Here is a 71325-nt window from a genome sequence, read left to right as displayed (position 1 = left end):
AAATAGTCTATAATCAGTCATCTTCATGATTTTTCGCAGTGGTTTAATAAGCATTTTCCCGAAACCACAACACCACAGCCACACGACTGGATATTACCACCTTTCATAGTATCAAATCAATGACATTAAACAACATTGAATTGAGTTCTTATATGACAAGGAAGAACCGTTCCACGAACGAATAGCAGGTAGGCCCTACTGGTAAGTTACCGCACCGCATATTATTATCGGGGAATCGATATTTTCTCCTTATTTTGCCTGGTACCGTAATGAAGAAGTGACTCGGATCCCTTGGTATTTCAATTCACGTTGAAATTGGATGGAGAAGAATAGATCATTACCACAGGACATGGAAGAGCTATGACAGTCCCTGTCCGGTATTTGTACCCAAGTACTAGTAAATCAGTTACCATAGCCATGTAGCTGTTTTACTGTTCAGATTCGTGCAGGATACCGCCTCGAAGGCGTAGGGTACCCTATGGTTTTTGGTGAAGTGATCATAATATATTTCGTTTTATTCTAAGTGTCCATATATTTGAGCTTTCTCGTTGTCAAATTAATCCGATTACCATTATACGATCGCTAGTTGGCGTCTTGGCGACTCTCTCTCTTTTCCCGTACGTGAGTAAAACGCCATTTATAATGTCGGATTTCTGTGACTTGCTTTGTTGCGACCGTGTGAGGTTGTCGTTCGCAGGCCAGTCTGACCCTGTTGGCTACTTGCGATTTGTTCGCTTTACGTCCAGTTCATCTCGCTGCAGTGGATACGCGGGTTAAACTTTTTGTATTGAATTTCCATTTTACAGAGATAAATGGATGACGGAAATATGGCATGTTAGGGACTTCAATAACTGAATAATGTTAGTGTTACTGGTGTTATTGTGTAAATGCAGAAGGCAATAAGGGAACAATGGTTAATGAATTTTGAAAATGGTGAACGCGGCGCGGTGGTGTGGCTCATCGTGCTAAGCGTTAGGAACACACTTGCCACTGCACCTCTGATTACTCCGCGTGGGTTTGAATCCCATGTGGGGGTAGTTATGTATGAGAGGATTGCTGGACTCCTCGCCGTCGTGGGATGGTCCACTAACCGCTGGTCGGTTACGGCTTCCTCCACCACCAAGTCCATGCTTCTGAAAACGAACCGGCTTTCCTCTCCCTCAAGATAAATATGGCAGCCAACGCACATTTAGACATTGGGCTCGATTTAAAGTATTATCAAAAAAAGCATGCCTCAATTCAGAGACAAATAGAGTGTTTGTTTTATTTATCTTCGAATCTGAGAACTGTGCCACACTGCAATAACACAAGTATATTATTTCATACTGCACAATGTTCAACTATACATTGTGCTCATTTGCAGAAAATAAATAATTCTCTAAGCAAAAAAGATTGTTACAGTGATACATTGCTACATACATTAAAATTATATCTATGTTACATAAGCACCTTATTCAATTTCTTTTCATTCAGTTACAACCCACATTTTTTTTAACTCAATCAAAATTGTGTGCAGATGAGCACTATGTCAGCTGCATTCCAAGATAATAGTATTCAGCGTATGGCTGTGAGTGAATTCAATTCACAAGCTATGAATTTGAAGGAAGAAATACGTGCAATTTTCCTGCAGCACAAGAAGTCATTGGCATCAAGAGAACTTTGGCTTCTAGATCAAGTGGACAACCTAAAAGAAACTACTATGGCACTGATGATGAAAAAACAAATATCAATGGCTGAAGTTAAAGGCAGAATGGGGGAATGCACAAATTTTATGAGTTTTTCCAAGGAACATGATTATTTAGAGGGAGTAGACCGAGCATCCGATGTGATGGCACAATTGCAAAAGAAGGTACAAGAGTATGCACATTCTAATGACACTCGATTTCCTTCGATCAAATTTATGCACAACGATATCCAACTACGGAATTCAATCTTATCGTATGGTAGACTACAAACTAAGTCTTGTAGTGACGCAGATGAGACTGATTCATTTTTGACAGAAAAGTCATGGGATCTAGTTGATGAAAGATTAGAAAATGAAGAAGATGACAACGAAGAGGCGGCTGTCAAAGGCAGATGTTGTGGCACAATGGCAACATGCTGTCAATCCTCATATGAGATTGAAGATATGGATTTTTCAACTATACTTAACTCTGATACTATCTGTCAAGAACAGGTGCCAGTAGGGTCTGATTTTGACAGATCTGATCTTCTAAAAAAATTTTGCAAGGCTAATGAAATTTGTTGTTCAATCAGCGAATGCGTTTGCGATACTCCCTGCATTAAAATATCACAGATGAACGCAAGTATGGATCCTGTTGGTGAACTACATGACAAGCTTGAGGCTGTATATGCAGAAGGCCAGGGCGGATTTCAAGACTATAACAACAAGGGTGGGAGTACCAAGCCTGAAACAGAAGACAGACTTGGTGATGATCCTTTGATTCAGATAACTAATGCGGTGAATGGTATTCTTGGCTCCATGTGTGATCAATCATCAAAGTCAAAAAAAACAACTTCTTTAGTGGAGGAAACAGATATTATTGGCGATCTCAATTCTAAATTACAAAGAATAATAGATGGGAATGAGGATGGCAAACTGTCTGTTATTGGAACAAATTTCTGCAAATATACAGAGGCTGTCTCAGCAGACAACAAAAGTTCTTATTTTGACTCATCGTTGGATGGATCTGAGAAAAAGGATTCAGGATCTGCAGACGAAGTATTCAAATTGCATAAAAAATTAGCACATATATATCAGGGTGATGTTTTAGCTGGGCCAATTTTTGAGTCACACGACGGAGTCTTTTTTGGCACGGATCCAGTAAACCTGTTGTCAAACCAGCTTCAACGTTTGCTTACCTGCTGATCTATTGTTGAAATTTGCTGCCAAATTCTAGTTAGGCCAATACTCAGATTGCCTTACCGAATTTATAATTTGATAAAAAAAAGTTTTTGATGATAAAATCTTGAAATAAGAATTTCGATAAACATTGATATTTTGAAACTGTATATGTAAAGCGAATAGTTGTTACCCTACTGAAATCTCTCAATCGGATTTCCTTAAGAAGATCTTTTTTATTAATTTCAGATATATTGAGTATATTAATTTTTCCATTTCATTATCTTTCTTAGAGTATGTTTTTTTGTGCCTCCTTGTTGAATAACTAACTAGTGATATAAGCAGTATTTTTTAGTTGGATTACTTTTCTAGTACTGTGTAAAACAATTTATTTTCTTCCGCATTTGTTTGTGATAACTATCGTTATCATATCAACAATATAAATTATACTGACAATATCAATTTTGAATATGTAAATATGCTTATAAGCATTATCATTAATTCATATCAATATATCATAATGTATTTCCTGTGATAATATGGAATGGGCTTGTGTCATCTGACAATATTAATGCTACAGCAATACTTAATCATTTACCGAGATGATTACACTCAGGGATGCTTGAGTGTGTTTTCGGTTATTTTATATTCCATTGTTGTGGTGCAAAATGATTATGATGTACAATTTTGTGCTCTATACTTTGATTCAAATTATTACATCTTATAAATAATCTGCACCAATTTTATAAAACTAATACACACTCAGGACTGTCAATTATTTTTTGTTCTTAACAAAAGTAACATAGTTAATAATGAGCTTATCGAAAGTACCCCCAAGCGTCGCTTGCCAACAGGTCAAACAGTCTTGCTATTCTTTCACCACCTATTTGTATGTGACAGAGTAAGGTTTTGGAATCAGCTGTTTCTTGGTTCATTCATTTTCTGTGCTTGTAAATATTTATGTGTGTAATAAATGAATCCTATCTTTGGGAGATGTGTTTTGAACTCATGGATATGGACGTTCGTGTTTTTTCAAACCTAGGTCGTCACGAATATCGCCAGATTCATGGGCGAGGTAAACGGTGGAAACAATTTAAAGCGATATTCTGGAGTATTTAAATGTGCCTTGTGAACAGTATATAAATCTGTCACCATTTGGTCCCAAACGATAGAATATGCGGTCTAGCATTCGTCTGGGTATTCGTGTATTGTCTGGGAGTTCTATGCTTATATTTGTTCAATTATTCCACAAAATCTTGAATAAATAAAATAATTTTTGGGTCTTTGCGGCGTAGCCCGCTTTTTCACACGGACTAGATTTGTGATTATGGTGTCATAATTGTTTTCTAGTACTTGCTCCTCGTTTTTACCTGTCTGCAATTCCTGTTATTCATTCTTGTGTTTTGTAATGACTCGTACTAAGATTTGTTTCACGGACGCATTGATTTCACGGATACCGTAGATCAGTTTATAACCAATTAAAAAGTAAAATTGTGAGAGAAAGCAAAATGATTTAAGATATTTTTTTTATCCAATATCTGTGACCGATGAGTGAAAGGTGGACTCCTGAGAGCAGACGAACCTAGAAAACCAGGGTTAATATATAAAAACGGGAACAAATGCATCTAATCTCAAAAGGAAAAACATCTGAAACACAAATTACAACTCCAGTAAAAAAAATCAGGAAGAAATACGATACCAGTGAAGAATATCTGAGCCATCAACTTCGAAGCGTAAATTGCACAAAAATTCAACCCCGTTATAAATATAAGCCAAGAATAACGATCCAAACAAAGATAAGAAACCGAAACCAATTTTTCGCATAGATGACTCTCAGCCCCGATACACGCGTCTTGCAACAAAGAATGTGATTGTGTTAGTGTATTTTCGACGTAAAAAAAGAATGCACGATAATTCATAATATGTTTATTCAAAACATGATGAATCGTAGTTTGCAACTTATTTTTTCCTCAAAATAACCAAGGCGAAAAGAGCCGCATGAAACCGGAGATAGAGCCGCATGCGGATTGCCGCCGCGGATTGGCCACTCCTGGACTAGGGTTACCATAGCCAATAGGGTTGTTAACATTAGAATTGAGAAAAGATCATATCGCTGCCCTAGAACAAGAGTGACTTATGTTCATTTTGACATTCTGAGAAAATGGCCTTCAATTAAAGTTTTTTTCGGGGGTTAATTTTCCATAATAATTTTATTTTTGCATAGCTGTATAAAATTTTTAGTCCAATTTAATTGTTGCATTCTCCTGCATTTTTTAGATTTTATTTTTTTGCATTCTCTTGTTTATTTTTTTTACACTGTTTTGGACATAAGTCTCTTTTGCACTAAATAATTTGTTTTTATATTTGCCGCTGGTGTGACTTAATCAATTGCTTAAAACCTAGCAAACATTATTCTATGAAGCCATTTATGATATAAATGATAACAACGTGCATACAAGTAGCCGAGACGAACTGTATAAACTATTTTGAGCTCTCTAATTCGACAAGGTATCTCTTTTCTATTGTCATCATTGGTAAAAAGCTATCATCGGTTACATTTGATGTCCCATGCTTACAACTCTAAAGTTTTTTGTCCCAATAGTGATTAGTTCTCTATTAAATTAATGAAATTTACTGTGTTTAAAGAAGCTGATTAACTAGATGAAAAAATCTGAATGAATTTCCACAGCACTTTATCTTTCCTGCATATCTCCCAACAATTTTGATAAATAAGTCTTTTCTAATTATTACTGTTTTTTTTCTGCTAACGAAAAACTGCAAGCATTAGTTGAACAATTCTAAATAACTTCAAGACAACTTTCAAATCAAAATATATTCTTTCTTCGGACCTCCGATGTTATATTATCCCAAGAAGACCTTTGTTGTTCTATTGAAAATGTCAGCTGCAGGACTCAGCATTAAGAACATAATATCATTCAACTTGGTTCAAACAGAATACCAGATAATTAAATAAGACAACCAGAACAAATGCTCTAGCGAGTGGAAACACCGTGTAACAAATGAAATATACTGTAGAATTAACAGAAACGCACTAGGAAAACAAGTTAATAACATAGCTTCGTAATATCGTGCAACCAAGTGAAAATGTGGAGAAGCAATTATAATACAGCTCTGCCATGATCGATATCTTGTTTCATGGAAAATGAGGTGTAAAAACAATATTGAGGGTAAATAGTTGATTTCTGAAATGAACTGACACAAACACGATACAACACCATGGCAGCAACCACATCAAAAATTATAAATGTAGGAACGCAATGAATTATGTGGTGTAAAGAAAAACAGTGATCTCAAGCCATTGAGATGGATGAAACGGTTTTGCATATTTCAATTATTTGTTTCTATTCCACAGTCTTTGCAAAAATTCAATGAATTCCGAATGTATTTTACTACATTCAGTTGCTCGAGGGAACATGTCACAAAAGAAACGCTCAACTTCAAAATTGAAATTTGTCTTTCGTGATTATTTCACATCCAGTGCTTCGTAGAAACTGTGGTGCTGAGTTGGGATTTTTCGTGCATAACTTCAGCCAATCTTTTTTTTTGTCCGCGTTTATCCCAAGACTTGCAGAGTATTTTTCAAAACATCACTATATTGTGGAAGGGCCTCTGCATTTTCAAAATCAATGAAGTCGTCATGATTTTGCATATTTACTTCCGCTCGAGTTGAAGCAAAGGACATGCGTATGGCAGTCTCCCACTGAGCGGTTGTTACGGACTGCTAATAATCAAATTTCATTTTGTAATCAAGTTGTTTACAACTTTACATTATAGTGTCGCAATCGCGTTGCTCAATTTATTTACGTGTACCCCTTTGTGATGTCACATCGAGACGTTTCTAGACTTGCAGAAGTCGGCGAGCATCTTTGATTATCGAGACGTGGCGTTTGTAACTGTAATTGCTAGATTATGGTTGTAATGCAGTAGGTTGCGTATGACTTAGTTTAGTTACCGTGACTATTAGATTTTGTTTTTAGTTGTTTAGGGCTATTGCATTCAGACTAGTTATATGTTTATGATTGAATACGAATTATAGCTCCACTGAATGTCCCTTATTGTTATTTATTTGCAGTTAAGTTATTTATCCTAATTGTGATTTAAGTTGTTCACTTTTGTAAAACCCCCGTTAGCATACCCATTACCCGTTACGATACTAGTTACCCATTACCCCGGTTTGGACGTTTCGTATTTGTTCTCAAGACGTTATCTACACCTGCAAGTTACCTATATGTTTACTGTCATTATTTCTGGATTTGCTGCTTGATGATTAACTTTCGACATTTAAAGTGCTGTGGAACCTTTTCAATATAAGTTTCAAAGTAATTCAGATTGTTTGACAGTGTGGAACTGGGAGGGGGGGGGGGGATTTTGCAAGGTTCAACTAAGATCGTATCAAAGTATTATTGTTTGCACCGAGCAAATGATTCGGAGTCTATAGTACGCTAAAGTCAAACGCTAGAACTCTAGTCCAAATATCCAACATTTTTTACAAAACTTCAACCTGGATCACTAGACTTCTTAGAAGAATTTGACAGCTATTCTTGTTAATTGCTGAATAAGTGCAAAAACTGCTAATTCTTGTTTCATCACTCAGTTTAACAAAAGGTTTTGCTGAATTATTGCCGACTTCAATACGGTGCACTCGCATTTGTAGTATCTGAAAGAAGCAAGATGTCTAATGAAAGCGAGGAAACAGTTTCAACAACATCACAACAAAAAACTGGAGGTCTTACTGACATGATTTGATCATTAAACAATATGATACAAAATGTGGTTAATATTAACAAAGAAATTAACCAGTTAATGTCGCAACAACGAACTACAAGCTTGTCACTGACAAAAAGGAAATATTTTATGCCGCAGTGCAGGACTGCGTCAACCTGTGTAAAAAAAATTGAAGATTTCAAGACGGACACTGAGGAAAGTGTTACGCAAAAGGAAGATGCCTTAGCTGGGAGAAATGAAGTAATGCATCGAAAAGTTCAAGTTGACTCCCAATATCAAAATTATCTTCAAGAATGTGGAGCAAGCGGTATACTTAAATCATTGAGTGGTATTGCGAGACTGCCGCGTCGCAGTCCGTCAAGTAGTCAAAAATCATCATCTTCCAGATCAAGAAATAGAAAACTGATAGACTTAGAAACAAAGAGGTTGGAGAAAGAAAACCAATTAGCGCTCCGCGAAGCGGAGGCAGAGGCGACAAACAGCAGACTAGAATTGGAAAAACGGAAGGCGGAGGCAGAACTGGAATTGGAGAAACGAATGATTGAGATCGAACCCAAAGCTTTAGAGAGGGTCTGCACAAATAGCAGAATTTGCAATTGAAATCGACTCCAATGTGGACAGTCATTCTGTACGTTCCTTTCGGAGTGATATGAGTCGGCGGACACTTCCACCAAAAGGAATTCGGAAATATTCGGCGAACATGCCAGTACGTTCAATGTCTGCTTCGAATCTGCTTGAAGTGAGTAATGAACAACAACAAGTTTCCCCACCCAAAATGTTGACAAATGTCAGTTCTGGTTTTTCGGCTACCTTGCTTATCGTAAATTCTGATGCAGATGCCCATGGTGTTACTAGAGGATTGGGGAAAAGGACAGAATCAACTACGCCACAACCAGCTGGTACTGTACTCAATAATCGACCTTCTCCACTAAATGACTTTCGGACAAGATCATCCGGCTTGATGATACCTACCACAATTGTTGAGGAATCAATTCGATATGCCTCTACAAAGTTCGATTCTTTTTCGAATAACAGAATATCAAGGTAACATGCAAAGTCAAGCCAATGAAGTTGGTCATTATCTACGTGATATTAATGCTCTCATTCATCAAGGATTCACACTTCCAAAACGACAATTGGAGCATTTCGATGGATCGCCTCTGAACTATTTTCAATTTGTCAAAACGTTCAAAGAGACTATATTGACTCAGGTGCCTGATCCAGCAGTTTAATTACGTTATTTACTCGATATGTGCACGGGTCAGGCACACAAGGTTATTCGATCTTGAGGGTCTTACAAAAATCGTACTGAAGGCTGGCAAAGGGCATTGAGTCTTCTTGAAACTCGATTTGGTCAACGTCATATTGTTGTCGAAGCTCACTTGGATGCTGTTACGAAAGGCCCTCAAATTCAAGAAGATAAAGAGAGCCTCAGCGACTTCACAACGGAGCTACTTAATTGTCAAATCATTCTGGGACAATGGGGATGTGCAAGTGATCTTAATTCATCTAGCGTCATTCTTGATGTTTTCCGTAGACTACATCTTGAGGTAAAATTTCATGATCGGGTGATTGGAAGATTAAATTTTGCTACATTTCAAGAGCTAATTTGTTTTCTCGAAGAGAAAATTACTGCTGTAAATGACCCAATGGGTAGGATAATTGCAGAAAAACGATCTAAACGATTTACCAAACCTAATATAAAACCCAGAAAACCACAGAGGGTACTCGAATACGACTCACTCTTCCAATTTGGAGGATGAGCCCAGATTCATTGCTAATAAACAGAAATGTGTATGTTGTTCTTTGATTCACCCATTGTGGAAATGTGTTGGTTTTCACGATAAGCCTATTTCAGATAAGTGGGACTTGGTAAAAAGGGCAAGACTGTGTTTTAACTGTTCAAGTAAGGGTCATGGAAGTAAAGATTGTAAATCCATGCACAAATGCAAACATTGTGGAAAACATCACCATTCATTATTACATAGAAATGTCACGAAGTCTCAAACTCAGTCGTCATACATTGATGCAAAAAGGGATTCTACATGTCAAACCAACAGTCCAAGTAAAATAGATAATGCGAGTGTGTCTTCAACCACTGTTCATACAAGTCCAAATGTTAGATTCAAAGTTGTCCCAGTTGTTGTATGGGGCCGGCATAACGAGAATAAAGTGAAAACATATGCGTTTCTTGATGAAGGGTCAGACACAACATTTTGTACTAAACGACTCCTTGACAAACTAGAAATAAAAGGAGTAGATGTAACACGCAATGTTTGTGGTATGAATGGTACGCAAATGTTAAATGGAAATATTGTAAATCTGTCTCTGAAAGGCATAAAAGAGAATAAAGCAATTCTGATCAATGATGTTTTGCAGTTGATAAGTTGCCAAAAGTTGAATCGAGTATTCCTACGAACAATGACGTGAAACGCTATATAATCATTTATTGGGCTTGAATTTCCCACATGTTGGCCATGGTGACGTCGACTTACTGATTGGCGCTGGCACACAGACAGCTCATGAAGTAATTGACATGCGAAAGAGCACTTCTGATCAACCCCGAGCGGTTAGGACAGGTCTCGGTTGGACTCTGGTTTGATTCAAACTAAACCTGTATCTTCAGTCAATTTTGCTTTGAGCAGTGACGATATGTTGCATAAACAGATGTTTGATTATGATTTTATAGAAGACCGAGCACCTAGCTCGGATGACATTGCTTATTCTATTGAGGATCATCGCGCATTGTCCATTCTTGACTCTTCTGTCACCAAAGTTAATGGTCATATTCAGGTGCGCTTGCCCTGGTGTGACGATAATGTAAAAATGCCGTATAATCGTCGTGTTGCAGAAAATCGCCTGAATTCTTTGAAACGCAAATTTGAGCGTGATGACGAACTGTTCCAAAAATACACAGCAAAGATGAATGAAGCTTTGGAAAAGGGCCACGCAACTGAGCTTTCTGATGAACATGTTTATGATCCTGATAAAACATTTTACATATGCCATCATGCTGTTGGACCCAAATTCCGTGTAGTGTTCAATTCTCCAAAGTATATAATGGTACTTCTCTTAATGCGAATCTGTTGCCTGGTCCTAATTTGGCCAGCAGTTTGATTGGAACGTTATTGCGTTTCCGCCAAGAAAAATTTTCACCAAGTTTTGGTGGATCCTGTTGACCGTGATTCTCTTTTGTTTTCTATGGTGGTCAAAGGGAGATATCACACGAATCCCTAAAGATCACCGAATGAATGTACATATCTTTGGTGCAACTTCTAGTCCACCTTGTGTAACGTATGCTCTTAAAACTGTTGCTAAGCTTAATGAATCAAATGCCAGTTCTGAAACAATTTCGACTGTATTAAACAATTTTTGATGTTGATGATCTTTTGAAGTCAATGTCTTCGATGACATCAAAACTCTGATTGATGAATTAATTCTATTACTCAAATCAGGCGGATTTACTCTCACAAAGTTTCTGAGTAACTCTCGACAAGTCCTTCCCGCTGTTGAACAAGGTGACTTGGCTCCATCAGTCAAAAAGCTCGATTTTGATGATCTTCCCGTAGACCGTGCTCTTGGTGTCTATTGGAATACCTCCACTGATAACTTCGAAATTAGAGTTAATGTTACCCCGAAGCCTTCCACACGCCGTGAAATTCTTTCTATGGTTAGTCAACTTTATGATCCAATGGGATTTCTTCAACTGTTCTTCCTATCGATGAAGAAATTAATGCAGAGACTATGTGTACTTGAGCTCGGATGGGATGACGCAATTCCTCCGGAATATGAAAGGACTTGGACAACTTGGAAAAGCTGTCTACCACAACTTGAATCTGTAACAATTCCAAGATGCATTAAATCTCTCTCTGGTGTTACTGGGATTGAGTTGCATTGTTTTTGTGATGCTAGTGAACTGGGGTACGGCTCAGTTTGCTATATGCGTACTCCCGATGACACAACAAATTGTGTTTCCTTTGTTATGGGCAAATCACGTGTGTCCCCATCTAAACCAATGACTATTCCGCGCTTGGAACTATCCGCTGCAGTAGTTGGAGTGAAACTTGCTCGATTGATAGTTGAGGAGCTTGAATTATCAATAGATCGCGTTGTTTATTGGACGGATTCAACGTCTGTTTTGCAATACATTAATAACAAATCTCGTCGTTTTCAAATATTCATTGCCAATCGGATAGCTCTTATCAATAAGCACACAACTCCTGACCGATGGAGACACGTTAACTCTAAGCGTAACACTGGCGTCCCGCGGACTTATGCCAGACAAAGTCAATCGTGCTGAATTGTGGTTCAATGGTCCACTCTGCTTGCGAGAGAGTGAAGCGAAATGGCCTATACGACCTGTCGTATTACCCCCCTTGAATGAAAATGATCCCGAACTGAAGAAAGAAGCAAGGGTCAACATTTCGACTCAAGAAACTGTTCATGAATTGGATCGGTTGTTGGTTATGTACTCTTCCTTCACTAAACTTCTTCGAGCAGTTATTTGGATTTTGCGATACATCCGCTTTCTGAAGTACAAGCGGAGTTCAATGCATGAGCAGTCAAAACAAAAGGGTTTTTTGACTGTGAAAGAATTTTGCCGAACAACTGATGCGGTTGTCAAACTTGTGCAATCGCATTGCTTTAAAGATGTGATATTAAGTTTTGAGGATTTCAGTTCTTGTGCTGATGCAATCAAGAACCAAGGAAATGTTAAGTTGAATGTCAACAATTTGCAGAAACTTCGCCCAATTCTTGTAAATGGCATCTTACGTGTTGGTGGCCGTTTGCAGAGTTCCCCTTTGCCAGAATATTCAAAACATCCCGTGATTCTTCCAAAAAGACACCATGTAACTGGTTTGTTGATTGACTTCTTTCACAAACAGCACGGACATTGTGGTACTCAACATGTTCTTGCCGCAACGAGAGAGCGGTATTGGATTGTCAATGGTCACTCGACCGTTCGACATTATCTACGCACTTGCAGGCAATGTCGTCGCTGGAAAGCCAAGACTGGTGAACAATTAATGGCACCTCTACCTAAGAGTAGAGTCACTCCACACCACAAACCTTTCACCTATGTGGGCTTAGATTACATGGGCCCTGTCTTGTCCAAAATGGGACGCAGTAATGTGGAACGTTGGATTTGTGTTTTTACATGTCTTGCAACCCGAGCTGTTCATATTGAAGTAGTTTATTCACTAGAAACTAGCTCGTTTATTCAAGCATTGTTTCGATTCTTATATCGCCGTGGTTCAACGACAAAACAAATTGTCAGTGACAATGCTTCTACATTTGTTGGAGCAGAGAAAGAGCTTCGTACAGGAATCAGGAGGTGGAACAAGCAACAAATACATGACTGTCTTTGTCAGAAGGAAGTTGAATGGAAATGGAATCCACCCGCCAGCAGCCACCAAGGTGGTGTGTTCGAAAGAATGATTCGCTCTGTGCGAAAAATAGTGCGTTTTCTTACAAATGAGCGTGTACTCAGTGATGAATCTTTACATTCTCTGATGGTAGAAATCGAATGGATTCCAAACAACCGTCCTCTAACACCTGTCAATGAGGACCCAGATGATTCTACAACGTTAACTCCCATGTCGCTTCTCACTGGGAGTTTGGATTCTTCCTTACCGCCGGACATTTTCATCAAAGCTGATGGTTACAAGAAATCCTGGCGAACTGTTCAGTGGATGTGTAACCAGTTTTGGTCACGCTGGATCAGAGCGTATCTCCCACTACTGTAACAACGCCAGAAGTGGATGCAAGTATGCAACCTGTTCCTAATTTCAAGATAGGAGATGTGGTGTTGATGGTGGATGAAATATTAAGCCGAGGAATCTGGCCTGAAGCACTTGTTGTGTATACGTATCCTGACTCTAATGGTAGTACGAAGAGTCAAACTTAAAACTGCAACTTCGACTTTTTTGAGAGACATTAGAAAGTTATGCCTTTTAGAGGCTGCTGAGGCATGACGTTATTGTTACATTCAAATACTTGGTCATGTATACATATGTTTCGTTGTATTAATAATTTCTTTCTTTCTTGTTTTTTGAAAGTTCATCTGTTTATAAGGCACGATAAAATTCAAATCTTAGTTAAATTTATTTAAGATTTTTTGTGTCGCAGTCCTTTCCTTTATTATGGTAAAATAACTTAACCTTTCAATGTTAAGTTATTTGGGGCCGGAATGTTACGGACTGCTAATAATCAAATTTCATTTTGTAATCAAGTTGTTTACAACATAGTGTCGCAATCGCGTTGCTCAATTTGTGATGTCACATCGAGACGTTTCTAGACTTGCAGAAGTCGGCGAGCATCTTTGATTATCGAGAAGTGCCGTTTGTAACTGTAATTCCTAGATTATGGTTGTAATGCAGTAGGTTGCGTATGACTTAGTTTAGTTACCGTGACCATTAGATTTTGTTTTTAGTTGTTTAGGGCTATTGCATTCAGACTAGTTATATGTTTATGATTGAATACGAATTATAGCTCCACTGAATGTCCCTTATTGTTATTTATTTGCAGATAAGTTATTTATCTTAATTGTGATTTAAGTTGTTCACTTTTGTAAAACCCCCGTTAGGGTACCCATTACCCCGGTTTGGACGTTTCGTATTTGTTCTCAAGACGTTATCTACACCTGCAAGTTACCTATATGTTTACTGTCATTATTTCTGGATTTGCTGCTTGATGATTAACTTTCGACATTTAAAGTGCTGTGGAACCTTTTCAATATAAGTTTCAAAGTAATTCAGATTGTTTGACAGTGTGGAACTGGGGAGGGATTTTGCAAGGTTCAACTAAGATCGTATCAAAGTATTATTGTTTGCACCAAGCAAAAGTGTCGGAGTCTACAGTACGCTAAAGTCAAACGCTAGAACTCTAGTCCAAATATCCAACCGCGGTAATAAATACTAGTTGGTTTTTCGTGTGAGTTTCAATGATTGAGTGTGTTGTGTCATTTTCGTTCTGAGAGTGCCCGGTTATCAAATAGTTCATTGTTAATTCATCCAGCCCAAGAGATCGCATAGCGAAAGACAACATAATCACAACCCTCCTGTTGTTGTTTTAACCGGTACAACGATCACTAAAGAAGTGGATATTTTTAATGCCCATGTTTTTCAGTTGTTCTATATACTTGAAAAGGGAGCTTGCTACTTCGCATGCACTCTTTTTACCCTCAGCTTCGTTCCACAAATAACAGGGCGAGTTTTTAGTGACAATGTTAGTAACTGTGAAATTGGTGACTCGTAATCGCAGGGAGTAATAGAACGACGATGTTGGCCCGTGGTGCAATAACAAAGTTTTTTCCATGTCGAAGGCTGCTACAACAGTTGTCGGGTCGTTTTGTGCCAACTCTTTTAAGCTTTTTTTTAATTTTCTGACTTCACTCTTTTCACTTAAATGAATTTCTTGCTCTTGAAGCATTTCGTCTGTTAATGCTCTTTGGGGAGTATTGTCATATGCGGCACATGTGTCATGTTTAAGTTTATGGAATTTAATATTGAATTTGGTATTGAATACTATGCCATAAAAAGAATAGTTTTCTGGGGAAATATTCTTTTCATTGCACCAGTCGACATACATCCTCTACATTCTGGACAGTGAAAGTCCCTCCTCCAGATATTCAAATTTTGACGTGCTCCTGACATAATGGCTCTCCACAGTTTTAAAGAGCTTGATGTGCTCGATAACTGGTGCTTCTCTGCTTTCATCCACCTTCTTCTGATTTCCATGACTGCCTCTTCAATCTGGTAGTAGTCTCCCCACTAGATGCTATTTTATCGAGTGCCGATCTTACCCTTTTCTCTGATACTGAAAGAGTGGAAAGAAAAAACTTTTGACACACCCGCACTAATTATTCGTATTCCAATCTATAGAGACGACTCATTTGTCTTTGTCTCTTCTTGCTAGTGATGGAGTTTCTTTTGTGGTTCTTTAGCCTTTGGACTGGAACTCTCTTTACATATTTCCCAATGTACGAAACTTGCATGTCATATGACGCGAGGTCCCAGAAAGCACTACAAATGATTTTTCGCTCCTCTTCTGAAATTTTAGAACGACAATTGTGCCTGCAACCAGCCCAGCAGGGTGATCTTGGTATACAGACTCTTTCATCCGAAGAAGAATGTGTTTTGTCTCCATAGAAGCGCATCCCGGTATTTAATTTTCTTTTCAGTGTTGTCCTTTTCCATTCATTTGGGTTTCGCTTTTTTCTTTTTTCCTCCATCACAGTCGGTGTCTGAGCAACTGTTGGTGTTTCAGGAATTTTGTGTTTTGGCATCTTTTGTACGCTGTTAAAATTCCGAAACACAGCTGCTCCAGGGCAGTGTATCATCGAATAGTACCTCATCGAAAAGTACCTAAGTAACCGCATCTTTCATTGGTTTATTTATGGAAAATTGACCAGAATTTTGATTTGCTTGCTCGTCACCAACAACACCACACTTTGCTTTGAATAATCTTTTGTTATTTTTTGTCAAATAAACTTCTTCATATTCTGACAGTTTGATCTGTTTAGCAGTTCGATCCACAGAAATCCAGATTCTTCATCCTCAGATGTATCAGATTCTTGATCAAAAAAAAAATGTGATGCTGGCCTTTTGGGATCAGGAATCCATTCACTGTCACCGTCAACTGAGATATCCTCATCTACATCATCCTCACTGCTTTCTGGCTCATCTCCTTCATTAAATCTAACTAACTCGTTTACATTATTTTCTGTTTGCTCATCTTCTATCTGAACATTCTCAGCAACCATCTGCATCTCATTGTCTGGGTGCAAATCCTGCCGTCCTGCTTCCAAAAGCAAATAACCTGATTCAAAAAGTGTTGTATCTCCATCTGCCCACTCAACAATCCACTTCTCCCCTGTCGTCCTGTCACTTTACCATGTACTCTTGCATCTCGCCAATTCTCATCATATGTTTTGTATGACCATCTTTCAACAACACTCTCATGTTCATTATCAAATCGCCACGCTTCTGTTGAAACGTAGCAACCGGTTTTAATTCTTGGCATAATTCAGATTCAGGTACACTAAGCAAAAGATTTAAATTCTAAATATCTGAGAAATAAACAAAACATATCGAATTCTAATACAGAACTGTAGACCTTGTTTGACCATAACTAAATTAGATCTACAGCATAAGTTTCAGACAATAGGCACATTTCGAGCTAATTTTTGAGCAGCATTGGGTTTCAGCAAATAGCTGTTCACTCCTGAAAAGTAGCAACAGACATTTGTATGTTGATGAAATATAAAACAGAAATAAATTACATATGGTGTCAACTTAATGATCAAAGCACAAACAGAAATATTTAATATCACATATTGGTTGAAAAAATCTTAAATTTGACAGATATAAGTAGACTATGAAAGGTTTTACTGGGTCTGTGCAGTCATGCATGAAGGAAAGGCTTATGCCCAGTATATTTAAAATTTGTCTTGGGGAGTTTAGAGCTTATGTCCACTTTTGTAGACATAAGCTACTTTTGCATAAAAAACAACCAGCGAACCAAGACTTATGTCCTATTTTTGAGACATAAGTCACTGTTGTTCGAAAAAGTTGTACAGAGCAAATGAGACTTGAATCCCACCATGAGACACAAGTCAGTCTTGCACTACAGCATAGGGACATAATTTAAAGCTATCTTCTAATCTAAACTATACAGTTTCAAGGGTCAAGCTTATGTGCATCTGAAAGAGCATAGTTTAAAACCTCAAAAAATTGAAAAAAGTGAAATCTCAAAAAGTGGACATAAGTCAGTCTTGTTCTACAGCAGCGAATGATGGACAATAAACATAAGAAGAATGAAGAAGATACACCTATTGACACCGAAGATCTAACAGTTCAGAATGCAGAACTACTTTTCGAAATTATAGGGCTATCTCCACAGAGAAAATCCCACCAAAATGTGCCTTGCAGGAACCCGGCAAACAGTGAGTTGCAGAAAGCGAAGAACAACAGTGTTGATATCTCACTTCCACAGCCGACATCTCAAGGTATGGGCATTCATAACGATCATAGTAAAAAATCAGATCTTGACGCAGTCAAGTCCTAGATGGAGAAGCGCGCAGAGGGGAGGGTGGTTTTCAAATTTTTTTTTTCCAATACCCACTTCCGCTTGAGACAGAGCCGTCATTAATGAGGACTATAGAAGTCATGATCCCCCGAGAACACTTCTCACACTCCGTGGCGTTCCAAGTTAGTGACGACCGGTTTGAAGGAAAGCACTGATATTTACCAAATGAAACATTTCAATGCAAAAGAATGTGAAAAAATGCACCAGGGATTAAATAACATCACCAATGCACATTTTACGCTTGTCACAGCTAGTGGTAATTTACCCATCGGTTGCGAATATCACTGCTCTAAATTATACCAAAACAAAATTTGTCATATATATACATATTATTTCATTTTTTGTGCATCTTTTTTCATATCACTGATGAATCATACAACAGGAGAATGATTTTATCCGCATCTGACTGCATTTTGTGGTCTACGTATTAGGCCCACCTGAGGCGGCAACGTTTTTGAGACTTTATTCCAGTTTTTGGATTTTTAAAGTTGCAAAATGAATGAGAATTTCATATTTATCCCAGGGAAAGAAGAGCCTATAAGACGGCTCCATCACATGCGTAACGATAGCCCCTCGTCCAGGTTAGTTATGGGAATAGTTATCAGCTATTTGTTTGGGAGGCATGGTCTTGGGGGTGGAAGAAGATGTAACTGACCAACGGCTAAGTGCTAACCCTGCGACCGAGAAGAATCCAGTAATCCTGTCGCACGTAATTTTCATTCCAATGGGATGCGAACCCACGCGGGGTAATCAGAAGTGCCATGACGAGCGTATTTCTAACGCTTTCCACAATGCGCTATTCGCCGAGCGAGACTCCGAACTGTGTTTCGTCAAGCCATTTTAGAAGCGTGTAGAGAGAGAGAGAGTTTATTTCATTTTGTCAAACCAAGAAAACAATACATACATACATACATACATACATACATAACATTAACAAATGTTTTCGGTACATGACTGGGGGGCAACCATCAGAGTTGCCACTCAATTCAATGAGCATATAAAATAAATAACAGGTTCAGTGTCAATCTATTAATACCTCTCATGTTTGTTTACTATATACAATATTTAGGCTACATGTTTTATTATCAAAGCGAAAACTATGGTATGCGGTTCTTTCAACTAACCGAAATTTGCCACATATTGAATTTGAATTTCTAAAATATAAACTGCTCAGTGGAGCCCAGGTACTCTAATGAGATACGATTTATTTGGGTAACTTGTAAACTTATGAGTGAAGGTAAGTTAATATACAACATGAAGGAATTTGAACAAGGGTGGAGTTCCATTATAACATACACATACTAGTGTTATATAATCAGAAGCACGGGTTGGATCATCGAAACAATACAGATTTTTGTTGTATACAAAATGCATTTATTTGGACAAGGTCATTCATGCAAATATTTTGGTATATTGTTGACTTAGTATAAATAAAGTAATATTAAAGTCAATATAATAATAAACTATAAATCAAGTGAATGAAAGACACACAGTTGGAAAAAAAGTTGACTTGATATAGGATGCAATATTTTATAACCCTACGTAAAATGATTTCGGACACTTTGAATATAAACATTAAATAGAAGTGTGATTACACAGAACTTATACAATTCATTAGTCCAGGCCATTCATGCAAATTAGTTTGAACAGGGAGCTCAATGAAGAAGTATTGTGATTTGATTAACAAATTTAGGGATGATGGAAATGAGCTATTAGCTTGGCATATTACCTTAATAAAATAAATGTAACATTTTATAACACGATTTGGGACAATTTGATAGCGAACATTTAATAGTCATAATCGAATTGTAAGAATATATGAACTCATTTTACAGAGAAAGTATCATGAATGCAATGCAAGCTTGGCATATTAGCCCTATGAAATGAAAAATGCAACATTTTACAACATGATTTGGCACACGTTAAATATGAACATTTAATAATAGTAATCAAATATAAAAATAGAGAGTTAAAGTTGCTTAGGAGATATCATGAATGTGATATAAGATGAAATTTTGGTTCAGAGCAGCAAAGTACAACACGCGATATGTAACATTGGTGAATATAGCGAAAGATTGCAAACATAGAAAACAGTAACCTTTTACATAAAAAAAACAGTAATCTCCAAAATATAATGAGATAACAATTCACTGGAAATGCACAAGTCAAGCATGTTGGAATTGCAAGTGTATATGGATTCAAGGATACAGACACAGTATATATTTTTATTCACACCTGACTAGGCTAAAACCAAATATATAAATTTATACAGCAACAATTGTTTTATAATTTATATGATGGTCATCGCTTGAATCAAACTAAGTGAAATTTTGGACCAACAAATAATCCATTTTTATATAAACGAGTTTCTTTTTAGATTGCAAAAGCAAATACCAAACATAGATATAAGCTTGGCATTAAGAAAATGAAGAATGTAACATTTTATAACATGATAAGGTAGCCTGCCATATGACCGAAAAATGTGAATACTATTCGAAGAATCTCGGCCTCATCAATTACAGACGTGCACGTGTGATTTTCCCGATAATTATTTTTATATGAGTCCGTGCGCAGAATTTACCAAGATAGTTTTGATCTAGGTATATATGTATCTTGAATCCCTTTTTCAGCAACGCCCAAACAGTTTAGTTTTCCATGGATCTTGACTATCTTTGCCATTTCCTCACATTGCACGCTATCTAAACTATCTATCTATCTTTGTATCAGATTGAATAGGTCATTATTTGTTTCAGTATTTTGAAGTGCAACAGACCGAAAGTTCGTTATATTTGGGTATATTTTGGTTATTTCTGGCCCAAGAGGTTTGTGTGTCTGTGGGTTCGTGATATTTCTCGTGTAATATAGAGTTTTCAAAATAAACTTTTCTTTTTTACTTTAATATATGTTTTTATCAGTGGCGGCGCGTCAATAGGGCCAACCGGGGCAATGCCCCGGTTGTTTTTTCGGTATAATAAAAAATATTCGAAAAATACCTCAATATCGGTTGCACAGACCGTCTACACTAGCCATATTCTCCCGACATGGTTCATTTTTCGCTCGCAAAGCCTTCGCCGAACGTCGACGGGGCGACGCCGATTTTGCTCATTGTATATCGTATTCTCTCTTTTATCTTCCACTCGCTCGTTTGTTTTCTGTTTCTTTTACTAAATCATTGGGCCGATCGGGGCTAGCCCCGAAATTATGACGACACAATACCGGCGTTTCTTACAACAACGTGTTGACATATTCACGCATTCCTTCTCGTTCGTTGGTTGCTTGAAGAGTTGATAGTTTCCTCGCCTTCGTTTTTGTCGCTTGTTTCGCTATTTGAATCAGTTAGAGACTTTTAGTCCATTTGCTTTCGATTTTCCACATTCCTTTTGAGCTCCTCACTTCTTTCCGGCTTCGCATTTCTTAGCCTTAGACCTCATAATGAATAAGGTTGATGCACTACTTCGCACTCCGTTTTCGCAGCTGCCGCTGGAACAAAAATTAGAGGTACAACGTCTTGGGCCTTATCAACCAAAAAATTGTTCACTGGAACAATCCCATGACGGAGGAAAGCGTCGGCGTACATTCTGCGCAGAAACTTGGTATAAAAAAACACGAATGGTTGTGTTACAGCGAGGACAAAAATGGACTTTTTTGTTTTTATTGCCTACTTTTTGCTACCGCCCGTGACTCACGTTGGTGTAAATTTGGTTTTAGAGATCTTAAACATCTTTCCGAGCGTGCCAGGGATCATCAATCTTCTATGGAGCATCTGGACAATGCAGTAAAATACCGAACATTCGGAAATGTTAATATTGCAGCACAGTTGGATGAAGGACGCGCGGTTTCTATTCGTCGGCACAACCAAAACGTCGAGAAAAATCGCCATGTTCTCGGTCGATTGATAGATGTTTTGAAGTTCATTGGTTTTCACGAGCTGTCCCTCCGTGGGCACGATGAACGGGCTGGCTCTTCTAATAGAGGGGTATTTTTGGATATGGTGGAATACACCGCATCCCTAGATACAGTATTGAGAGATCATCTTGATGCCGCAACTGTTTCGAAAGGGACATCTAAGGATATCCAAAATGATTTGCTCGACTCAATGTATAAAATTTATTTACAACATTTGGCTCTGGAAATTGAGAATTGCCAGTTCCTTTCGATTCAGTCTGACGAGACAACTGACATCACGTGCGTTTCCCAACTGGCTGTGATTTTTCGGTTTGTGAAAGATGGTAAACCTACCGAGAGATTTCACAGCTTTGTACCAATCGTTGATCGCACGGCTTGCGGGATATCGGCTGTACTGAAAAAAGTGTTACAGCCTTACAACGCGAAGTCAAAATTGATAGCTCAAACTTATGACGGCGCGGCAGTCATGAGTGGGTCGAAACATGGTGTTCAAGTTTATTTAAAAGACGATTTTCCTCATGCGCATTTTTTACATTGTTATGCACACCAATTTAACCTCGTTATTAAAAATATGTGTCTTGATACCCCTTTCGTCCGTATATTTTTTGCAAATGTTTCGGGGTTTTCTTCATTTTTTTCCGTTTCGCCGAAGCGCTCTGACCTCCTTCGCCAGATATGTAGCCGCCGTCTCCCAGCTTGTGCACCAACACGTTGAAACTTCCAATCACGCGTGGTGCAGGGCGTGTCCGAAATTAGGTCTGAGCTCGTTGAGTGTTTCAATGGCATTCAGAGCTATCCGGTTTGGGACGAACGCTCTGTGAGGGAGGCGGCAGGTCTAAAGCGTCTGCTAGAAGATGGTGAGTTTTTAATTTTTTCTCGCTTTTTTCTCCACAATATTCTATCACGTGGATGTATTATACGGCGCATTGCAGTCAAGGCTAATGGATGGAGCGTCTGTGCAGTCGTGTATTTCAGACTTCTGCGATGCTGTATCTCGTATCCGGGAAACAATAAAATACGACGACACATGGAGTGCTTCTTTACGCCGCGGGCAAACAACGCAGCGTTTGATTTTGTCTGCAAAGGAATGCTGTGACATTCTTGTGAATCAAATAGGCGATCGTCTGCGCACTGAACACCTTGCCGCGTTCTCTTTGATGAATCCCAAAAATTTTTTAAAATTTGCACGGTAATTTCCCATCCATTTGTTGGCTACTGTTTCCAAATTTTACCCCACGTTAAACGTGGGTAAATTGGAAAATGAATTGCGATGTATATACACCAATCAAACTTTTTTGAACATCACATCAACTTGCGCGCTCTATGGGTTCCTCATAGATAACACTCTAGTAACTACCTTTGCGGCGTCTGCAAAATTTCTGGACATCATTTTGACGACGCCTATTTCTTCCGCCGACGCAGAGCGAACATTCAGCACGCTGAAGCGTAATAAAACGTATCTCAGAAACACAATGAAGCAAGATAGATTAAATTCCTTGGCTGTTTTATCCATTCACAGAGACGTTATTTCTGGGATGCATGACTTTAATCAGCGCGTTATTGAGCATTTTGCTTCCAAGAAACCGCGGCGTGTTGCATATATGTTCAAGCAGTAGAAGTCTAGCAGCATATATATCCATGAGTGAGCGACGCCTGTCTTTATCTTTGCATTAGCTTTCCTTTCTTCATAGTAACGTTTTAAACCTTATTTTAGGTTTTGTCTGCTTTCCCGAAGTTTCTGTTAATATGTCATTGTATTTATCTGGGTAAATATTGCCTTTCCTTTTGAAAGAGGTTTCAAAACGATTGAATGGTTTTTATACTCATAAAATGATGGGAGAACTTACAGCGCTCATTCTGTCCCCATAGATGGGGGTGACTTAGTCCCACAGTAGCTTGCCCCGGTTGTCAAAATGACCACGCGCCGCCACTGGTTTTTATGTGTGTAATATGGGTAAACTGACACATGTGTTTCTGCGTGTTGTAAACCACATCACGGGTTTTGCCAGTTTTTTCGATTTTCCAATCTTTTGCGTGTTCATTGTTTAGTGTATTTTTTTTTCAAGAAGGTTAAAATAAACTTATATCCAAAATTCTGACTCCGAGAATTCAAAATTTCGACTCTGACAAGTTTGCAAATACGACTCCTACAAAAACATGCCAAAGTTTGACTCCACAACTCGCAAGTCTATCATCAGTGCATTGGTGACTACATTGACTGACTTTATTAGTTGCGTTTGATGTAATTTTTAAACACACAAGCGAATTGCAACTTACTACAGTCAGGTAGTACCGGTACTACAATATAGGCTACCAGTAAGATTTATTTCGGCATTCTGATAACGCACCACTTCATCCAACAATAAGCTAAACGGTTTGGCAGAAACGCATAAAAACGAGAGGTAGGATTTACATAGGATAGGATTTTACATATTTATCCCGGGGGAGAGGAAAGCCGATAAGACGGCGTATCCATATGGCGAACCACGGCCTCTCGTCCGGTTACCATTCCAAGTCGGGTACCGGTATGGGATTAGTTTTACTGTATTGTTTGTTTTCGGAAGCATGGACTTGGTGGTGGAGGAAGCCGTAACCGACCAGCGGTTACGTGAACCACCCAACGACGGCAAGGAGTCCAGCAATCCTCTCGCACATAACCATCCCTGCATGGGATTCGAACCTGCGAACCCACGCAGAGTAATTAGAGGTGCGGTGGCAAGCGTATTCCTAACGCTTAGCCCGTTGAGCCACACCGCCGCGCCATACCGTACCGGTACCGTATATATCGCGGAGAAGAGGGAAAACGATAAGACGGCTTGATCACATGCTGACATGGCTGCATGGCGAACCACGGCCTCCTGCCCGTGGTGCGCGATGCGCCACATCTCCGAGTACAAGAGTACGGTTACAAATGGTACAGAAATACAAAAAAATGGTTCTCTGTCTTCAGGCCAAGGTACCGGAAATAGTAACAGTAACTGGCTGACTGGACAGGACTAACCATTACGGTATTACTGTATCAACTCGTTAAGCTACTGCTTCTTTCATTTCTATAGTCTACTTTACCCTAAACATAATATAACAGTGATACACTGGTAAAATGCCTAGAATAACAATTAAAGGAGGTGTGTGGCGGAACACAGAAGATGAAATTCTGAAAGCTGCTGTAATGAAATATGGTCTGAATCAATGGTCTCGTATTGCTTCTCTACTTCACAGAAAGTCTGCGAAGCAGTGCAAAGCTAGATGGTAAGAATAAAAGAACCATCGTTTTACTCTTGCTGCTATTGTGAACTGCTCTGACACTGATATCAACCATATTTTTTCATTAAAATTGCACGGCGAAACATTGCAGAACAAGTTTGGCTACAGTTACTGCAAAAAGTTTTTTTTTCAAATTTTACGTGAAATTTAAAATATTTTGACATTCTCAGCGCAATGATGGCCTTTCATTTAGGACAACCCAGTGGCGTATGTAGGGTATAAAACTCATGTTTTTACTGAAATGATAAGTACAAGTATCTCAATTCAAAATCAGCCATTGAAAATTGTCAGCTAGCGATGAAGGGGGCTTTTCTTAACTCTGCCATGGGTGCCATTTTATATGGATACGTAACTGCAGAACAGGGACAACTTCACACAAAAAATGCTAATCATCTGGTGAAAAAGACTTCAGACATAATATGATTTTTTGTAGGTACGAATGGCTAGATCCGAGCATCAAAAAAACAGAATGGTCAAGAGAGGAAGAAGAGAAGCTTCTTCATTTGGCCAAGTTGATGCCGACACAGTGGCGTACAATTGCTCCAATAGTAGGGAGAACAGCAGCACAATGCCTTGAACATTACGAATATTTACTTGATAAAGCTGCTCAGAAAGAGGATGAAGATGACGATGCTCAGGTTTGCCATGTTTTATAACTAAATGTTTATTACTTCAAATGTAATTGGTTATGTATTTTTTATTGAAATTTAAAAAATTTTGAATGGATGAATTTCTTTTTCATGAGAGCTTTTCTTCTAAACGTTGACAGTATATAACAAGCTACTACTGGATTTTGTTTTCTTTTGTGAACCAACTTGTCATGTTCCGTATTTTACACACTATGTTAGATGGTTATTCCAGACTCAACTCTGTATTGACTAGTAATCGAATACCGATATGCAGAATGCAAGGCCATTCGAATCTTGAAAATATTATACTCTAATGAATTGTAAAAAATTCCATTACTAGTTCTATACTAACTTTAAATTCAAAATTGTGTTATATTTTGGGGGTGTTAGATGCCCCGGAATTATGTTAAAATAAGATTGGGTTGGATGAAATGGGTGATATTGAAAAAAGATGTTTATGTTCTGTGCATGATTTTCTAAAACCCAATGTTATACGCACAAAACTATGCAACCTTTCTGGAATTTTATGCATGTTTTCAATGCTGCAAACAGCTGTTTAATTAACATTTTCGAATGCAAAGGACCCATCACAAAGTCAAAAATGAATGCAGTTGTAATTATAGATTGGGGGTCGGCAAACTAAGATAATTCCATTTTGTCATGCATATAATTGTAATGTGTAGCTTTTATGAAATACGTTCATATTACAGGATGATCCAAGAAAGCTTAAACCTGGAGAGATTGATCCAGCACCAGAAACTAAACCTGCCAGGCCTGATCCAATTGATATGGATGAAGATGAATTAGAGATGTTGAGTGAAGCAAGAGCAAGACTTGCGAATACTCAAGGTCATTAGATATTATTATTAAAATTATGCGAATTTCAATATACAGTATTGGCTAAATGTTTGAAATATTACAGGTAAAAAAGCAAAGCGAAAAGCAAGAGAGAAGCAGCTGGAAGAAGCCAGAAGATTGGCTTCACTTCAAAAACGTAGAGAACTTCGTGCAGCTGGTATTGGAGTTCGTAAAAGGAGGCGAAAGAAACGTGGTGTTGATTATAATGAGGAAATTCCTTTTCGTAAGCTTCCTGCAGCAGGGTTTCATGATACTTCTAATGAGACCTTCAATCCAGATGATCCAGATTTCAAACGTTTGAGACAGGAACATCTTGATGATGTCAGCAGACAAAAGAAGGAATCTCAAGAAAGAAGAAAAGACAAACAAAAAGTCAAGGATAAAGAGCTGCCTTCTCTAATAGCTAAGCCGACAGAACCAGTTAAGAAACGGTCCAAACTTGTGCTTCCTGCTCCACAGATCTCTGATGCAGAATTAGAAGAAGTTGTAAAGCTTGGTCAAGCTTCTGAAGCTGCTAAACAAGTTGTAGAAGAAGGAAATGCTGCTTCTGATGCTCTACTTGCAGATTACAGTGTTACTCCAAACGTATCTGCAATGAGGACTCCGCGCACACCAATGATGCAAGTTGATACTGTTATGAAAGAAGCCCAAAATATAATGGCGCTGTCCAATGTTGACACTCCTTTGAAAGGTGGACTGAACACAGAAGTGACCGATAGTGATTTTTCCGGGATCACTCCGCAACAGAAATACATTCAAACACCAAATACAGTTATTTCTACACCCTTTCAAACTCCTGCTGATAAAAATCCAGCAGCGACACCAGGTATGCTGACTCCGGCTTCTAGCATTCGAAATACACCTGGTATGACACCAGTCAGGGATAAACTTAACATAAATGTAGAAGGTTCAGATGGGGGAGCCACTCCATTTGATGGAATAGATGAAAGACAGCATTTGAAAGCCTCCCTCATAAAGTTACCTGCGCCTAGAAATGATTTTGAAATTGTTCTTCCTGAAGATATGAATGGTGAAGGGGAAGAGGAACATCATGATAATATTCCATCTGATTTTATTGAAGATGCTGCCGAAATAGAGGCAGAAAAACAAGCAAAAATAGAAGCAGCTAGAGCGGCTGAACTTGAGAAAAGGCACACTATTATAAAAAGAGAGCTGCCAAGACCTTCCGTAATAAATGAAACTATTCTTCGACCAATGAATGCAAAAACCAAAGCTAACTTAAACTCGCTTCAACTTGCTGAAGAAGAAATAAAACGAGAAATGATCAAAATGATGCGATATGATGCTTTGAATAATACAGCTCCAAATCAAGTTCCAGGAAAAGGCAAAAAGGCTGTGAACTTGGCCGTGCACAAGCAATATTTAGCAAAAGATGAGTATGTAGAATATACTAAAGAAGAGTTGGATGCCGCTAAAGAACTGTTGCAGCAGGAGATGGAACATGTTAAGGAGAAAATGGGACATGGGGAAATCACTCAAGAAGTTTATACAAAAGTATGGAGAGATTGCTACAGTCAAGTTTTATACCTTCCATCAGAAAACAGATATACTCGAGCAAATCTTGCTAATAAAAAAGATAGAATTGAATCACTTGAGCAAAAACTTGAAAATAATAGAGGCGAAATGACCAAAGAGGCAAGGCGTGCTGCAAAAATTGAAAAAAAGTTGAAGATTCTTACCATGGGCTACCAAACACGAAGTGCAGGTCTTATCAAGCAATGCACAGAACTTTTCGATCAGCTAGAGACTGCTATGATTGAATTACACACTTTTCAGGTAATTTCTATACAAAAGTATTATCTCTTGCTATTCAGCAAGTGATTTACATACGGTAATGACATTTTTACATGTATTTTATGACATATAGTATAATTGATTGTGTAAGATATAAAAAAGATTTTTTACATAAATTGACTCCATAATAAGTAATGGATGCACACCCAAGTTAGTAGATACAAGTATCCACCCTTATACTAAGGTCTACTAAGAGATCATTGTCGAGCAGTAATTTTCTGCATCCATATCAAATGAATTATTTTTTTATTTCAAGGAGCTCCATCGATCTGAGCAGGGTGCGATTCCCAAAAGAATGGAAAACATTGAACGCGATTACAATCTTCAGGCAAGACGAGAAGTTCAACTTCAGAAAAAGTATATGGAAGTTGTTCGTGAGAGAGATGCCCTTGGTGAAGGCACCAGTGGTTGAATATATACTATGTTGTTATCATCTCATAGTTATAACTTACAATGGTGGTGTTAGGATCTTAACACCTGCTGCTTTCTACTACTTAGACTGATGTGAGAGATTCTGCAATGCTGTATTAAGGCTTCTCGTTGCAAAGACTAACATGAACAACTGCAATTGTTGTTATTGCAAATCTGCTCGAGCCTTTGACTTTTAAATAGTGACCATGTGCTTTTTCATGGCTAGATATAAATAAGTCTTTTACTTCAGAGCTGCTGTTTCCAATTTTATGATATCAGAATAACGAAGCTCAGACTCTTTTTCTCTGTGCTTCCATTTGATTCAAGATGAGCATGTTAACTGGTAAGATCTTTAACACCCGTGTATCGAAGTGAGGTACTTGTTCAATATTTATTGATTGATTAATATTGATAAACAATAAAAACACCTACGATATGAGGTTGAAATACTGGATGCCACAAGTCATTTCTGTGTAATCTTGTTGAGTGGCACTAACGGTCATATATGCAGTCTCTTAGCTTCATTTCAAACGTGGTTGGTTCAACCATCAACGTGCCAATCGCGAGTCCACGTTTGGTCAAGTACCCGTCTTTATTTCGGATCTGGTATCGGCAAATACACCAAAAGAGGTGTATTGGATTAGGCAAATCATAATTACTGCAAATACGGCTATGGAATTTACAAATGTTATATGCTTGATTCAAACAGATATGATCAATATTGGAATAATTTAGTACGAGGTACGAATTGTAAAATGGAAACAGATGTACTAAATGCAGCATGCTAAATACGCGAATGACATAAATCATCGTTTTGGCTGACTTTCCGTGTCAATGAAACCCTTGTTTTATGGTCTTTAGAATGTGCTTGATTCGTTTTCGGTAATAATATAAAATTATTTTTTCCATCAGCGTTCACACTTTTGTCTACCCCCTCCTTCATATTATGGTAATATAAAAAACTTCCGAGTTCCGATTTATCGTTCACGACTCCGCCTCTATATGTGTATGTGAAATATTTTTCAAAAAATGGCGTTATAAGTTTCTGCGTGAGTATATTTTTACTATCTCTATTACAATCATTTTTTGATGTTATTAGTATTGTGAGTTTCTAATTTGGACTATTTTTGACGTAATTCCAGAAGCCAATCGATCATGCCTACTTGTAACTTCCTACGAAAGCTACGAACAATTGTTGGCACTTGTGAAACATGTGGAGGGTCACATCCGAACTTTTCATAAAATGGAACAAAACGAAAATACCAGCAAGTACTCAAGTCGCTAGATGCCATTCTTTAAACGCAAAATTAACTGAAACACCTACTTGACAATTACCTCAACATAGAATGGCCGCAAGTTTGGTATTGATAAAAATGCACAGTCCAAGAAAACGCCTTTGTCTAGATAAGAGCAGTGTATTATAGGCTCCAGTGTGTATAAAGGTTTTCAATCAAAACATGGGAAATACTTTGAAGAAATTACCAAGCAAAGAGAATAATGTTAAATCGCCCAAATGCAAAACAGATAATAGAATACCACCAAAAATTCATGGTGACAAGAAAAAGCAATCAAAAACAGATAAGAGCAATCGTTCATCGAATAAGGAGGCACAGCGTAACAGCAAAAAGGACTCTAAAAAACTCCCTGCCAAGGGCGCAAACACGAAAAAGAAAGCATCACCAGACAAGGGTTTAAATTTTGGCAAACCAAACACTAAAAGTGATGGTTCTGATAAGCCTGGTAAAGTCAAATTAAAGAATCAAAAAACGCCCGTGCCTTCAATAAAAAGTAAGTCGTTGAGTAAACCCAAGGAATCTGGAAACGTTGAAAATATCAATAGTAAAAGTGCATTGGACTACGACGGAAAAGACCGAAAGCCTTCACTACCAATAAAGAATGCAAAGACTCAGTGTCTCACAAAAGGAATAAAGGATAAGAAAATAAGAAAGAGTGATTCTTCTACAAAAACTCAGTTATCTTCTCCGAAGTCAGAGAAGGTGGGACTTGGTAAGTGACCCGGCGGCTGGCATACACATAATTTGTGGTAACCATGCCTATGTTTTGTTGAAAGGGTATCATTTTGATTGACCATGTTACTAATTTCGTCACTCCGATAGCGTTGTGAGATTGCCAATACTATAAATTGCATTTTGTGAAAGTATACATGAAATAGGTATTTGTGCCGTAGTGAATTCCCTCCCACCACACACACACCACGCTTTGGTCTAAATTAGATATAATTGTATTCGAATATCCAGGCAGTGGCGTATATATCAATAACGGTACAGATGGTCAGTTAAATACATAACGCATTTTCGTCAGTTGTAAATAGTTTTGTCGCTAATACCGTGTTTTCCCGAAAATAAGACCTAGCCTGAATATTAAAAAATGATTTTAATATAAGCACTAAGCAGTGATGAGCTAGAAAAATCGTAACAACCGGAACGCACCTTCGCAAAAATGTAATATATTTAGGTGTACTTATGAAACAAAATGATGCGGGCGTTTACAGAAATTTGTTTCGTCACGAAGGACTGTGATGAAATATGAAGAAATGATCTGAAATATGCCTGTGTAAAATTACAAGAATATTCATAGCAATTCAATACAAATGTCATTATAATAAAGGTAAAGGATGAATTTTCATGGGGTTAAAATTCAAGGAAACATCTATTACACGTTCCTGCTGTACTAATTAATTGCGTAACGTGATGTACAAAGAATTACGAAATATTCTGTAACAAAACATAAATTATTAACTAAGTTTACAAGAGTAACTAGACTTTTTATAATAATTTGATTTCAACAACAGGAACGCAAATGCAATAAAATGTCCAACAACCTTAACGCCGTTTTGGTGCGTTCCGGCCACAGCTCCCCATGAATATAAGCCCTCCCCCTAAAATAAGACCTAGTCAATAACGCGAAATTTATTTTGACCTAGTCGATAACAATAAATCCCTCCTACACGTTTTAAATGATTGAATAAAAACGTGTTATTTATAAGTGAATGGATATCCGTTTTCATATTTTGTACATTTGAAAATCTCGTAATTCTCTATTTTGTAATTTTGTTTTTGATAAATGAAAATAAAAGACAAATAAGCCCTAGTGGTATTTTCCTAAAAAAAAAATAGGACTCAGTATTATTTTCTGAGAAATACGGTAACAAAATATCTACAACCTGATTAATTTGGAAACAATAAAAAGATCGGGAGCATAGTGTAGAACAAGTGCTGTGTGCAATTTTACTTGCGTTTGATTTTACTGCTTGTTACGACGAGTTTTTTCGCTCGATTTTTCTGTAGACACAAGCCAGTGCTAGAAACAGTCAAATGCGTAGAAGTTTTACAATTGCTTTGCAAAGAGGTAGAAATGATACTATTAGTACAGGTGGGACAAACGGTACATTAAGAATATTGGGCTACTTGTCGTAATATATCACCACTTTACCTCATTTTGCAGAAAGAATTCAAAAGATCTCACCGGAACAAAAAAATACAAGCACATATACAGATGCCAGTACTACCAGCACAACTAAAACTATTAAAGTAAAGTTGTTGAAAAACACTGGAAATAAAAAACTCACAAAAAAGAGATCTGTTAGAAATGCACAATTGAATACGGTGAAGCCCCCAACAGATGAAAATATTGAGACCACCGAAGATGGGCTCGGTCAGTCTCACAATATAATGATTATGGTGGACGAATGGAAGAAAGAAGAGGAGAAGTAAGATGCACATGCTGTAGGAAATATAAAGGAATTTCCTCGTACCAGTAATCTAAAGTTTAGAATAAAAAAAATAAAAAGACTGTAATAACCGGTTCTTGAGAGATAGAAAAACAAATACAAACTCTTCATATACGAGTATATATATATAATAGCTTACAAAATCGACCGAGTTCTACACTCTCTGCGACATATAAAATAGTAATATGTACCAATTTTCCCTAGTAAAATGCATGTTTATTAGAATGAAATGATTTGTGTCTTTAGACTCCAAAAAGAATATGAAAATGCACAGGAGCGTATTAGAACTTCGTTAAGAGAAGAACATCAAGCAAAAGCACAAGCACAGACTTGGAGAGCAAGATTGGAAAGACTAGCTGTGGCTCACAGGTGAATAATGTGCATATATATATGTATTGGTATTGAATTTTAAATTTTTCTGTCATGAACCGATTCATAAAACCTATTTTCTGAGTTGTTATCAGAGTTTTATTAATTGGCAGAGAAAAACTCTTTCGGCAAGCAACCTTACTGAGGGCTCGTCTACGGAGTGCCGAACATCGACTTGTGTCTACAGAAAAACGAGCAAAAAAACTCGTCGTAACAAACAGTAAACTCAAAGGCAAGTATCGTCTCAAACTATAATATGGATTAGTGAATTTTGCTCTTTTGGTGGACACATATGATTTATGAATAACACTGTTTGTCAATGTCACTAACATTTAACAACTTTATTACGTCAAGTTTTTTATTGACAGGGATGATAGATGTAGTCAAGGAGGAAGCGCGATCGCTCCGTGTGGAAAGCGAGAAGAAGAGGGAATCTGCGAGAAAGGAATTAAATGAAAAGCTAGTTTCCGTTGAAGGAGATCTAAGAAAGTTAAAAGAACGCCTCAAGACTTCAGGCATGTCAGAGTTAAAAAGCATTGCCGATGAAAATAAACCTGCAATCATTTGTGCAATAGCTGGTTCAGTCGCTAATAACGAATGCGACATCAGTACAGACATGGACGCGGACGGCCACCGCATGTCAGAAGTACATCGTAAAAAAGTTTCGCCGCAGAAATTGAAGAAAACAGAAAACCTTCAAACATGTAATGGGCTGCTAAATACAAAAAACGCTGTTCACTTTCCCATTCCACCGACCTATATTCCAACGCCTTCAGTTAATGCCTTTGGATTTCCTTCCCCATCTGTACTGTGTGGACCGGCGTACTCTCGCTATGTCAGTCCGTCGTACGTATCCTACCCTCCTCTTTCCAATAGCTACGCATCGCCACCGTATATGACAGGACCGTCATATCCCATAACTAATGCGTCTTTGTATCAAGATATAATACCCCCTATTCAGCCGTGTTTTACTATGTCCCATAACAAGCATCGAGGAACACGTGGAAACCGAACAGTACCAGACCGATATTTGGGGGCGACATTAGGAAGTGCCAAGCCCAGACAGAAAGTAGGGCACCAAATGGAAATTTCTGACAGACTATATAACAACCCAAAAAATTCTGACTTTAACACCAACATACTGCAACGCATTCCCTGCAATCGAGATCTTAATAAAATTGCTATGAATTCACAAATAAAAGACTTACGCGTGAAAGATACATCTGGACGCACCATTAATAGAGCAAATGTTTCATCGAGGAGACAGCCCATCCGAATTCCGACTGCTGAAATTCATAATTCCTCAACAAACTATGATACAAGTTCAGCAAGCAATAGCACACGCAATCCACGGTGCCGAGTCAACCAGCAATATGTAGTATCCGAAAGAGAAGTTTACAACGCCTACGCCAGAAGTCGACATCGTCCGAATACCTTTCTGCACGACAATGACTGTGAAAAGTGTGATCCTGTCCCAACAGATGAAGTCGTGTATCCAACCGGCGCAGTCCATAACAGTAGTCGAAAAACGGTCGAGTCTCCTCATTCAAATGGTGAAGGTAATCGCAACGAACTTGACAGTGGCGCAATTTTTTACAAAGGCATATCGACTGAAAAAAAGCAAAATGGAACTGGGACTTATTTCAGCTCATCTCTCAACAGGTAAATGATTTATTGAACACCGCAAAAATTTCGCCTTCGGCTGTACAGAAAAAAGTCAAGTGGCGGCTTGTACAGACATTAGAAACAGCGATTCTGATTGAATTAACTGGTTGTTCCCAGTTACTATTTTGGGTCAGACTAGACCTTTTAAAATTAGATCGACGTAAAATTCACCACCACGATTAATTATTCGCGCATATGGTCATTTTAGGGCTTCAAAGCTAACATGGGATGCCTACACCACCAGATACAAACTCCAGGTATTCATCTATCACTCTTTATATTTCACAGCGGAAAGAGGAATCTTTCCCATACAGACACCCCGTCAGTTGTCGAGTCCGCACCAACACCTTATAATGAAAGAGGCTATTTCGGAGATTTCGAAAGATCGGCATCTACGCTGGAAGTTGCAAGAAAACGTCGGATCATTGGACGCCGTGACAGGAAGCTTTAAGTCGTATCATAGGTTCATCATAAAGTATTTTCCGCTCTGTTCACCTCAATAATATTCAATTTTAAATAAATGTGTAATTCCCGTCTCGCCAGAATGTTTTGTAAACTTTTTGCATACAGTTTTTCGGGCATTAAATACACTCAATCATCACTACACCTTTGCAGCACACGCCAGCAGTGTTAACAACCGAGTTCAAAGCCGCAACAATGTTCAAAGTCACTCGCGGGTACTACATGGGGTAAAGACAAGAATACACTCCTTACCACCTACAAACCTATCGGTCGATCCGTCGTAAATTATGCTGCACCAATTTGGACACCCCAGCTCAGCGGGTGACTGTACATTTGAACCCATGTCTATATCCGCGGGTTCAATCAATATGCGGGTGCTGAAACCCATGGGTTAGGGTTAGTATGGGTTCAACTATCCGTACAACAACAAAATTTCCATAGGTGCAATAGTATGCAGGTGCAATTGTCATGGGTTCAAATGTAATGGAACCAGCTCAGCGCTACGCACTGGAACTCCCTACAACGAAGGCAAAATGCGGCTCTTAGAACTATCACAGGATGTCACCTCATGGCCAGCGAAAATCATCTCCACCGAGAAACAAAGTTGCTGCCAGTGAAGGCTCACAATGTAATGCTATCCTCGCAATTCCTTGCCGGATGCTACGACCAATACCACCCCTGCCACATAACAAGCATCAGAGAACCGCCACATCGAAAAATCAAGAAGGGATTGATTGAGACATTTGGCTACTTGACTGAAGCATTTTCCAATATGCCGAGAAATATAGCACTCCAAGAAATTCATACTAAATTCGTGTCAGACTACCTTTGCCACCAAAAACAAAACTTGGTCCTGGGAGGCTATCCACCACCGATCAGCAAATCCGAAAGTTCCCTGCCCAGAACTACACGCTCTCTCAGCTACGCTCTGGGTGGAGTCAAACAAACCACTACATGACACGCATTGATCCAGCAATAAGGGATATCTGCCCCGAGTGCGGGACCGGCCCGCACGACGTCCCACATCTATTTATATGTTCAGCCAAACCAACACATCTAACCACAAGGGACCTATGGGAGAATTCGGTCGAAGCCGCCGTGTTCCTGGGTCTTCAAACACAGAACGACGGAGGGTGTTAACAACAACAACTTAATCATTGCGGGGACAAGTCACACCCAGTGTATTTGTTCAAATGAACCTTGGCGCATTTACTCCTTGGAGCGGCAGGTTTTATGCCAGAAACGTATTTATTTTCTATCTGAACTGGCACAAAACGTGTTAAGCCAGAGCTCACTTATCTAGTATGAGAGTCATGAGTCGTTCTTCCAAATTTCATGGAGAGGGAATTCTAATGCCCTCTTCACATACAAGTTTTTTAAGTTTGAAGTCAAATAGATAGCACTGCTGATGACATAATCCTGAACAAAGTGAGAGAGGAATAATTTTCAGAAACTTCCTAATCATATTATATTTGCCTAAAGACGACTCTAGTCAGGTCCAGTACAGAGGGCTGCACTCACCTTTTATGCACGAAGTTTAACTCTGGTTGAAAACTCAGTGGCGAAAAATTGAGTAATTAGGAGATGTATCACACTGCAATATTTTCGTACAGTGGTTCAATGATGTAAAATGTGCGGTACATAAATGTAACCCATATGAAAGGTGATTTATAATCTTCACAAAGGTTTATTTGTCAAAATCTCATGAAAAGGAAGAGAATTTTTGTAAAAAGGTGAGTTTTGGACAAGCTTCTTCGCTCGTCTTGGATCTATTTGCAGGGTATTGGCATTGTCCAAGACCTTTTATCTGAACCGCCCAAATATACAAAAAAAAAAACGAAATATAAAACAATTTCATTTTCAACCATGATTTTTCTTCCTTCGATTGTAAACTGTTAATAAATATTTAATACGTTTGTCAGTTTGATTCAAATCCTCTGCATGCATTCTTGCTCCATACTGCTTCCTCCTGCATATACATTCAAATATATTATGATCTTATCATGATAATGAAGCAGAAATTTGATGAAGTTATACAACAGTGGAAGATCATAGAGCATATGTCAATCTAGATTTAGAAATGGGATGATTAATTAAAATGTGCATAGTAACCATTGCTGGGTAACATACAAAATCTAGGGTTTGGATTAAAAGGAAATAATATCAAAGACTGAAGGAATAATAAAAAACAATATGCATACTTTAACATACCTGTTTAATAACATTTGAACCTCCATCAACCGTTTACCACGAAGATAAGAAGGGCCTTTACACAATAAAGCAGGTTCCATTGTAACATCATTTCCTAGAATAACATTAAACATTTTTTCAAGAGAACACTCTGTTGCTGTATTTATCACCATTTATGCCCTACCAACTTGCTCAAGAATATAGTAAACATGCAATTGGTTATAACCTTTTATTATTTATCAGTGTATTATCAAAATATTGTTATTCTGATGCTTGCAATAAAGATAATACATACTTTAGTAAAATCATAAAAAAGTTAATGATCACATTAATAATCACCTAAAATATCCATGAAGTCATAAGTTCCGAAGTAAGCATTTTCAGGTGACCAGGGATTATTATTCTGTTCCATTGGAACATTAGGTGCCCATGTTTCATCAGTTACTCTATTTTTTGGCCAGTTTTCAGTGTTAACCCATCTTCTTTTATACTTTTTATAACCCAATGCACAAGCACCTAAAACAGTTAAGAGAAGTTAAATGAATATGAGCAACAGAGATCAATATTTAAGTCCGTAAAAGCATTCTAAGTTATTTCTAGCGAAGATAACTATGTTGTTGCGATTTAGAGTAAGCATGCAATATTGATTAAATACAGGATGAAAGCAAAGTGGATTCTAGGCCATAGTTTGAATGGTCTATGTTATAACTGGAGGTAAGAGAAAATCATGTCATGAAAAGTTGGGTTTCTCTGCTAAACTCAGTTATTAACTGTATGTTTTTTTATGTCTCAATTATATTTAAATTGCAGGAGATAAATAGTGTTAGTGAGAATCGCCCTAACATGTAATTCTAATGGATGTTTCAGACCTTCAACTCAGAAAAGTTCATCTTATGACTTACCATTATAATATTTCTCATGCTTATTTTGAATATTAATAAAAACATTGACAGTTATTTTTGACTATTTAATACAGTAATATTAACATTTTATTGACTTGCTTTATATGTAACCTACATTTCATTTAACACAGACATATTTCAGATCATTTTTCATATTTTAATGTAGCTCTTAGGCTCTATCTAACGACACAAAAAAATTCTGTAAGAGTCCGAGGATGTGTTGTAAATACATTCTCCCAAATTAGGTGCGTTCTGCTTGTTAGGATTTTCCAGCCCAATTTTTGGTTATAACTGACAAAATGCATAACAAATACAATTGAGCACATCCCAAAGATTTAAGTTAAACTGAAACAGTTACAATACAGAAAATAGAATGATATCTGTATATTGATATATCACAAAAAGAAAGATATGGAATGGAACATAGAAAACAATTCGGATGTTGGATGTTGATCGTCTGCGCGTTTTGGACGACCATCCTCATACTTTGGTGGGTCTTATTACGCCACTGTGACGTCCAAATGACGTAATTTTTTGGTGACGTAGTCAGGTGGGGGTTAGGATTAACATATGCAAAAATTGTTGAGCCAGGCAAACTATAAGTGCATGTGGTACTAAACTATACCGGTACCAGACCCGCATATTCAGATATTACGGTACAGTGTTATGTACGGGCAGTAAAACGAAAGTACCGTATTTAGCCTACTTACTGGTTGAAAAAAAATCAGTAGCTGTTGAATGACAAGTAGGTAAAACACGACTCAACACCAAAGTCCTCAGGGCACAGTTCATCTCTTCAGCTGAGAACGATTGCGGTACATTTATTCAGTCGCATATGATTGATTACCAAGAGCGAAAATTGAACTAGGCTAGGCCTAATATTGTCCTCGACTGCAGTACGCATTGCTTGGGACAACAACTTCGCTCCACATTGCCACTAAGTGGCGAAAAAGAGTAACCCATTTTGCAGAATGGCAAGAACAGACTTTTTTTATTATACTCCGTCTAATTTTTAGTATTAAGTTGATTCCTAGTGTTAATGGTTTTTAGACATTGTTCACAAATGTTTGTGCTCACACCTCCAATTAGGATTTTTAAATGACCCGTCGTACCTCAGTTTTCAAAGCTAAAATCTCGGATGAGTTGATTGAAGTTAGCGGCGTATTTTTGAATCAGTCTTGTACAGTATAATGAATTTGACCGCATCTTTTTTTCCATGTATTTTTTGTTATCAAACGCCGTCTGTGGGATATATTTCTCTCTCATATGATCTTGTTCATTAACCAGATAAAATGGGTGAGAAACCACCGACGTCTGCACGTACCTGACTGGCTTGAGCTGAATATGTATATGTACAGGAGGGAAGGGTTTTTCTACAAATACATGCCAGAACTCCTGTCCCATAAAATCACAGTCACGCAGAAGAATAAGCCTGTGGCGATAAGCTCTTTTTTAATGCTGAGCACAAATGAACTAACTTTTTAACTTATAAAACATATAAATATATATAAAGTACCATTTATTTTCAACTGACATAGTTAGACAATAATAAAAAAAGTAAAGCAAGGGCAGTGTACAAATTGGTCAAAACAAAGTTCCATCGAATGATAATCTGATCAATATGCTTCATGGATTTTTGTGAATAAAAGATATATTGTCAAACAAAAAATTATAAAAGAAAATAACAATATAAAACATATTCTGATTTATTTCAACGATGAAGATGCGTCATCTCACTTAATTCACATTATATTTTAAGTGAATCATAATACTGCTAGAGAAAAACAAAAATGCATAAAAATTAATATTCCAAATGACATAGCGACAGTTAGCAGAAGAGGCACAATCAACTTTATTTGTCAACCACAATCAATATTTGTCTGCCTAGTAATCAGAATTTAGGTGAATAATATCCAAGTTCTGCTGTTGTATTACTTTTTTGAGATGGAGAGGCAAATGAAGTTTAGATACTCATATCCTGGATTCCTAGATAAACTTAAAATTAGAATTTGGCTTGAAATTGCATCAAACCAATTCATTTTAGAGTTAAAATTGCAAAATATGATGCATGGAATGTTATCGAATCTTATTGAATACACAGAACTGGATTCCAGACGATAATGCTGGATTCTGAATTACATTTAGATTGTCTTTTTTATCTGTATAACAAGTAGATAGACAAATGTTCTTTGAAATGCAAAAAAAGAGTTTGGAAAGTGATCTATTAACAGCACATAGTTCACATCGACTTGATACATATGATTTTGTTACAGACAAATTCCATATTTTTTATGATTAATAGCCGTTACAAGAAACGGGTAGTCTGTAACAGCATGCACAGCAGTGGAATATGGTAATGGAACATTTAGTGTACAGCAGGGTTGAGAGTTCCATCAGACCCATACACCTTCAGAATTGCCAGCTTGTGGTGAGGGTGGAGCAGCTGAAAATGGTGAACGAGACCCACCTACATTGAGAGAAGGACTTGATTCATACATTCTTCTCATGGATTGAGCTGAAAAGTAATATACATTTCATTCATATATGTAATAAAGTGAAAAAGCCCAATATGGTATGTATTGAAAAAGAAAAAATTCAATTCATGATCTATTTGCGTCTTACCTCTAGTGTCGGATTCTTCGGTCTCAGGTGGCAAGACTGTTACTTTGGATCCTGTTTTCCTGATGAACTGTTGTAAGTTGACTTGACGTAACTCTCGATTCAATAAATCGAGAGATGAATATTTATGATCGATATCTGTACAAAGAATACAATTATATTAAAACTCGGTTACATGGAAGCTCACTTTCATGTCAACAATCACTATAATGCAATTTTAATTTAATTAGTTTAAATTCATAAGCACTACTCAGCAATATTTCTCTGTTTAATCATGACTAATGACAGATTTTGACATTCTTCTAACTACCTATTCAAAATATTTGCCACAAATAAACTTGCTATTTGATAGGAAGTTGTGTATAGCATCTCCTATAAATTTTCACTAGTTCCAAATGGAAATTTACATAGTCAATTACAGGACAAGATCCCATCGCTATATAAAAAATAAGCCTTAGTTTATCTAGCATGAGTAGCATGAAACACTGCTTCATATGAAATCTGAAAATGATATCAATTCGCTTTTATTATTAAGTAATAAAACTCAAGTACAGAAATTTTTTTCAATCCGAAAACTACCCAAGCTTGAGGATGCATGTTCCAGTTTACCTTGTTCTCTGTTGACAATTTGGCTCTGAATTCTTTCAATTTCATCTTTCATCGAGTTAAGATTCCAATTAATATGATCAATATCCTTTTTACTTTTCATTGCAATGTTTTTATTATTTTCGGCCACTCTTTGTTGTTTTGCTCTCTGTAGATGACTTTCTTCAGCAATTGCCTGCATAGAGAAAACATGCAAATGGTGATAAGCACATCGCTACCGTACACCCTTCAGTTGCAATGGAAAATAAGAAGAGCAAAACACTCTTTTTCCACCTGGTTATAATGAAATAAACCCTTGGCATGGATTACTTGACACGAATCAACCTATTATTGTCAGTGGAAAATATTTATAATACGTAAAATTATCGAAGAAAAACATGCATCACTGATGCATTCAACCTAAAAACTAACCACTTTATAGACACCTGGTTCAGAAATATCATTTCTAAGTTTTTTAAAGCTAGCAAAATGATATGAAAATAATAATATATAAATGATGGTATGCATTGTAATTCTAGAATTTTATATACGAACTTAAATCGATATTATTTCTTATCGATCTCTTGTATTCAAATTATCAGATACTATTTATTGTAAGAGATTAACTGTTCATGAGATAAAAACTAATAAAGCTGTGTTTGAACCGTAATTAAAAAAGAACAGGTTACCTTAGTTAGATCCTCTTTCTTTCTTGAGCAAGCAGAAATATCAGCTGACGATCGATCTATTTTAGCTTGTAGATTACTCATTTGTCTTTTTGTCATGGATTCTAAAAAAAAATCCAATAAACTGAATGAGACCAACAATCGCAAAAATGCTATTGATAACATAGTAAACTGATTTACGCGTTTGGAAATCATTTTTTATGAACCACAATTAAAAGCAATTGCAATAATCCATACCTTTTGCGTCTTCTGCTGAAAGCTCTTCAGGGACATTGTATTCACTTTCATATTCAATCTCTAGCGATCTATTTTTCTCTTCTAGCTGTGTAATTTGAGCCTGTAAATGTAATTCATTATACCATCAACTAGGCAAAAGTAATTAATAACATGTGATTAGGAACACTGGCATCGAAACAGCATGCCAGACCTACTGACGGTTAAAAATAGCCTCATGGTCTTACATATTACAAACAAATAGATTTTCCTTTTTAAATTAATCACACACACTCTACATACAAATTCTAACTGAGAGCTACTGGATGCACAGCCCAGATAGTTCTTTATAAAACTGAATAATTCGATTTGTGGTAGTGATTGTTAGCTGGTTCGGTGACCACATTAATATGACAATATTACAAAATTTATGCCCTATAGGCAGAGCAGTGGTTTTCAACCAGAATTGCGTGGCACCCTGGAGAAATTTTTAACAATAGGGATCAACACCCGATATAGATGATCAAAAAGTAACCGAAATGTATTATGATTCAGGCATAATAACAAGAACCAATGCCGAGTTCCATATAAAAAAATAGTACAAACCTCTATTTCCCTATCCCTCTGTTGCATTGCGTCAATAATAATTTGAATTTGTTTATCCAATGCTGATATCGTGTCTTTTTGCTCTTCAACATGCTTCTGCTGTTCAGAAACTAACTTTGAAAAATCTTCTTTCGCTCTTGCCTGCTCTGATAATTTACTAGACTGCATTGGAACGGGCGAGGTCGGATGATAACTATGTCTCGAATTGTTTTGATAAGCATCTCGATGGATTTGTGGATTGGGTGTCATGGCGCGTTGCTTTTGAGTTGGTGGCATCAACGCAGATCGTCTATTCGTTTCTTTATTCAATTGCTTTTTGCTATCATCTACAGAAGAACTATTTGCTTCACTCCATGATTTCTTTTTCGACCGAGGTAGCGAATTACCATATCTATATGAAGAGTTTGAGAGTTTGTTTTCATTGGGCAACGAGAATGGTGTTGGAGTCATTGAACTGGAACTCAAATTATTTGAATGATTTTCTGAACTACTTGGAGAGCTAGGCGATGCTTGTGGCTTGTCAAAACTGTTGCTTTGGTTCCGATTGCGCAATACTTTATTCGTTGGAGGCATAAGTGGAACTTTTCCACCACTTTTGATATTAACATTTTTTATCTGGTTATCTGCATTTTTTCTTATAGGAGATTTTGCGAACACATCACTCTTGGTTTCTGAAGGAAAAAGAGCTTCAGTTGCAGAACTGACATTGTTTCTTCCTCCTTGCGTGTGAGGAGGCATCAGAGGAGTTTTTGCGGAAACTTTTCTGTCATCTTCTTTGGTCTTTTTATCATATTTGTGTTTACTTTTCGATTTACCGTCTCTATCTCGGCTCTTATCTCGTCTCCCAGAGTCTTTGTTCAGTGCATTAGAACTGAATTTTTCAGCGGCTTTTCTGACATTTGCCGGGACAGAACCAGACGTTGATCGATCATAACGAGAAGGTCTTGCATCCTCTGTTGAAATCTGAGTTCTATTGTTGTTACCATTGCTGTTCTGGCTTCGTTTGTCTATAAGCGAAGGATATAATGGAAATTGCAATGAAACATATCGATAGAGATGAATACTTAAGAAAAGTATCAGAATAAAACTAAGCACTATTTTATGCTATGGCTAACTTCATATATCTTTATAGACAGCATGTACCTAAATATCCTAGTATGCATAACTAGTATGAATTTGTTTAAAAAAATAATATTTTTCAGATGATTACAGTTGCAGAGATAGGAGAATCAAATCCTCAGTTTTCTCACTTTATGGGAAGAAATGAATTAATCTTGTTGGAACTAACCAAATACATTAAAATTAATAATAGCCTCTGCTTGTACCTCTGCTATCATCACCATAATTTTGTGAAGTTCCACCAGTTATTGTAAGTGATTTCCGTTTGGGTTCTTTTCTTTTGAGGCCTTGTAACATCTCACTCTTCTCTCTATTTTTAGCAAGTGGTGGTAGACTTTGTCTAAAAAAGAAGAATATTTGTAATAGGCTATATGCAATAGATCCGTGTTTTTCAACCTATGGGTCGCGGCCCAAAACAAACTTTTTTCAACAAGCTTAAAAGTTATTGGTTTCATTTGTTAGGAAATTGTATTGTTTATTTTATATTTGGTATTGTAGTGTAGCTCAGTAGTAACTGTATATGCGAGAAGTATCACGGTATAAAATCTTGGCAGCATATAATTCATTTAAATAAACCACCGCGGCACCACCCTGATTTCAAAAACTTCCTAACAGCAAACAAGCGCAGCTTTTTCGCCAGTGCAACTTTGAATCAATTTCTGTTGAAATAAATGCTACATAAATAAGAAATGACTGTTTTGTATTAGTCATTTATTCAATTTTATAATTTTGTGGCCATGAAAGCACTACATGCTATTTATTATGTGCACATATCCTTGGGTCGCAAATTTTACAAAATTATTTTTTTTTTAAATTTGGGTCGCTTGAAAATGAGCTTGGGAACCACTGCAAATCTGCAATAGATCACAATAAAGGACAAGTACATCCTAATAGACCGATAATGAAGAATTGTTTACAAAACTTTTAGAGGGCTAAAACTGTAAAAGAGATATTATTAATCATTTTGAGCCATATCAGTATTAGGATCCGATCAACCATTATCAATGTAGACATTTTTCACATTGAAAAATAATAGAGGAATCGAAATTGTTCCAAAGCGCTATTAAATTATGCATTATATGTGTCTACCATGACAACTTATTAATGCTGGGAGCTGGCACACAACATAATATTAAGAACACAATTCAAAAAATGCTGACTGTATTGTAATACAATACAAATATATTGATGTTTTTTCTGTCCATTGGAATATTGACCATTCCTTCATATCAGTTTTATACAATTCAATGGTAGGTAGAAATAGCCAATTCATGCTTCACCAGTCAACTAAGCTATGCAAAGCTGATGGATGTTATATAATTGACTTCCATGTCAAATACTTCATCATACCTGTAATGATTGCGTTCTGGTGCTTTTATATTTTCCACATCACTGCTTGTTGTACTTGCTCCTGTACGCTTGAGTAAGAATTGGACATCGCTTGCGTATTCTCCCCACTTCTCTAAAACCTGTCGAAAGATATCATTAGTATTAGGCTTATTAAAATGAGTTTTACACCAACCCTCAAATTTACAAAAATATACAGTGAAAATAACGATAAAAACAAACCTTAATTGGATGCTCGCTTGGAGGCAAAAGCTTTTCCATATCTTTCCATTTTTCAACCAAAGTATATCTTCCGGTGCGACCTGAAATACGAAGATTTTACCGTCAATTTTTTAGAAGTTGTGCTGCTTGAAAACCATTCATTTAATAGCTACATAGCCCATTTTAGATTGTGAAAAAGTTTGCCATTGAAGATACTAAATATATACATGATGCAATGACAAGAAAACATGCAAAATTACATATTGAAATCGCTGTTAACGACATGGCATATTAGGAAACTTGCGCATGTTGGTACGACACGATAACACAACATATAATTAATATATTAAAGTGAGCCTACCTGTCGCCTGTGCCAATGCAATAACAACCTCTTGAACTGTTGTCTGCTCAGTAATCCCACAAACAACACGCTGTATTCCTTCAACCCATACTTTTAATTCCATTTTGTTACACCAATAGTCAGATGTTGGCAGGCGAAAAAAGCTTGATTATGTTAAATGTGATCAGGGAAAATTCCAACTTACATAGCCATGATCAGTGACCACATAAGTTATCAACTGTTTCCTTATATGTAAAATCTGTGAAAGAAACTTTGTTACATTAATTGATATTGGAGTCAGAAAATTGAAAAGTAACATCTAATGTAAATTTTTCCATTTTTTTACCCTTTATTTATTTGTGATGTGGTATTTGTAATATTCACATCATATTTATTATTTAATGATAGGTTATAGAACATTTCACTGAGTTTAATAGAAATACAACTTTGATTTAGACACCTAGACAACATTCCTGTTTAGGTAAAAGAATGTGAAAGTCGATATCTGGTTGTGGTTAAAAGGAGAATGTATTTCTACCTTGAAATAATGAAGCAGAATACAAAATTACGGGTTCAGTTTCGAACCAATTAACTTGTGTCTCCCATGAGTGAAAATTATTTTCCAATTAAATAATGGCAATTTTAATTCCAATGTCTAGTGCCTAAGGCAAACCAAATTGCAAATACCATAATGTTAAAATACAATATATTTTTCATAACAACCAACAATACAGTTCGCTACAAAGTATCCAACTAGTATATTGGCATCACTGAATAAAGGTGATTGGCTTCAGATGCCAAGGAATAATAGTATGGGCATGTGTTTAACACTAACAGAGTTACGAGGAGTTTTCCAGATAAATGTACTGTACTATTTATCTGTGGAATGTAAACAATAACATAACCCTAGTTTAGTATTTCGACCTGGCAGTATAATTTCATAATTTGTTAATTTTTTAAACAAATTAAACAGCAATGAGAAAAATATTGATTCATTAACAGAAGTAATTTCTATATTTGGTTTGACAAAAGGAACATGCAACGTTATTTCAAAGTAAAACTATGTAACTATTTTGGTCTCCCGCTGGGCATACTGAGGATACTATTACAGTGAAATTACTAAAATTAAATCCACTGGACGCAGTTCTGAAATCACGAAATATAATCCCAGAGTAAACTTCAACCACAGTGCGTGACTCCCAGCATGACTCTAATGGCACTCAAAACCTCGAAACAATAATAAGTTAGAAATTTCGGAATAAATGTAGAAAACAATAAAGGCATCTACGCTCCCATTGCGATAGGTTTAAAATTGGTCACGCAAATTCCATTATAATATGAGACCATCACGCTTGAATAACTACCACAATAACTTAGCATAAACGTGAAAAATAAACTTTGGCTCCCGACGAAGCGCCGCCTTTGATCTCTTACTATAAGACGCGTCAGAATGTTAAAATATCTGGCGTTGATAAAGTAAAATTGATTTTAATATCATAAAAAGCAAAACAAACTCCTTTCGTTTTCGGAATTGAACATTCAACAAATTTTTTATGAATACAACATAATAGGCACTTTGATCATATTTGAACACAGGTGAACAACAACTCGTCATCATTGTATACCGGTATATATATTCTAATCTAAGCCTACGACGAACTTTCACCAAAGATCGATATTCGATACATTATGACGCACAATCAACATTTCCCACGACATTGTCATCTACTACCTACTCTCGGTAAAGAACCACTTGTGCCACATATTAATCCATGCGAAAAAAATCGACTCGACATCAGCCATACAAACTAATAGTAATGCGATAACTTCTTTTGTTTGCGTATTATCACAACAGAGAACGTACAAATGGAGTCTCAATGTACGATTAGCACCATATAGTATATGAACATTTCTCATCACAAAGATTTGAATTCTGCGGTTATTTGTCAAGTAAACTTAAGATTATATTAGTTCTGTGCTGAATGTAAGTCAAAGATGAATTGAGCATCCATGTCGCGTCCCATCCATATTCGACGATAAAACCCAACGCATAGGTGGTCAATAATCAACATCGTTAAAAAACGTCATTGAGTACACATTAACGACTTGAGCGAATATTTCTGCAATGGCGTGGCGACTTCACTTTGGTATAACAGTGACGCATTAAGTAATCTAGAGGTCAAAACCACCGACAAGCGTGAATGAGTCTACAACTTCAACTAATTGAGATCGGCGCACGTACGTCACGCACGGCATTCGAAAACAATTTACTAATCCAAATCAAAAATTTCCAGGGCTAGTGGTAATGTAATGAGACTTACGAATAAATTGCGAATTGAAAATGACTCATAGTTGGTAGATAACATTTGTTGTTTGTATATTAACCGCCAGTATATCATATTAACCCCATCGACCGATACTTGCTATCTACGGGGTAAAAGTAGAGTCTTTTTTTGAGTAAACGAAAATACATAAGATAAAGAGCAAGGATTCCAGCAATTAAAGTTGCAACCCGAGACAGAAATATAAATATACTATAGTAACTATACCGTCAGCAATATTACTAATACAACCACAAGTCTACAATCGAAATTTTGATTCGAAACACGATTTATACTAATATCTAATGTATTGGGTGAATTTTCATAATCTAATCATAACTTCGTTTACTGATACACGGAAAAATTCTTAAAAAATAATTTATTTTCCAATAAATTGCCCCGAGCTATTCAAAATTAACGCTCAGCGTTTTAAAACGTCAGAACAATTTGAAACGCCAAAGCCATTCAATAAACAATATCAATCACTAGCGATTTAAATACAAGTATAAACAAACAATGCCTCCAATATAAAGTTGCTATTTAATCATCTGAATTGAGAGATGAACTGAACTGAAGCTGAGAGCTCGAAGCTGCCTTAATGCGGGAAATCCGATCACTTGAAAATAAAACAGGAATGGCTACAAATCACTATCATTGAAACGATTAAAAAAATGTATAGACGTTAAATATTAATTAAGTATGACCCCATTTTACGGAGCGAGTGCTACTGCTTTGTATTATTTTGTACTATACATTGTACAGAAGGCGACGCCCTGCACAAAGATAACACAGGCCGCGCTTTGCAATGAAGCGGGTTTATTACGTCGTAAAATGAAATTCGCTTTTATAACATGTACGAACGTTAAATATTAATTAAGTTTGACCCGATTATGCGCGATTGGTCTACTGATTTGTACTATTTTGCAGTTCATATTACAAAAGTTGATCGATTTCGTGAAACCGTTGTAAAATTTGAAATGATCAATTCCTTCCGCTGTTGTTACTCACACTACAAATCTAAACGATGTATCGCTTATAAATATTCCTAAAATGTTATTACAAATACAAAATATTACAAATGTAAATTTTTGTCCATTGGATACAATCCGTTACCTTTCTACTACAAGGTGGAACAAATTGGATATATTTTTCTATAATTGATAAAATTCGCAGTCGATATTTACAATTCAAACTAATTTTAAAGCGAGGTTGACAGTCCTGAATGGCAACGATTTTATATGACTACATTCTACGTACTATTGTAACTAGCGACACATGCAAGAGCATTCATTATTCAAGTTTATGGAACCTTTATTTTATACCGACACAAGGGAACATATCAGTAATTTTATGATGTCATATTACACAATCTGGTAATTAGAAATTGATGATGTGTGACTGTGTGAATAACACAATCTAACGCGATCGTCGCGGGCATTTAACAACACCGTCGTAGGCGACTTCGAGCCACACCTATTTCGTCTTTGTCCATCGGAAACATGGTTAGCACAGACAATAGCCCAAATAGTTATTGTACCAAAGCAAGTTGTAATCCCTGTTGTCGTGCTCAGTAAAAGCCGATTCTAGATTTTTGAGCACATTCAATAACATAACGGGGATCCAAAGCATTTTAAAAATACTTCTGAAAACAAAGACTACAGTAATCCACCGCATTCAAAAGTGCGTTCATTTTTTATGTGTATTAAAAAGCGATTTCAAAATATTTCCCGGAGCAAGCTTCCACCAAACATTAATTAAGATAGCGAGCACCACCGATGCGCAAATGACCGAAAAATACAGCAGCAGTAACTACATTCGAAATCGAGACCAAACTACTTAACGTCGCCTGTCCATTCTTCATTTTGAAGATTACAATCACCGGCATTTCTAAATGAACCATTCTCCCGAAAATATGTACCTTGGGTCGTATACCATTTCATAAGATTGTGTAAAGAATCTGAAACTGTTTGAATCTGAAACTGTTTCTATTTCCCTGTGACAAACAAGCGCATTAATGAATTTGAGCTGTTATACTTGGTCACTATCAATGCTCGCCTCCTTGCAATGACAAAATAACTATTCAATCTACATGTCTCACGCCTAAAGGCAATTCAACTGACTCGTTAGAGTTGGAGAACTTCCCTTCACCCGATAGCAAAGTATAAAATCTGACGCCTGTACTGTTCAATCGCGTCGATTACTTCTGGAAAGTATCAAATGAAGTAATCAGCACGGGGGCTTACTACTATTCAATAAGCAAAAACCGCCGTTGATATTGTGAATCCGATTACAAATACAGTCAGTATATAATTCAGACATGGAGATTAATTAGTCTTTCGCTGGCATTTGAAACAGATGTACGGACGGAAGTATTGATAATTTCTAATACATATAATTTCCTATTTAATCAGTACTATTGAAAGGTGCTTTATTGCGCGGATAAAGCGAATGATTTTACTACATGATCGTTTTGTCATAACGTTTAATAAGAATCAAAGCTTTTGATGTTATCGTAAGAAGCTGGTGATTGAAGTTCTGTACCAGTCATATTTCCTGTGGTATACTTTTTGTATTTCAATAGCTTGAAACATCAGAAGGATAGAAAGGTTATCGACGTAACTACACCTATGACTCCAACTCAACGTCCCCTAAATTCCTGCAAGATTAATGCATTCAAACACAAATACTTTCTGTTGCTATGCGACGGTATGCAACTAACCATCGGGGCGATTGATCGGATACGCTTTAAAATGCAAGGATCTGTTTTTATGCGGTGATGCGTTACGGTACGGGCGACGAATTACTGTAGTTCTTCCACAGACAAATCTAATGAATATTTCACTACATTTCAATTTCGACGCTATCATCTGAATGAAAAACACATGGAAGTAGGAAATTGCTCCTGTAGTGTATTATGCGACGCAAATTAGTTCGATGTTTTACAGCGGTAGATAGATGGCCCATGCCAAAACATTAAGGATGGTACTTTAGATTCTATAATTTAATTTACCTTAATACGGAATATGTAACATTGCTTCTAGAACACTGTATTTCTACATCCTAGTAGGCCTATATCATTACAAACTTCAAAATACCTACTTGACTTCGATATTCCATTTTCCACGCAATTCCTCTACTGAAAAATTCTCAGTTGCCTAAAAAAACTATGCTGTTTCTAAAAATTCACAGTGAAGAATCAAGAACGAAATAAATAAAATTTGCCGCAGGCAATACTGTTAAAATATACTTTGAATTGCCGTTCTTCGCACACTGTGTGAATAACTCAGCGATCAAATTAAAGTTACTTGCCAATTAATTGGGCAAATTGCGGGTTGCGGATCGAAACAAATTACCGATAATGATCGAAACATACCAGACTGGAAATCACAACACCTTGTGCTACATTATCTATATTCGACCTAGGTAAAAAATCGAAACGCATCGATTATGAATATTAATAAACATAACAGAATATATGTGATCGATTATGAAAAGAAAAGCAGACGTCACTCGCAGGTGGGAACGAAAAATAAATGCTTGCAGATTGAATGGTATTAGGTGAAGTGAAATTTAACTTTAGTTTGGACGTTAGCTGATGTCAAATATCCCGAAATATTATAAAAATAAACTACAAAAACAAGTACTAAAATTTAAATGGACTCCAAAGGAAATCATCTACATAGTATTATTTCCGTTTGTAGCATTGTTTATTGGACACGGAAACGGCGATAAAGGACGAAATACGTTGAAAGAAATGAGAGAAGCACTGTCTGAAAAGTGTAATTCTATCTCTAAATTCCGCCGCAGACATTTACCTAAGAAAACAGACGGTTTATATATGTTCCCAAACAAAACACCTGAACATTATTGAAAAGTGCTTGTTCATCTGTTAATAATGAAATGTGTCTTGTTTTGTGTCTAGCTGCACTGGCATTTATTCCCAGATGTATTTTAAATAATGATGCCATAGCTAATGTTACTGGAATAAACAAATGATCCAATCAGTCTGAAAATGAATTCTTTAGCAATGTTCTGTCTTAAGATTATGTAAAACCTTGTAACCCAAGACTAGATATAGAAGAGTAAATTACATTAAACTAACAGTATTTATAAGAGCAATTGTTTCTTAACTCTTCTGTTAAATCCTCATTAAGTTAGCTTTACAATACTCAATGCACAAAATAAAAACTAAACTGTGCTAAACTTTGACACATTTAACAATAACCAATCACTTATGTTTCAATTAGGAGAGAAAAAACTACAGACCAGACAAATACTCATGGGACCGAAAAACATAATGTCATTGAATCCCTGAGCAAACAGATCAATAAATTTGCATAACACATAATTGAGATCATTATACGAACTAATTAAGGATAGGGGGAGAAAGACAACATTATTAATGTCAGTACATGTGAAGATCAAACCAGTTTTTACACCACAATGCTAATGCGACCAACATACAATAATATTCATATTAGTAATCACATATCATATTCAGACATTAAACAAAGATCACAGCAGTTCAAAGCTTTCAATGATAATAAATCAATGCATTTTTACAACCAAATCATTGATAATGACAGGATAGGTCAATTTTAAAATTAAAATTGACAAATGGGAGATATTAACCATGTTATCAACAAATACAGTAATATAGTTGTATGAAATAGAGTAATTAAAAAAGTAAAGTTTAAATGGAAATGATAACAAATAAAACATCATCATTTGCTTTAGATATTTTTTCTGCAGGATGTAGTTTCTGGGTTCATCCTACCATAAGAATGTTTACTTGCGTTTTCTGTTTTGTTTTAATCATGGTTTGACATTCTTGAGAAACAAATAGTCAATACTGAAATGGGAGAAATAAATTCCTCAAAGTCTTCCATATGTTATACAGAGGCATAGAGCATTGAAAAGTTTACCCACCACAATAGAAGGACTCTGTGATAAACTAAGCAACAGAAAGATGGGAACATATGGAGTACAAAATGGCATAATCAAAACATTTTGATAAGAATTTTGGGTCAAGAATATCCCAGCGATAATAAATGAGATGTTAACATGCGACATATTGACGGAAAAGTACTATATAAATGTATATATGGACAATCTTGTGGCATAGATTATGAAATATGCAGATATATGGATATAATCCAAGTGACATACCAGATACATGTTAATCACAATCAGTCTTTAACCTTGTCAGGTCCTTAAACTTTACTCAAGACAACACTAATTAATTAATTTCAATGCAGCTTCATACTTTTCCATTCAGAAAAAGACACAGGTACCTTGTTCTCCATAGTTTCATAGGGCACAGTTCTCCGATTCCACTATCTTCTGACATTTGGTTTGATGAAAAAAAAAAAATTTTCTCTTTGAAACGAGGGCGTCTGGCACAACAGCAAATGCACCATGCTTATCTCAATAATAGTCCTAATTGATTGCTACCTTCATGTCACGAAAATTGCATTTTTTTTTGTTAAAAACTCTGAAATATTTTTCCTTTGGTACATCGTATTTTTTTTTCGAGAATCCAATGGTGACGTGACGTTTTTAGATTTCGCTTCTTTTTAGTTTATTACATTTAGTATATATAGTTTAGAATTTAGTTTACTTTTATTTATTACAATATTCAGCGCCAGATTGCCTTGCCTATATGGAGGACCAGACTGTAGGCTATCTTAAAGTAAGGGTTAGCAATCACTTTATTAATTTATGTCTTTCAATGTGGGGGCTATTCTTGGAATCGAAGAACAGTGCCATATGCCAGTGCCATTGCATTACCTAAAAAGTTTATTTCAGGTCACTGGCAGTTTATAAATATAAGTTTATTTTGATTACCCCGAAAAAAAAACATACAAAAAACTTTCTTGAGCATGATTTGCTTAATCATAATGAGAATCTACCAATCGAAATAACAAGATAAATACCGATAACACTGTGCTCGGTGAATTGTAACCTTTGCAGTTAGTTGTACCTTTTACTTTTAGCAATTGGTTTGTTTTATTTATCATAAAAAATTATAAATACATCATAGACTTGTGTACATCTATTTTTTAGAATGGTGAACAGGGGGCCACGAGTACCGGTACTAACTACTAAGTGTACCATAAAAGGTTGGGAACCAATGTTATAGATTTTACGCTAAACCTTATGGTAACAAACAGCAGAATACAGGAATAAATAATGATTTGATTAAAAGTAACATTTTACTGTTTTAAATATACGGTAGCTATGCAGTCTTATGAATCAGTACTGCATTAGGATGGAAATTCATGCAACAGCATGTCAGCATGTTGATACCGTACCGTAACTGTTGTCAGGCGCCGTATATTCAGTATATTTTAACTTCCAAAGGAATTGGAAACATTCTGATGTCGTGTGGCTGGTTCAGACATTTAACAAAAAACAGTCTGATACGATACCGGTACAGGTAGGTACGGGTAGCGTAGGTTGACAAAGAAGTTAGTTCATTGAATATATATACGATGCAACAACGTTACATATACTAACATAGTACGGTACCGGCGTGCTTTTAGGCTGGATTCAAAATGACTATAATTATAGTTTATAGTCACTTTGGCTGGAGAAAGACGCCCAAGTCGTCCACTAGCGTACCGGTACCCAACGGCCGGCAAACAACTCGCCTAATGTTAAACAAATTCATGGACGCCATCTTGTGCCATATTTGGAAAACGCGAAACAATGGAGTCTCATGGGAAATTTTTGGGTGCTCCCGAAGTATGCGAACCGAGATGGCGGACATCGGAACGTATCACGGGTAACAGGTTAAGGTTAGGCGATAATTTCTTTCCAATTTTCCTTATTTTAGTCCTATTATCAGTTCGAAGACCAGCCAAGAGCCTCCCGTAGTATTTATACCTAAAATTATGACCTAACCCTAACCTATACACATATTACATTCCGATGTCCGCCATCTTGGTTCGCATACTTCGGGAGCCCCAATTTTTGAGGTGTTGTTGTACCGAATCCAATAAGTCATCTGATATGGCTAGAATAAAGCCGAAGGGTGAATTTTAAGCTATATGCTACTTAAATATATAACGCAATTAAGAATAAAAAACTATCTAACGCGTTAAAGTTAGCCACAAACACAACGTAGAACCATTTTTGGTCATATTTTTGTAAACTTTTATAGTGATACGCCGATTTGACGGTGTATAATGCCATCGCAACAATCCTACAATGTCATTTGGTCTTCTAGCGCAGCGTGGAGCTGAGCAGACGGGCATTATGGAGCTTGACAGACGAGAAAATGTTGAGCCGAAAATAGAAACGGCCATTGCGACGCATTTGAGTTCCGAATTAATTTCGACGAGTAAATACAACTGTCCATCTGTGACATCACAAGGAACGCCATTGTCGAATGGTCAATTATGACGATAAGAATGGCCAACTTACTTCGGAAGCAACTCAAAACCGACATACTTGTCTTCAAAGACAATTTAATGCACTCTAAATGCAATTTGGCAAACATGAAAGAATATCACCATATTCGTCTAAGCTTCTACTTCAAAACGCGACCTTCAAAATCTTTCTATCTGATATATTAATGAAAATATTGGGTATGTTTCAATAATTGTGTGAGAACTTCTCATAAGGCGCTGTGTTAAATGGCCGAGAACAATAGGCACAAGAAGGCGTTAATTGTCTGAGCGTTGCCTCGCTTGTATTATATATACGCTTTGCCGGTACCTATGGACCTTTCCCCGACCTTTGACCCCCGAAAAATTCCTTCCATACTTTACCATTGCAAAATTTTCGGGGCTATTTTGAGAGTGCTTTTGCGAGTTGGCGCCTGTAAAATGGGTAAGTGTTTAAAACCATCATTATGATTCATCGCATACAACAATCTGTTTTTTAAAAGTACCGGTAAAGAATTTTTGCTTAGTCTATCCAATGACATTAAACAACATGATAGGCAACTCTGACGTCACTCCATAAGACTACAGGTGAAAGATTGTATTTCATGATACGCTCCAATGCACATATTTCTCGTCGCCTTTCGCGTCCGTTTTCCGCTTGCTTTTGCTACTCGGCGTCTTTTTTCCGTGTAGTACCTGCCTTTTTGCGCCTGTAACGAAAGAAAATAATCTTTATATCTAAGAAGTTTTGCTCACTTGGAAAGCTGGAATGGCAGACAAGTTGTAAAGAGCAATTCTGGACATCATAGACGATTTTTTATCAGAGAAGATTAGAAACGCGATAGCGGAAAGATTTGAGTGGAACATTTTGCAGAAATTGACAAAATTCAAAGTTAGTAATTTTGATGTTTGCGCTTAAACATTGAAATTTCATTCAAAGAGGGTGTCATACAAAACAGCAAAAATGTTTTTACTTCTCTTAACGGTTCTGTGATACAATTCCATAACACAAAGTTTGCCCCTATCGAACTTGCTTTTGTAGGTGAATTTATTAGACATATTACATATTCAGTTAATCGTAGGTAACATTGCTGGTACATAATGCATCGTAGATAGGTTTGTTTAAATTTAGGAATTTAGCTCATAGCCCACAATTAATATTATCTTCTATGCAGAAGGTTGCAGGGCTGAATTCAACTTGCAGCATTACCGATCACCTGACGATGCTCATTTAGTTTGGCTCGAGCAAGTCTTCTTGAAATGCTTGTGTGGATGGAAACTACCTATATGTTTTGTCTTCCTCCGATTTTAGACAAATTTATTCTGAGGGATTTCGCATATAATTCTCATTGATTGTTGGCTGTTTATAATTCCTATTAATTGTGAATTCTGATTATAACAAAGAGTTAAAAATTGTTTTTACCTAATTTACTGGCACCTTTTTCTTGTCCATACAAGCAGAGGTAATAAACAAGACAATACATTTATGTCATCTTGAAGCAAAATATGCACACTAATTAATAGTTTGACACATTGAGATAATACATCATGACAGAAAATACAAGTTAAAGATATGTATGACCATCACATGGTAATTAGAATTGAAAAATTAAGAGGGGCTGTGGAGTATGAAAAGTTCAAGACAAAGAAAAGAACAAATGTTCATAGCTCATAAACTCTCAATTTTGCCTCCATTACTTTGTGAAGCCCAATGTATTTCGAGTGGCTGAATTGGTTTACCTTTATGATAGCAACGATTTTGTATTTAATATAGCGAGATTTTTTTCAATTTTATTGAAGTGATAATATTTCGCAAAGCAATGCTTGGATCTTTTAGAACAGATCAGTCGTGTCAAACTCACGGGTTTTCGAGAGCCGCATTGCATTTTGAAAATTGTAAAAAGGGCCGCCAACAGTTTTTGATAATGTATACTTGAAAGATATTTTTAAGATAGTTTTAGTTTGTGACATATATTGTGATGCAACTAAACAGTTGGATTAAGTTTTATTATTTTCTTCAATTTCAACTGCAATTACATATTAATAATTGCATTCCACTATTATTGCAACATTTGCAAGTTACTGTATTCATTATAAAAAATCATAAACTTCTATGTACAACCATCAAAATCATTTTTGAACAAGCTTTGGATAAGGAAAGAATAATACATACACTAAAAATGATTTAATCTAAATATACGAACCTAATATTAACTAAAATACTACAGTATAAACTTAATGTTTTTTAATTACATTTGTCCTGACGTTTGGCATCATTTTTTGTGTCACCAGCATACTCAGGCCAGACTGAAATGATTTTATAGTACCAACTCTAACTAACGAGGTCACATGATCAAGGGTTAATCTGGATCTTTGCGAATATTTAATTAATTCCAGTAATGCAAAAATGTTACTTTTATCATTTCATATATAGATCAGTAAAAAAACAAATGACAGATTTTTTCAAAAAGACATTTTGCACCACATTGCGTGGCATAGGATTGCTTGAATTATTATTGATATTGATTTTTAGTAACTAAGTCGTTGTATAAATATATTAATATACAAACACATGGAAATTTTTTGTTCAAAGTTGGTCTTCGAATTTGTCAAATTGACTGCTGAGCTTATTGTGTTTTTTCATTGTATTGATGGAAATATGACAAATTAAACAATGTGCTTCAGAATTTTGTGAAATGCAGAAATATTGCAACTCCCATTTTCTTCGAAAATGCCACCTTCTTCATGTACTTTGCGTTTAATTTAATCACTCAAGTGTTTTATTCAAGTACTCTACTCTAATTATATTTCTTGGAATCACACTGTCACTGATATGTCGCCAGACTTCTGATATCTCCCCTTCTGCTATAATTGTCCTGTTACTAAATAATAGGAAATTGAGATTAGACGAATAGTTGAAAGTTTTGCTTTATGTCGGCTTAATTTCTTGATTGATATACTTACTATTTTTGCTATTGCCTCTTGTGCTGCAGGGGTCTGACAATGCTTAGACAGGTTTGTCCACAACTTTCACATCTGAAGAAAGAGAGGAGATTTATTAATTTTCGCGTTAATAAAGCAGTCTATATGATTTAGAATGGAAAAGCTAATAAATCCAATATCTCATGTTTTATGAAAAAATGTTTCACTGAATTTGGTATATAAACCAACTAATAAAAGGGTTTAGTCAAAAAATTACAAGCATTCGTGGCTCCAAATACTTGAGAGATCAGACTATACAATATAGACCGGTATGAGTGAAATGTTAGGTGAACTTGTTAACACTTTGATGCAATACGCAAATAAAAGTGAATGCGCAATAGTATGTTACAATGAGCAGCAATCAGCAATGACTATATATCCTCACTGATTAAAAAAATCTAAATGGAGGTGCATGAACTATTTGAAACCATAAGGGGTAAGTAAATATGCAATTTCGGCAAATGGGCAACTACGTACCGTACTGAATTAATAACTTCGTAGTATTTGACAAAGGCTGTCTTTCCCACATGTACTTAACAGGGCGATGCCCGGGTGTGATATACAACAATAGTATTTACCTTACCCTTTTACCTCAACTTTCCAAAATATCATTAAAATCGAAAGCAGGCACGAACACCATTCATGCTATGCCTTGAAAGCAGCACACATTCGCTCGTTTACGTCTCGTCAAGTATGTGCATTGGAGCGTGCTATCGGATACGATCTTCGGCCAAAAATGCCGTAGTTGCGCATCATGTTGTTTAATGTCATTGGTCTATCAGAGCTATTTCTACACTAATTTTTTTATTACTGCGATTAAAAAACTCCTAGGAAGACAGAGTCATCATTGAATAATCTGATTTATATTTAAGTTTCCGAAACACAGAAGAAAACTAACGAATAGAGTTCAAAAACGCGAAAATGAGGTAATGTTTACGACCACGCTTGAAAATCTGTCTGGGTGAGAAAAGTGTCTGAGCGGATGCGAAAATAACGTCACCACATAAAACTTCAAACTGAAAGACGAATCTCGTAGGGCCCACAAAACTGTTTGAAATAAATAAAAGTAATAGCCTTCTAGCGGCAGCAACAATCTTTAATCACTGAAAATTTCAAAGCAAATGATTCTGTATTTAAAGAGAAAAGCTATTCAAAAAAGTTTGACGTAAGTGGCGATAATAGGATAGTCGTAGTTCCTAACACCGCCATACCCAGATTTCCGCTATATTCGTGAGGTGCCGCTATAGCAAATTCATTTCGCGACTCGTTGCTGTTGGCATTTTTTTCTCCGATCGGTAGCTCATGTTCCGAGACAATATAGTGAAATTGTTTCCTGTCCTAAAGTATTATAGACTTCGGATGGATTGCAACAAAAAGTGGCGATTTTCGATTAACAGATATCCAGATATTACAAACCTGGTTACAAAGCGACTCACTTTGCTCTGTTAACTACTCTTAACTACTCTGTTAACTACTCTGTTTGTGAAAGTCATTGATGCTTCCAAGTTGATTGGTCTAATATAGAGAAAAATGAGTCGTTTTGTAACTGGGGTTGTAATATTTGGATAACCGGTTAACCGAAAGAGATTTTGCTATCTAATATCCGGATATTAATGTGACCGGATAATAAAATGGCATAAATAATGCATATGCTGATTAGTGATTTTGATAATTTTTGTTGAGTGGCTGCTGATGGATGTTTCCTCGAGCATCGACTTCCTTGTTTACTTCGTGACATTGTCCAATCAGCAAGATGCAAAAAGTGACGTAACAATGTTCCTTTTCGTATCCGCTCAGACACTTTTCTCACTCAGACACATTTTCAGGCGTGGTCGTAAACATTTCCTCGTTTTCGTGTTTTTAAATTCGTGTTTTTGAATTTGTTTGCTTCCATTTGTGTTTCGGGAATTAAAAAATAAATCAAATAATTCAATGAACACTTTGTCTTCTTAGGAGTTTCAGTTTAATCGCAGTAATCAAAAATTAGTGTAGAAATAGCTGTGATAGACTAGGCTAAAAGTCTTTAACGGTACTTTTTAAAAACAGATTGTTGAATACTATGAATCAGAATCATGATTCGAAACAACCTCATTTTACAGGCGCCAACTCGCGAAACTACTCCTAAAATAAGCACCGAAAATTTCGCAATGGTAAAGTGTAGGAGCAATGTTCCGTGGGTCAAAGGTCGGGGAAATGTCCATCATCCAGAGCATATAATAACAACTTTAGGTTAAGTTTAAAAAGAAACTGTTTCTTCCCTGTATTTGCTGCTTAAACTTAGCAATGAGGTGTCGCTGTCTGGATGACTCACCGAGTCAATTGCTAGATTCAATGTATTATGTTTTTTTTTAAATGTTACGAGTGTTTATTGTTTTGCATTGTTTCTCGCACGATGAAAGTAAATATATGAATCTGAATCTATATTCACACTTCTTTGCCTATATTTTAGCAATTCGTGAAAAACCGGAGTGAACATCACAAAATACGCATTTGGATTTTTTTTGGCCTGGCGCGACTGGGTGATAATGCTTCTTATCTGGTGCATTGTGCTTTCACGGAAATATCATTAATATTGTCGTAAGTGCGATCCATGAATTCCTGATTTTGTTCGTTTTTGGTCGGGTGTGAAGTGAGTTTTTGCTTGAATATATTGCTTTTTATGATAGACCAGTTTAAATTTCGAGAACTTATTTCTCAATACTCAAGCGTAAAAATAGGCTGAGCCTCTGAATACTTGTAATCTGTGTTCTATTCTAAATTTTTCGGTACACCAACACATGTTATATGCATATTTTTAACTTTGGATTGGTTCCTTTTCCCCGAGTTACCGTCAAATTGTACATTTTTAGTATAGATATGCCAACCGAAATAAATATATTCTATCTAAGTCTGTATTTATTTAAGTGACTAAATTTAAAAGCCATAAAATGGAATTCAAGCACTTCAAATCAATCTTGTGTGGAACTACTTTCTCCGATCAAAAAAAGGCGGAAGCGCAAAATGCGAAAAGTGTGAACACACGAAACAGTATTCCATCCCACTCTTCTGAAACCCTATTCTGCAGCTTACACAGTTTGTCTGTTTTCATCGCTAGAGAGTAGATGTCGATTTCTTTCTATTCTTCTGCTCGTTTATTTGCCATACCCTCCTTCTTAGATATCTGGAACATTGCTATCGACTTTCAGTGAACTCTGTCTCCGCTGAACACTAGCATTTTCTGGATACTTCTCACCAAAAAATGCCGAAAATGCATGGTTTTATTTATGTTCATGATTTCATTTATATATATGCCCGTACAGTGTTTGTGTATGTATTTACGATAAAACTATTTTGTGACTTTTGATCAGTTCACCCTAGAAATCAATTCTCTAACACATAGCAGTAACTATCCGGTTAGCCGGATACTCAAAATACGAAATGTATGGATATATATATCCGTTATCCGTTATTTTTAAAGTCTTCTCCTTTCAACGGCCACGAACGAATGAAGACGGCAACGTCCATAACCTTAATCAAATTTAAAATATTTTTGTGCCCATGTCCTTGAGCATAGCTCTCTTGTTTGTTTTCGGTTGAGAAAACCTGACCGTTGTCCTGCATCACAAACCGCTACTGAAATATTTGGTGATAGATCACTCGAAAACATATCATTCTCTCGGTACTTGAAAGAACATGTACAAGGCTTCAAAAACCCAGTGTCTCACAGCATGCCATGACATCCGGTTTGAAAATCAAGAAAGATGACACTCGTCGATTACATATTCACAACAGCATTAGCAAGAAGGCTTCTATTGATCACAATTCGATTTGAATGCAAACATTCGCCAATCATAAATGCTCATGGCTCCCATAAAATCGCTCCGTGGCGCCTAATGAGGGGGCCAATCCCGCTATATTCATTTCACCTTCTTTTAAATTAAAAGGCGGCGTATTATATTAATTTCAATTTCTGCTTCACAAAATGTTATTGAAAATATTTTACTATTACATTGATTATAAATAGTGGAGTTGTCATTGAAAATCGGGTAATTTCATTCGAATTAGGCGTTTTGTCATAATCATGTATGTGAGCATAGCTCTTTTATTTTGAAGCGTATACGACCTCCCTGCGCAAATCCGGGTAATACCGGGCGATTATATATATATGAACTGAACTCGATAACGGGACTAAAGAAAGCATAGAAATTCTGAGATATTTATATGTTGCATTTTAAATAGCATCTTCTAGCAACTATCGAACGCGATTGACAATGAAGTAAGCTGAAGGGGTAAATAAATCATTAATGGAAATCATTCAAGAATGGAAAAAGTGTCCGTTGAAATCCTACTCCCAATATACTCGGACGCATTAAACTTCCTGACGATTATGTGGTATATGATGATAAATGACTCCATATTACGCACAACAGGCGATAAAATGTTTGATAAAGACATAAATTGATTTCATTAAATTCCGTATTTTATTAAAATTGATCCAGGAACGTGATTGGAAACACGAGATGAGGGATATCCCAAGGTAAGTTCAATGCAATTTTGAAGCACGTTTTATTCGACGATGTGTTATGTGAGCGCTTGGTGCCGCCCAAGATCCGGGATAAGTGGACGACTTGAGTGGCTAAAAACTATTAAATATGATCATCGGCGTCGGGCAGGTATCTTTCCGGAGTTGCTTTCATTGCGACTACTGTGGAACTATAGGTGATACTGACTTTTGTCGTAAGAGATGTCATTATTGTACCGATGAGAAAAAAGAAATGATCTGAAAGGTTGCGTGCAAGTTGGGTATGATATTCTCAGTTTCAAATATCTCGTTAAGTATCACAGTAAGTTCAGCAAATTTGGCCAAATACGTGCAAAATAGGAAATTTTAATATATATTGTTTCACTAGCTGATTATAATTATATATAGCAGCATATATAGCATATATTATGGTATCGAAAAACACCGAGTGGTATCCCGTTAATAAATATGTGATAAAACTGTTACTGGAAGTTACCATGTTACTAGATGCATAATCCATATGTTTGTACTATGTATCGGTGCGCATTTGAGTGTTATGCTTGGCGCGTTCTGTCGTTTGCTCTTGCTTACGTTTCGTGACATATATTGCGTTTTCTTTTAAACGCTTTGTCTGTTTGGCGTTACCCAAAATCACTGCCGTAAAAATCTCATATCGCCATGGTTCAGGCTTATTAATTTCCATGATAAGTATTACTATTTGTCGGTAACACAATTCACAAGAAGTGTGAAGGAAAGCCTGCTTCGTTTTGATGAGAGTAGCTAGAAAAGGGCGCGAAGTAGGTTGCATATACAATACAAATCCTCGGCATTTTGGACGATATAAATCGTTGTTCGCTTAACTCACATTTATAAATGATTGACCCGAGAATAGTATTACACTGCGGTATCGAGCGGGCAGGGGCGAATATGAGGATTCGCGGTACTCCCGAATCATGTGAACCAAGATGGCGGATACCGGAACGTAGTATGTGTTCCAGGTTAGTGTTAGGATATATTTGTATTCCAATTTTTCTTATTTTAGCTCTATTACGAGTTCGGGGACTAGCCAAGTGACTCCCGTAGTATTTGTGCCTGAAATTATGGCCTAACCTAATCTGGTACACCTACTACGTTCCGGTGTCCACCATCTTGGTTCACATACCGTACTTCGGGAGTACCTGATCCGCGATTAGAAACGGATATTGTGAAGTCACGCTTTTCGGTTATAACGGAATGAGATTTTCAAAAATTTATTCCTGATGTCACAATTGGGAAAGTCGGTATGTTGTCATGATGCATTTTCGAACTTAACATGTCGCCACAGTGGGGTTGGTTCTTTGTGTAAAATAGTTTATTATGATGTCACGATTTTTCAATTTTTAAATACCCCCATCCCCGAGGGAATATTGCGTACGCACTGTACTTTTACTACTGTCTCAAGGAGCTACACTAAAATTGTAACAACAGGGGGCTTCTAGCGGTAAAGTTGCCGTTGAAAAGTGAATTTTCAAAACTAATCACGCCATATCCTCATTAACTTTAAATGGTTTTATAATTCGAATTGTGTTCGTTATGCGTGTTGTACAAGTTGTCGACGTTATGTGCATGCCGAAGGCGCGTATTATTCAGTCAATGCAGAGATAATTGTTTTATAAAGGGTCAAAACAATACATTATTTTCAAATTAATATATTTGATATAAACGTAGATATATGTTTGAAAATATTTAATTATCACAAAATTCTAAACAATCTAAAGCATTACATTACATTGCTATGCTGGCTTGAAATTACTGCAATAGTGTTATTAGATTGAGCTCATTCAATAAAACATTTTATTTATAAATGAGAAATAGAGAAGACAAAATTCTTGACCATCTCATATCAAGCGAATTCGAAGAAAATTACTTTCACGGTGTTTGCGGAAGCATTAAACAAATATTTTAAAGTAATAACCAATGATTCGTTACGCCGTATTAATATATCATGTATCAAATTCGATACGCTCGGTCTCGATCATCTTGAATGACGTCTTATCTATATCATTTCCAGTTGCCGCATGCGAATACTTCATCTGCTTTCGATCTCGAATGTGTTCCCGCTTTCTAATATTTTCATCAATTACTAAATAGTCATTCATTCCATTTTTGTCTATATAAAAAAATTTTGGACCTCCTGAAGTATGCGCACCAAGATGGCGCACAACCTGAACTCAGGTTGTGTACCAGTTTAGGGTTCAGGTTATGCGACATCTTGGTGCGCATACTTCAGGAGTACCAATACTTTATTTACTATGTTCTGGGCCCAGGTAAATTTGATGGGTGGACTGATTTATAATTCCTAAAAGTGGCATCATACTAACGGAACCCTCAAAATGTCTCACGTGACTGATTAACTTAACTAGGGTAATAACTTTTCATTAACGCATATTTTGGTTTCGATGGATTATGTGGTATCTCATTTTTCTTCATTTCGTCTACGTTAGTATTTTGTTTGTTTTGTGGTGTTATACGATCTTGTTTTGCCGATAAAATTACTGTGATATGAACTTCCGTTGTTGATCGTTATTTGGAAGTTTTTTTCCGAAAATGATTCATTTTAAATGCATATCGATTTTCCTAGCATCGCAGCAAAACTTAATCGAATGGCCCTCCTGGACAAACGAAATGCGATGATAACTTTTTTTTTTCCATATTTCTCAGCATCATGCGAGTTCATTTTTATGAACGTTTGTGTCGATGGAATGGCGCTTTTTTGTTTACTTCGTTTTTTATATAAGAGTGTTTTACTGTTTTCAATGTGTTATTATAGGATTGAACAAACAAGAACGCTTCCGATAACAGCCCACTATTAATTATTCGACTTCCGAATGTTTCTAGATCAGGTCGTGATCGGCCAATATTTGCATTGGCAAATATCAAATATTTATTTTTCAACTACAGAGACTTCGCCGACTATTGCTCGAAGCACATGAAAAGGAATTGGCTATTGAGTTATTATCTTCTGTATATGATAAACGAGGGTTAGTCGTAAAGCCATGAGCATGTGGGTTGCGACCACTGTTTTGAACAGAGATATCCGTTTCCGGATAAAATTATATATTTACACCCATTAACCCACAATGACAAACGTCTACATTGAGCAGACAATCGGCGCCATAATTATTCATTCAAATATTTCTCTTGATCACTTTAAATTCGCACTTCAAAGTATAAAAGAACAATTTTCACAGGGAATCGCTCAAATCCGAATATTTCTATCAGGTGAGCAGTTTTAATAAAAATAAAATATAGACGAAGTAATCATGATATCGCTGTAGAATGGAAAAGATTATATCATGTCGAATACTCTATTTCCTGATAAAATCCTCCTAATAAATTATGTAGAACGGAAAGAAATATGTATATATATATATACTGTATATGTATATATTATGCCGAGTACTTAATTTCCTAATAAAAAATTCCTCCATCAATTTTTGAAAATTTACACCGTTGTAGAACTTCTATAATTGGCCGCCAAATGGGGTTTTCGACTCGATGGAATAAGTGAACAATCAAGAATCGGTCGATCTCATCAGAAATGTTACGCAACGTCTCCGATCCAATGATGCACCAAACGTAAATTTGGTGCGGACATAAACATAATTTGCTGGACTCGCATCCCAGATTTATCGCTGGTTATGCGTTTGTTTACAGTATACAATAAACGCGCCGCGAACTGTCAAAACAAGCCACGAGGTCGTGTTGATGGTATTTCGGCAATGTTACATTCCGCCATAAATGGGAACATTTCTTACAGTGTAACGAAAGGATACCTATCAGTTTTCAAGTGTGTCGATTTTTTTAGGTTAATGACTGTCTGAGTTTTGTTTGGTTGAATGACTAATGCAGGAATTAGCTTGAGAAACGCACAATAAACTGTAGTTAGTATCAGAGGTGACAGCCTCTCCATTTTCGTAATTGGGTCTCGTGGCGTGATTTTGTTTTGTAAATAAACGCTAGCAGTAGCAGATGAATGAGAGGTGGTCGCTCTGGCATAATACGCGTTGTTGAGTATAGGAACATATAACCAGAGCTGAACCGATGTTTGAGTCGCACGATCGCTGGGCGATTGGGGAATCGGGCTTTGGTCTTCATCGATGCATCGAAATGACGGATTTATAAAAATATCACAGGGTTGCTTAGCCCCGCACGACAATCGAAACTTTAATAATGTTTTCATTTATTAAAATAGGTCGTAAATATCGTAGCCTTGGGAATTAATAAAGACTTGCCTGTATAAGCGTGATTGATAAGTATTGCTGGCGCAATTTGGCACCAACAACTTCCTGTAGGATTACAAATAATACGGTAGTTGGGGATTTCAATTTTGATTAATGTAATGAAATACTGTAATAACAATTATAAATGAAAACGCATATCCAATACTTTTGAAAGAGTTTCATATTTGATAAAAAAACAAATGTATAATGTTGTTGACAATACAGCAGGAATAATCATACACTTTCTGACTTTTCCATATTCACAAATAACTTCGTTCTCATGTTCATATTCTTTGATTTTAGAGAATCATAGTACTTAGCAATTTATATACTCTTTTTAATCTCACCCTATTTTGGGGGCATGATGAGGATTCACTTGGCGAGAACTTGCCCTTGTCAAGATATCACATCTGAAGAAAGGAATGAGTGCAGAATGTCGAAGGCCACTGGACATTCAAGTCGAAACTGTTATAATAATACAGATTATAAAAAAAATTTGAAAAAGTATTCCCATGGAAATACAACATGCAAAGATGATTCACAATTTATTTCTTTGGTTTCAATGCACAAAAGCTGCTGGTCAGCGTATTGTGTGACCTTTCTATTTATTCTTACTGTGTACTTTACTTTGGCATCAGCCGTCCCATCGAATCAACACACTAGAGGTCAGTTTGCCTCAAGTGGATTTTCAAGACACATTGCACATTCAAGACGGGGCCATCAAAAGCAACCTCGTACATATTTAAATCAATTTGCAGTTAATTTAATAAATGGCGATGAAGCAGTGGCAATAGCACTTGCAAGGAAATATGGATTTGTTTTCAAAGGGCAGGTAGATTGATATTATTAGCAATTATATAAATTTTATGATTTTATTTTGCTATAATTTTTAAACTTGACTTTTCGGAAAACCATTTAATTGAGCTCGATATATTTTACATTTCTTTACTAAACATATTTATATCGTATAGAAACCGCTCTTTCATAGTTTAAAATTCAGTAGATTTACTTCTGAATTATTTCAAATGCTACATGCTCAAATATTTTAATAGGTACCTATACCTCTGTGACTCTTACTTTGTAAGGAAGACTCATTTCCGTTTAAAGGTTCAATTAACTTTTGAAATGTATTTGCGCAGGAGATAAAGCCTGTTCTTGTTTGTTTCTAATTTCAGTTTGAAATTATATGTTTGCTAATCACATGCAATATTTTTGGTTTATAGATTGGCACCTTGGAAGGCTGGTACTTATTTGAAGACAAAAAAGTTCACAAGAGGTCTCTTAAAGTTCATCACAAACCATCATCTTCTCACAGATTAGAGAATGACCCTCATGTATGGTTCTTTAACATTTATGAAACACTAGGAATTGATTTCCGTGTATTTTATAGTATATAATTATTAATGAAACTGGCTTTCAGGTTTTCATTGTTGAACAACAAGTTGTCCTCAAAAGAACAAAGAGAAGTATCCCTAATGATCCGGCTTGGACGAAAATGTGGTATATGGTGAGAGTTAAATAAATATTTGTTATAATTTTCTTGCGAGCTCCATCTAATATGGCACTTGTTTCAATCGAAATATTTTTTCGTTTTATTCCAGCATTGTGGTGGAGTAAATAACAGTGTATGCCCTACTAGCATGAGAATTTCTGATGCTTGGAGGTCTGGTTATCACGGAGATGGCGTCGTGGTCACTATATTAGATGATGGTATCGAAACAAATCACCCAGATTTATGGCAAAATTATGTAAGAGGACATTTATATAATCTGAGTTAAGCAAATACTACACATGGCTCTTTATTTACACATTTTAAATTAAACTTTTTCAAGGATGCTAATGCATCATACGATATCAATTCACTAGACAACGATCCAATGCCACGATATGATCATTCCAATGAAAACAAACATGGAACGAGATGTGCTGGTGTTGTTGCTGCTGTATCTGACAATGGCATATGCAGTGTGGGTATTGCTTCCAAAGCAAAAATCGGAGGTAAATACTAACTATTCAATGTTATGGAAGTTATCTGATTATTAATTAATGTGCCAGTTGCTCACTACGTTGTTTAACGATGATTGTGGCTTCATAGAAACGTAAGTTTGCTTTGATGTGGGGAAATCACATGTCACATTCACATATTTTAGAGATTGGGTGGAAATTAAGAGGAGTACTATTTATGCCAAGGAAAATCTTATGTTATAAAGCCTATTTGGTGATATTTGATCAAAGAAAACTTCAGCGGGAAAAGGTGGTCAACAATCTGTTGAACCTGCCGGAGGGGTTGTCCATTATTAATGATATTATTCATCCTTTGACTGATAAATTTATACAGGCATAAGAATGCTAGATGGCGAAGTTACGGACAATGTAGAAGCACAATCTCTGGGATACAATCATAACTATATTGACATCTACAGTGCATCGTGGGGACCAGATGATGATGGAGTTACTATAGAAGGTGAGGTATAGAGGTTATATGAGCTTTGATGTTGTGGAATGCGGAAGCCTGTTCTGTGAATATTTATTCCCTTGACAGTTGTGGTGTCCCAAAGTGATGCTATACGAGTTCCTATCTTGCCTTATCATCTCATCTTATTTTAATAGATTTCCTTTTAAGCTATAAATATTGTTCGCAGGACCTGGATTTTTGGCCATGGCTGCCTTCAAAGAAGGTGCTAGAAAGGGGCGTAATGGGAAAGGCTCAATATTTGTTTGGGCGTCCGGCAACGGAGGGCACAACAAGGATACATGTTCTTGTGATGGCTATATAAACAGCATTTATACAATCGGTATCAGTAGGTAAATATCTCATAAATACTATTTATCTTAAGTGGGCAATCTATCACACTCAAGTCCTCAATAAATGTCGCAAAAGGCTTAGATCTATTTCAAGATTCTTTTCACCGAAACTTTCACATGCGGATGTGAATAGAAGTGTTTTTTTTTATATTTTTTAGACGAATATGTTTGCCCATTTGGCTTATAATTCAATATGACCCATTTAGGATTTTTGTTAAGACTTCACCTGTAATTATAAATGGATACTTTAATTTGAAACCAAAGTTTGCATTTCTTTAACCAATTCATTTATAAGAATGCTATGTAATGTGACCTGGACACATTGTGCTTCAGTATTCCTTAACAGCACTTCCACGCACACATCTTGCACAAGTTGCATGTGCATTACATTCCATTGTTAACTTGAAATTAATTCTGAATAAACACGATATACACAGGGTTAAGCTGAATAACTATATTATAAAAGCAGTGATTTTAACGTGACATGTGTAATATATAATGTAAGCGTTGTAACTCAAATTTTTTTCCCTATTTCAGTGTATCACAGAATGGCAAAAGACCATGGTATTTGGAGAGTTGTGCTTCCACCTTGGCAACTACGTATAGTAGTGGGGAGATTGATGAGGGAAAAATTGTGAGTTTAGCTTTCCTAAATTTGCTTAAGTATTTTATCATCGAATTTGTAAACATATTAAAAGCATTTTATCCTTTCTGGATTTGGTCAATGTACTATCTTTTCACATATTTGGCGTAATTGTGGTGAGCATATCTTTACATCTGAGTATTTCTATGTAAAGATAGAAATAATTCTAAATCACCTATAAACCTTGATAGTCTCGTAACCTATAATAAATACTTTGCGGTTAAATCTAGAAATTTCTTGAACTTTTTAGACTTATTTATCATGTCTAGTCTGCTTCAGACATTTTATCAGATCTCGTTTCAGACAGGAACATTTATTCCAGAGTACCTGTCATACTCTATTGACATGAAAGAATCTGATAACATCTTAAGCGTGACAAATGGCATGTGCAAAATATTTCAAGAATGTGTCGTTCTATTCTTATCATCTATAATCCTGTTTATGTCTATAGATTACAACGGATCTTCGGAGGCAATGCACTTACGCTCACACTGGCACCTCTGCGTCTGCTCCGATGGCTGCTGGCGTCATCGCATTAATGCTTGACGCAAATAAAAATTTAACATGGAGAGATGTTCAACACATTATCGTACAAACTTCAAATCCATATGGTTTACAAGCGCATGACTGGGTGATGAATGGTGCGGGTTATAATGTGTCTCACGTATTTGGCTTTGGCCTTATGGATGCTGCAAAGCTCACCCATGTTTCAAAAAATTGGACGACTGTTCCCGAACAAAAGCAATGTCCAGTATCACCCATTGGGCGAAATGATGGCGTGCAGTAAGTTATCTTCTTTTGATTC

General features: G+C 36.6%; 7 protein-coding genes and 2 long non-coding RNA genes across 16 annotated transcripts in view; 6 read left to right on the top strand and 3 right to left on the bottom strand.

Annotated features, from left to right (window-relative positions):
• Nucleotides 1–1440: 1440 nt before the first annotated feature.
• Nucleotides 1441–3831, top strand: LOC120342397 (uncharacterized). Its single transcript, XM_039411209.2, has one exon. It carries the CDS (start codon nucleotides 1517–1519, stop codon nucleotides 2867–2869), a length of 1353 nt encoding a protein of 450 aa, XP_039267143.2. The 5' UTR covers nucleotides 1441–1516; the 3' UTR covers nucleotides 2870–3831.
• A 4457-nt stretch (nucleotides 3832–8288) lies between these two features.
• LOC144420840 (uncharacterized) lies at nucleotides 8289–13335 on the top strand. The gene is made up of 5 exons (XM_078110530.1): nucleotides 8289–8632; nucleotides 9577–9869; nucleotides 10215–10619; nucleotides 11044–11719; nucleotides 11799–13335. The coding sequence occupies exons 1-5, from the start codon at nucleotides 8289–8291 to the stop codon at nucleotides 13333–13335; spliced, it is 3255 nt and encodes a 1084-aa protein (XP_077966656.1).
• An 11270-nt stretch (nucleotides 13336–24605) lies between these two features.
• On the top strand, nucleotides 24606–28864 carry LOC120342473 (cell division cycle 5-like protein). Its single transcript, XM_039411310.2, has 5 exons — nucleotides 24606–24832; nucleotides 25281–25485; nucleotides 26187–26325; nucleotides 26399–28131; nucleotides 28406–28864. Exons 1-5 carry the CDS (start codon nucleotides 24684–24686, stop codon nucleotides 28559–28561), a joined length of 2382 nt encoding a protein of 793 aa, XP_039267244.2. The 5' UTR covers nucleotides 24606–24683; the 3' UTR covers nucleotides 28562–28864.
• A 284-nt stretch (nucleotides 28865–29148) lies between these two features.
• LOC120343179 (uncharacterized) lies at nucleotides 29149–36441 on the top strand. 2 transcript variants are annotated; one of them, XM_039412309.2, is made up of 6 exons: nucleotides 29149–30567; nucleotides 32026–32290; nucleotides 32558–32680; nucleotides 32794–32912; nucleotides 33049–34342; nucleotides 34634–36441. In XM_039412309.2, exons 1-6 carry the CDS (start codon nucleotides 30018–30020, stop codon nucleotides 34794–34796), a joined length of 2514 nt encoding a protein of 837 aa, XP_039268243.2. In that variant the 5' UTR covers nucleotides 29149–30017; the 3' UTR covers nucleotides 34797–36441. The 2 variants fall into 2 exon arrangements, with proteins under 2 accessions (XP_039268243.2, XP_039268244.2); XM_039412310.2 differs by lacking the exon at nucleotides 29149–30567 and adding an exon at nucleotides 31779–31953 and having other exon boundaries at nucleotides 34634–36236.
• A 23-nt stretch (nucleotides 36442–36464) lies between these two features.
• On the bottom strand, nucleotides 36465–38803 carry LOC120343180 (large ribosomal subunit protein mL51-like). The gene is made up of 4 exons (XM_039412311.2): nucleotides 38610–38803; nucleotides 37337–37513; nucleotides 37019–37112; nucleotides 36465–36776 (listed from the first exon to the last, which is right to left on the bottom strand). The coding sequence occupies exons 1-4, from the start codon at nucleotides 38689–38691 to the stop codon at nucleotides 36668–36670; spliced, it is 462 nt and encodes a 153-aa protein (XP_039268245.1). The 5' UTR covers nucleotides 38692–38803; the 3' UTR covers nucleotides 36465–36667.
• Nucleotides 38804–39401: 598 nt separating this feature from the next.
• Nucleotides 39402–45874, bottom strand: LOC120342192 (uncharacterized). The gene is made up of 10 exons (XM_039410912.2): nucleotides 45637–45874; nucleotides 45297–45376; nucleotides 45078–45196; nucleotides 43934–44067; nucleotides 42609–43615; nucleotides 42027–42126; nucleotides 41793–41893; nucleotides 41128–41299; nucleotides 40522–40656; nucleotides 39402–40414 (listed from the first exon to the last, which is right to left on the bottom strand). The coding sequence occupies exons 1-10, from the start codon at nucleotides 45737–45739 to the stop codon at nucleotides 40293–40295; spliced, it is 2073 nt and encodes a 690-aa protein (XP_039266846.2). The 5' UTR covers nucleotides 45740–45874; the 3' UTR covers nucleotides 39402–40292.
• Nucleotides 45875–55865: 9991 nt separating this feature from the next.
• LOC144421056 (uncharacterized) lies at nucleotides 55866–56754 on the top strand. The gene is made up of 2 exons (XR_013474921.1): nucleotides 55866–56219; nucleotides 56503–56754. It is a non-coding gene; the product is annotated as an uncharacterized LOC144421056 (long non-coding RNA).
• Nucleotides 56755–57042: 288 nt separating this feature from the next.
• Nucleotides 57043–59058, bottom strand: LOC144421057 (uncharacterized). The gene is made up of 3 exons (XR_013474922.1): nucleotides 58888–59058; nucleotides 58292–58363; nucleotides 57043–58209 (listed from the first exon to the last, which is right to left on the bottom strand). It is a non-coding gene; the product is annotated as an uncharacterized LOC144421057 (long non-coding RNA).
• An 8313-nt stretch (nucleotides 59059–67371) lies between these two features.
• The window catches only part of LOC120342044 (furin-like protease kpc-1), a 12739-nt gene continuing 8785 nt past the window's right edge, over nucleotides 67372–71325 (top strand). For all 7 annotated transcript variants that reach the window (XM_039410702.2, XM_039410701.2, XM_039410704.2 and 4 more), the window contains exons 1-9: nucleotides 67372–67904; nucleotides 68296–68406; nucleotides 68493–68579; nucleotides 68674–68820; nucleotides 68905–69070; nucleotides 69411–69536; nucleotides 69715–69877; nucleotides 70415–70511; nucleotides 70972–71303. In XM_039410702.2, the coding sequence (XP_039266636.2) occupies nucleotides 67434–67904; nucleotides 68296–68406; nucleotides 68493–68579; nucleotides 68674–68820; nucleotides 68905–69070; nucleotides 69411–69536; nucleotides 69715–69877; nucleotides 70415–70511; nucleotides 70972–71303 (1700 nt within the window). In that variant the 5' untranslated portion in view covers nucleotides 67372–67433. The remainder of the gene's footprint in view (nucleotides 67905–68295; nucleotides 68407–68492; nucleotides 68580–68673; nucleotides 68821–68904; nucleotides 69071–69410; nucleotides 69537–69714; nucleotides 69878–70414; nucleotides 70512–70971; nucleotides 71304–71325) is intronic.

The sequence above is a fragment of the Styela clava genome, chromosome 3, assembly GCF_964204865.1.
Source record: "Styela clava chromosome 3, kaStyClav1.hap1.2, whole genome shotgun sequence".
Lineage (NCBI taxonomy): Eukaryota > Metazoa > Chordata > Ascidiacea > Stolidobranchia > Styelidae > Styela > Styela clava.
The sequence above is the reverse complement of the archived record's forward strand: the minus strand, read 5'-3'. Positions and strand labels throughout refer to the sequence as shown.

Excerpts from the sequence above, each read along its gene's own strand:
- LOC120343179 (XM_039412309.2), top strand. The coding sequence starts at position 30,018 with ATGGGAAATACTTTGAAGAAATTACCAAGCAAAGAGAATAATGTTAAA. Across the intron at positions 30,568-32,025 it reads GTCAGAGAAGGTGGGACTTG|AAAGAATTCAAAAGATCTCA; the intron begins GTAAGTGACCCG and ends CTCATTTTGCAG. Across the intron at positions 32,291-32,557 it reads TGGAAGAAAGAAGAGGAGAA|ACTCCAAAAAGAATATGAAA; the intron begins GTAAGATGCACA and ends TTGTGTCTTTAG.
- LOC120342473 (XM_039411310.2), top strand. The coding sequence starts at position 24,684 with ATGCCTAGAATAACAATTAAAGGAGGTGTGTGGCGGAACACAGAAGAT. Across the intron at positions 24,833-25,280 it reads AAGCAGTGCAAAGCTAGATG|GTACGAATGGCTAGATCCGA; the intron begins GTAAGAATAAAA and ends GATTTTTTGTAG. Across the intron at positions 26,326-26,398 it reads AAGACTTGCGAATACTCAAG|GTAAAAAAGCAAAGCGAAAA; the intron begins GTCATTAGATAT and ends GAAATATTACAG.
- LOC144420840 (XM_078110530.1), top strand. The coding sequence starts at position 8,289 with ATGCCAGTACGTTCAATGTCTGCTTCGAATCTGCTTGAAGTGAGTAAT. Across the intron at positions 8,633-9,576 it reads TCGAATAACAGAATATCAAG|AAATGTCACGAAGTCTCAAA; the intron begins GTAACATGCAAA and ends ATTATTACATAG. Across the intron at positions 9,870-10,214 it reads TGTAACACGCAATGTTTGTG|TCAATTTTGCTTTGAGCAGT; the intron begins GTATGAATGGTA and ends CTGTATCTTCAG.
- LOC120342192 (XM_039410912.2), bottom strand. The coding sequence starts at position 45,739 with ATGGAATTAAAAGTATGGGTTGAAGGAATACAGCGTGTTGTTTGTGGG. Across the intron at positions 44,068-45,077 it reads CCAGAACGCAATCATTACAG|ACAAAGTCTACCACCACTTG; the intron begins GTATGATGAAGT and ends CTTCTTTTTTAG. Across the intron at positions 40,415-40,521 it reads CGAAGAATCCGACACTAGAG|CTCAATCCATGAGAAGAATG; the intron begins GTAAGACGCAAA and ends ATTACTTTTCAG.
- LOC120343180 (XM_039412311.2), bottom strand. The coding sequence starts at position 38,691 with ATGAACTGTGCCCTGAGGACTTTGGTGTTGAGTCGTGTTTTACCTACT. Across the intron at positions 37,514-38,609 it reads TACTGATTTTTTTTCAACCA|GTGCTTGTGCATTGGGTTAT; the intron begins GTAAGTAGGCTA and ends TAACTGTTTTAG. Across the intron at positions 37,113-37,336 it reads TGACTTCATGGATATTTTAG|GAAATGATGTTACAATGGAA; the intron begins GTGATTATTAAT and ends ATGTTATTCTAG.
- LOC120342397 (XM_039411209.2), top strand. The coding sequence starts at position 1,517 with ATGAGCACTATGTCAGCTGCATTCCAAGATAATAGTATTCAGCGTATG.